The sequence below is a fragment of the Tachypleus tridentatus genome, chromosome 3, assembly GCF_004210375.1.
Source record: "Tachypleus tridentatus isolate NWPU-2018 chromosome 3, ASM421037v1, whole genome shotgun sequence".
Lineage (NCBI taxonomy): Eukaryota > Metazoa > Arthropoda > Merostomata > Xiphosura > Limulidae > Tachypleus > Tachypleus tridentatus.
Genome location: NC_134827.1, coordinates 110,916,246 through 110,973,635, shown reverse-complemented (window position 1 = coordinate 110,973,635; position 57,390 = coordinate 110,916,246). Strand labels below are relative to the sequence as shown.

General features: G+C 33.1%; 1 protein-coding gene across 5 annotated transcripts; it reads right to left on the bottom strand.

The window, feature by feature from the left end:
- Positions 1-7,844: 7,844 nt before the first annotated feature.
- On the bottom strand, positions 7,845-44,856 carry LOC143247753 (uncharacterized). 5 transcript variants are annotated; one of them, XM_076496183.1, is made up of 22 exons: positions 44,732-44,856; positions 43,658-43,761; positions 39,840-40,055; positions 37,941-38,003; positions 37,575-37,736; positions 35,462-35,575; positions 33,630-33,800; positions 33,453-33,500; positions 28,965-29,132; positions 26,506-26,682; positions 26,215-26,376; positions 23,758-23,934; positions 23,467-23,628; positions 21,012-21,188; positions 18,740-18,934; positions 15,903-16,028; positions 14,694-14,855; positions 14,028-14,195; positions 13,634-13,795; positions 10,607-10,732; positions 8,909-8,941; positions 7,845-8,564 (listed from the first exon to the last, which is right to left on the bottom strand). In XM_076496183.1, the coding sequence occupies exons 1-22, from the start codon at positions 44,776-44,778 to the stop codon at positions 8,488-8,490; spliced, it is 2,997 nt and encodes a 998-aa protein (XP_076352298.1). In that variant the 5' UTR covers positions 44,779-44,856; the 3' UTR covers positions 7,845-8,487. The 5 variants fall into 5 exon arrangements, with proteins under 5 accessions (XP_076352298.1, XP_076352299.1, XP_076352301.1 ...); XM_076496184.1 differs by having other exon boundaries at positions 18,740-18,910; XM_076496186.1 differs by lacking the exon at positions 15,903-16,028.
- Positions 44,857-57,390: the final 12,534 nt, after the last annotated feature.

Here is a 57,390-nt window from a genome sequence, read left to right as displayed (position 1 = left end):
GAATTGAGACAATGATAAAGGTTAGGTTGTTATAATCCAATTAGAAACGTCAAAAACGTATACTTTGTGCGTCACAGATAGGTACGCCCCCTGGAAGAATTATTAGTGTACTATTAATAGTTTCGGGATAATGTAAAATCGATTTATTTTTGTGTTTCAGGATTGAATGAAAGCACTGGTGTTCTGATACGAAAACATTCTTGTGTATATTTTTATTACATTTATTGACGTTGCGGGTATAATAGGAAAGTAAGGTCTTTAATTTTTATATTTTAAAGCGAAAAGTCCTACGGTTTTGTGAAGAAAATATTGATATTTTTATTATGAAGATAAACCTGACCGTGACCGTGGGTTAACTTGCTTCACTGTTTGTATGTTTGCTTTTTGAATTTCGCGCAAAGCTACACGAGAGCTATCTGCGTTAACCACCCCTAATATAGCAGTGTATGACTAGAGGGAAGGTAACTTGTCATCATCACCCACCGCCAAGTCTTGGGCTATTCTTTTACCAATGAATGAACAGCGGGATTAATCGACACATAATAACTCCTCCACGGAGAAAAGGGCGAGCATGTTTGGTGTGACGGAGATTCGAACCCGCGACCCTCAAATTACGAGTCGAGCTTGAACTGGGAATTCTAGGATTTAGGATTCGTGTTAAGTTGCTACAAAAACGTGCTCCGCAGTTTCGGTGGCGTTATAAGAATGATAGTCAAATCCCTGGTAAGAGTTTACCAAGACTACTGTCAAGTAACTGCTTTCCCTCTAGCCCATCAGGTCAAAATAACGACAGTTACAAACAAGTCACTCAGGCGTCGTTAGTCGTCTAGTGGTTTAGCAGTAAGTATGAGGACTCATACGTTAAAAAAGCGAGTTTCAATACCTGGGCACAACGCAGATAGCCCTTCGCATAACTTTGAGCTTAAATACAAACAAACTTGGGTAGCTTTATGGAAAATTTCTCAAACAAAAAAAGACAATTATAGGTGTGATAAATTTACAAAGACGTTTTAACTTTTCTTAAGGTTTACTTTGGTTCAAATTTTCGTCTTACTCAGGAATTGTTCGAAACAAAAGCAGTCAACATTAAACATCCTGGATTTTGTTATTAATTTAATATATCAACAAATTATAAAGATAGAAATATTCTTTAGAATAGGAAACACATGGAAAAATAATACTCTGTGTGTTTTCCGGAGAAAAATTACTATAATTTATTTATACGAGTAGGCTTAAGAAACGTTTAACTAAGCCTAATTTGGATTCGCTAATAATTTTATTAAACTGTAGCACAGCACAAGTTATGCACCAGCTGCTGGGATTACTAAATAATTGGATAAAGTAACTTTAACCATCAATAATTAATTTTCTATCACACTGGTTACCGTAATAACAACTAGTAAAAGCTGAAAGCAGGTATTTAAATAAAATATATTGACTTGTGCATGCCTTGTTCCTAGCCAAATCTGGGTTGTCTTATAATCAAGCTAACTGTTTCATAACTGTCGTCTACGCTAAACTATCATTTAGTAGACCTACAGTAATTAGTTACGCCAAGCTAAATGTATTTAAATTACGAAACAAACCAAAGTAATCTTTTGTGCTAAGCAACGTATTTACAACTTATGACTGCAGCTGTTCTAAATGAAACTTGTATGTAACTCTAGGTGTTTATAATGAATAAATTCTTTGATGTTTAATATTTTTAGTTTTGTAACTCTATAAATTATAGAAAAGCATGTAACGTTGTAAACAAATGTTAAAGTAATTGTAATAAGCGTTTTGTATCGCTATATATTTTTGTATTCAGAATGTTCTATACTTCAAATGATGACCATATTTGTAAAACTGTACATCAAAATACGTAACACCCAAATAAGTTGCATTGGTATTATTATTGTTAGTTAAGGGGCTATTTGTGAATTACAAAGTTTTTTCAAAGAACAGTGTTTTTATTGTTATTATTTTACTGTTTTATAGCTATAATGTTTGATTTCAAAGTTTCCCTAGTCTGAAACAAAATATTGTTGGGTAACATCTTGACAAGTATCTGATTAATAACGAAAATTGCTATTAATTTATCAATAAATATTATTTTTTATCCATTAGACTAAGTCATTACAGTTTATTAGTTTAAAATGCTGCTAGTTTATCGGTATAACTTACTTTAGGTTAACTAGATAAACATTACTTCTGATTTATCAGGAAAAATTACTTTGGGTTTTCTAATACTAATTATTTCCTGTTTATCAGATAAGCATTACTCCTTATTTATGACGTAAATATAATTTTAAATCATAAAGAAAATATAACTTGGTGAGAGTTGCTAAGTAACTGGTTATTACAGTGTTTTCACTGTATTCTCTTGTTTATATTGGTATCTTCAGAACATGTATCTAAACATAAAGATATGAATAAATATATATATATACGTGTGTGTGGGTGTTTGTACAAACATATAAAATTGTATGTATATGATGTTTCAATGGGAATAAATTGAATATGTATATATGTTTGTCAGTAACTAAAATGTTTGTTTTTCACTGTTGTTTTTTTTTTTATAAGATCCTCAGAATTATTCAAGACTGAAACACTTGGTTATATGATGAGAATGGTACAGATTGGTAGACTGAAACAAATGGGATAAAGTGGAGAGAGTTACGTCATCACATTTACGTTAATGGTGATAAAACTATTTTATTAGGGTTAATTACTCTTAAATGGTACAACATACATTTTACTTTTATTCCTTGTGGTATACTAGGATAACTAAGAATTAATTAAAACGTCATTAATGCATGTTATATTACATGTTGCTGATATTTCTCGATTTAATTTGGGTGATGACATTTATATCACGATTAAGCCTAACGAGGCTTAATTGACAAATTATAACATTATTCTCTATAATCTAGTTAGTAACGAAGAACAGCATTAACATTTAATATAACAGTGTATTACAGTTCTTTTTAATCTAATTTAACTAGAAAGATTATATTTATATCATAATTAAGCCTCACAAGGCTTCAATGATGTATTTCAACATTAATTAAGCCTTACAAGTCTTCAATGATGTATTTCAGCGCATTATTCGTGTCTTGTAGTATAGTAGCTAAATATACTTAAAGGTTTATGAGCACACTCTCTAACATCTACAAGTTGCGGTTGTCAATCAACTTTAACCTCCACAATATACTGAAGTAACTAAAAAACACATTTAAACTCTACGGAAATGTTTTTATCCTACACTGAGTTAACTCTAATGTGATGGCATTTAGGTCACAATTAAGCCTAACGAGGCTTAACCAGCAAATTCCAAATATGCTTATCTCAGTTACTTTAGCCTTCTTTGGTTTTAAAAAAATAAAATAATTTTTGTGAGCACTAAATACATTTTTAGTGCTTGTCTTTAACAACTCCTTTATTGGGCATATAAACAACCCTGTTACAGTTTTAGAATTCAAGAAATATTATTTGTAAATGGTTGGCTTTATTCGAACTTTGAAACACTGGCCTTTACTATTTTAAATTTAATAAGTAGAGTAATACAACGAGTACGTGTATAAAACATATATAATAAAGGCAAATTCTACAGAAAAATTGAATCCGAAATAAATACAGCAAAGCCCTGAATCAATTGAGCATGTAAAGTAACTATATTTCGATCACTACGAGTTTTAACTGTATATGAAACGTTTTCGTTCTAATCATAGCAATGTTATATGAAACGTTTTCGTTCTAATCATAGCAATGTTATATGCAAATTAAAGATAACTCTAAGCACTAAAGGCAACATAAAATGAACTTATTTGAGATTTAGAATAAAACTTCAAAACTAGAAACATAACTCCACTGAAAACACGCAACATAATAGTTTATGTCGTTACAAGTTATAAAAAAATTAGAAATCTAGCTGAACACGTATACAAACATTTAAGTATTAAGCTCAGTCTAGTTTAGTGCCTTCCGTGCCAGACTGCAAGTCTGGGAGTCCTTGATTTGTGTCCTGTTGACGTAAAATTCTCGCGCTGCGTAGATGCGTTATAAAAGTGACAGTCAAATGACATTATTCGATCAGCGTAGCTCAAAAGTTAATGTTGGGTATCTCTGACCGCTCCCTCTAGTCTAACCATTAAAATTCGGGATACCTAGCACAGATAGTTTAAAGCAAATTCCGTACAATGAAATAATATACAAAAAAAATGGTGGATTTTTTTTCTCTCATAACTTTTGAAGATTCGACACCCAAATGAAAACATTATCAATATGTTCTCGATAGTTAACTTACATTACAGTATGAATAACAGTTTCCTCTCGATGAACGGTTGGAGGAAATGAAGGTCGAACGAGGATCCATTACCGAGTGCAGGTTTAATTTAAACGAAAAAAATCCCAGCGAGATAAGACTCCATTCAAAGTGGTAATCGATCCGTAGTAAAATCGTGTTCCATATAAAGTGATTCCACTTCTAATATTTCTTATAGCCATCGCTTTCTCCTATCATTTTCAAGATTCATAATTTTAAGACACACAATTCTACTTTTATTTTCTCAGTCTATTTCTCTTATTGTATTGTGAAGTAATGTTTGTTCTTCTCTATATTGTTTTATAATGAAGTACAGTGTTTTTTCTTCTCTGTATTGTTTTATAGTGAAGTACAGTGTTTGTTCTTCTCTGTATTGTTTTATAGTGAGGTACAGTGTTTGTTCTTAATGTTTTATAGTGAAGTACAGTGTTTGTTCTTCTCTGTATTGTTTTATAGTGAAGTACAGTGTTTGTTCTTCTCTATATTGTTTTATAGTGAAGTACAGTGTTTGTTCTTCTCTGTATTGTTTTATAGTGAAGTACAGTTTGTTCTTCTCTATATTGTTTTATAGTGAAGTACAGTGTTTGTTCTTCTCTGTATTGTTTTATAGTGAAGTACAGTGTTTGTTCTTCTCTGTATTGTTTTATAGTGAAGTACAGTGTTTGTTCTTCTCTATATTGTTTTATAGTGAAGTACAGTGTTTGTTCTTCTCTGTATTGTTTTATAGTGAAGTACAGTGTTTGTTCTTCTCTATATTGTTTTATAGTGAAGTACAGTGTTTGTTCTTCTCTATATTGTTTATAGTGAAGTACAGTGTTTGTTCTTCTCTGTAATGTTTTATAGTGAAGTACAGTGTTTGTTCTTCTCTGTATTGTTTTATAGTGAAGTACAGTGTTTGTTCTTCTCTGTATTGTTTTATAGTGAAGTACAGTGTTTGTTCTTCTCTGTATTGTTTTATAGTGAAGTACAGTGTTTGTTCTTCTCTGTATTGTTTTATAGTGAAATACAGTGTTTGTTCTTCTCTGTATTGTTTTATAGTGAAGTACAGTGTTTGTTCTTCTCTATATTGTTTTATAGTAAAATTACAGTGTTTGTTCTTCTCTGTATTGTTTTATAGTGAAGTTACAGTGTTTGTTCTTCTCTATATTGTTTTATAGTGAAGTACAGTGTTTGTTCTTCTCTGTATTGTTTTATAGTGAAGTACAGTGTTTGTTCTTCTCTGTATTGTTTTATAGTGAAGTACAGTGTTTGTTCTTCTCTATATTGTTTTATAGTGAAGTACAGTGTTTGTTCTTCTCTGTAATGTTTTATAGTGAAGTACAGTGTTTGTTCTTCTCTGTATTGTTTTATAGTGAAGTACAGTGTTTGTTCTTCTCTGTATTGTTTTATAGTGAAGTACAGTGTTTGTTCTTCTCTGTATTGTTTTATAGTGAAGTACAGTGTTTGTTCTTCTCTGTATTGTTTTATAGTGAAGTACAGTGTTTTGTTCTTCTCTGCATTGTTTTATAGTGAAGTACAGTGTTTGTTCATCTCTGTATTGTTTTATAGTGAAGTACAGTGTTTGTTCATCTCTGTATTGTTTTATAGTGAAGTACAGTGTTTGTTCTTCTCTATATTGTTTTATAGTGAAGTACATTTGTTCTTCTCTGTATTGTTTTATAGTGAAGTACAGTGTTTGTTCTTCTCTATATTGTTTTATAGTGAAGTATAGTGTTTGTTCTTCTCTATATTGTTTTATAGTGAAGTATAGTGTTTGTTCTTCTCTATATTGTTTTATAGTGTTTGTTTTTCTCTTGTTGTATAGTTATATAGAAGTGTTGTGGACTAAATGTCATCAGATCATGTTGTTTCCTCTCCAAGTTAATCTACAGAACAAACTTTATGAATACCTAATGAAGTTTCTTTGTATTGAGTTCAACACATTTGTCATAACGGTGTGGCCACTCAGAGAAGTTCTGGACCCTGATACCAAACCCCTGCTCCATCTTGGATCTGTTTACTAACTTTCTCTTTATTCAGTTTCCATTTCTTTGTGTTCCTCCACACACACACATCAGACGGGTCCTGTCTGGATCGTAGACAGTATCAGCTATTAATCCTCATACGCACGAGAGGTTCCTTATGCTCGTTTAAACTAGCCTTTCCTGTTGCTTGCTTTTACCAGAGAGGACGCCTCACAGGATAGAACTCTTCCTGTCTCATAAGAATAACCATCGTTGCCATGACAACCCCAGGTTTCTAAGTTACTGTGGACTCTAATGAACCATCTCGTATAATTCTTTAATTTATAGAAGTTCGCTATGTCGAAACTCATCGATGAAGCAGATAGGTCAAATATTTCCTTCGCCTTAATGTTCGATACTCTTAAGTGTATAAGGAAATGGTGATTCACTTTATATTCTAGCTCCAGTTTTTAATGAAGTACAGCAAACAACGAAACGGTCATTTTTTTAAATTGGTAACTTTAAAAAAAAAAAACGTATTCAATTTGATACAGCACGGACCGAAAATTTACGGTTTGTGAACTTGGCTGGTGGCGAGTCTAGCTTAAAAATTAAAAGTCATTTACTGCGAGTCATTTGAATAACAGGTGATCTTAACAACGATTTGTTAGTTTGTAGTTACGAATAAAGCTACACAATGGGTTACTTGTGTTATGACTTTTACGGATACGGAAACCCGGTTTCTAGAATTATAAGTCCATAGACTGTGCCACTTAACAATGGACTCTTTTTATGTTGTCAAAAAAGACAATACATTGAAATTATATATTTTGTTCATTTGTTTTGAATTTGCGCAAAGCTACACGAGGGCTATTTGCACTAGCCTTTTCTAATTTAGAAGCGTAAGACTAGAAGGAAGGCAGCTCATGGGCTACTATTTCACCAACGAATAATGGGATTGATCGTAACGTTATAACGCACCCATGGCTGAGAGGGCGAGCATCTTTGGTGTGGCGGTAATTCGAACTCGCGACCCTCACAGAAACTCAATTTTTGGAAAAATAGTTCGTGTCTTATTCAAAGTCAGTTCCATCCGATTCCAAGAAACATATAAAAGCAGGTTATGAGCTTTGATTTGAACGACACACTCCAGGAATAGGTGACACAGCTAGACAAACTGAAAAACTAGGGAGTGACTTGTTAAAAAAATGTAAAAACATAACGCGAGCAATTCTCGAACATCGAACCTCCGACAACGAGTCTAAAGCACTAGTTACTGGGACACATCTCTCCACCATTCTTGACACAGTACAGAGGTGTGTGTGTGTAGTAATATTAGTTTCATATTAAAAACAAAACAATAAACAAGTGAATTGTAAAAATAATTAACCTAAGGACAATCAGTTCTCATTTCTGTTCATAGTTTTCCAATAGATTTCTGATTTTTTCTGCTTATTCTAATCAAAGGAAAATATACATATAATGCAAACCATATGTTTGCTAAGATCATAATTAAAAACAATCAAGTTGCTAGTTAAAGTCCAATGTGTCTGTTTTTATCAGGTGGTGCAGTAAATAAACTTTGACATAAGACGAACCAATAAACAAATATAATTCAGCAAAATATAATACAAATCACAATGTTTATAATAAAACGTTTTTATAATTTTCTGTACTATGAAACAATTTTAAATAATTTACGAACATATATTTATATTTAAGAAGCAATTCTGAAACCTTATAACGTTTTAAATACATAACACATTCATATTTCTTCATTCTGACATAACCTGTTGTACTGTTCTAGAATTAAAATAAACGAAATAAAGCTACATTTATATTTCCACGTATTATATAGCTGTTCACTATAAAGTACACTTGATGTTAAATGTAAAATATGCATACGATATAAACGATACATGAAACTTTTCCTTCACATTTAAAATAAAATTATAAAACATACCAAAGTTAAACTACTCACCAAATGCAAATTTCAACCGATGTCACGTAGCATTAAAAAAAAAAAAACGTTGTAAGGTACGACAACAACCGAAATGTGGATTTGTTACTACTTTAACCCTAATGAGGACAATGACCGAAATCTATATCCTAATACTCAAAATCAGTCTAAATTACTTAACTAATCAGTTAAGTAATGCTATTGATGTAATTTTAAATAATATAATATTTTATCCGTAGTTTTTACAGACATAGAACAATGAAGCAGGAACAATATTCTCAACACGAATTACCCCCACAGAAAATTGAGACAAGAACAAACGAGAAGACGGCAATCGGAAACTCATTAGCGACACCTAAAAATAAAAGACAATACAGTAAAACAAAAAAACAAAACTAATGAAATATAATATTGTAAACGGAACGTTTTTTAATATATGAACTATCACTAAAATTACAAAGGATCAATAATATTTAATAATAAAACTACAAGAATTATTTTAATTAAATTAAAATTTAATTATTCTTACAAATAAATTAAAGTCTAAAATGTTTGCTTTTAAACTATCTTGTTGCATTTAGTGATGCACGTTATTTTACAGATTATAATAATCAAAGTTAGACATTTATCTTCGTTTTAATAAGTCTTTCTCCTATTTATTTGAAAACTTTATACAAAGAAAAAATTGCATATACTGACCTGAACCAGAGTTATCTGAGTGTTGTCTTTGAACTGCAATAAAACAATAAGTACTTAATTTGATATAGTTATATACAGTGTACTGTTAAACATTAATAACCTAAAATACTTTAGGGGCTTAGATGGCATATTAAATTATTATCTGTTATTATTCAGTAGACTAATTGGCTATTTATTTATTTGTTAATTTCTTTCCCTCACCAAAACGTGAACATCATTTGCTACTCTCACGACACATTAACACTAAATTGAGTAGGCCGAGTATAGTAGTGTAATTTAAAAGATTTGTTTGGTTTTAAATGTACGGTCCATATCGTCAATATTTTTTATTCGTTATTAATTTGTTTTCATGGGCCATGAATTCGTCAAAACTAGCCTGTTGCAGTGGGAGTAGCGAACCAAAGAATATCATTCTTCACCGAAATTAACAACTAAGTGTTTAATTTTTTGTTTAAACACTTCATGTAACAAAAGTAACTCTAAGCTAATTTTATTTGTTAGAAAGGAATAATTTTATTTTATCACTAGATGGGGTACCCTTCGCATGAACGTAAGCTACGTAAATTTTGATTATGGGTATTAACACATACCAGCCATCCCGAGATACATTTTTTATTTCAAATTGATTTCTCGTCATCATTAAATTAGTGATTAATGAAAGGTTATCTTAGGACATGATAAGTTGCTTCCCTTCTATTTAATTATTTAAAAAAACACAGCACACAAACACTCATAAAAACTGCAAAACACAAAATGCGAGTTACATAAACGTAACGCAAGTCTTAACTGAAACACTATTTGGTAAATTATATTTTGATTTTGACTACAACTCAATGTCATAAAACTTATGAATTCAACTGTTTTGCTGTTATACCATCAGAGTTATCAAAAATAAAGAATAAGCAACAAACCTTTCTAACAAATTAAAAACAATATTGCGCATTCCACATGAGAACCATAGTTGGCCTAAGAACAATCAGAAGATAATTTTGTTGATAAACGACAATGTATATCCTTGAGTATTGCCAAAAATTGAGCGTAAAAGGAAATAAGCCCTTAATAATTAGTGATAATTTTACTTACTTCAGTAAATAATGAATAAGTTAAAACATTAGTGTCATCAGAATTAGTAAAGATAGTCTGGTATATATGAGATTTGTATTGTTATAAAAGAAACTATATTATTTATTGAAATTAGTCTGGTTTGTTTTTTAAATTTTGCGTAAAGCTACACCACAGCTATCTGCACTAGCCGTCCCTAATTTAGCAGTATAAGACTAGATGGAAGGCAGCTCGTCATCACCACCCACCGCCAACTCTTGGACTACTCTTTTACCAAGGAATAGTAGGACTGAGGGACTGACCGTCATATTATAACGCCCCCACGGCTGAAAGAGCGAGCATGTTTGGTGCGACGGGGATTCGAACTCGCGACCCTCAGATTATGAGCCGAACGCCTTAACCCACCTGGCCATGCCGGGCAAAAACTAGTCTGGCATATGAAATTTGTGATTGTAAAATTAAGAAGATATATTGTGAGGAACAGATTAGAATATTGTCTGGTTTTTTTTCTTATTATTAAGGCCAAACTTCCTATCAGAAGTACGAATTTATAGAATAAATTTTGAACCAAAGTGAAAGTAAGACACCGAGTTCGCGAAGAAACCAAATAATTAGTGGACATTGAAAACAACTTACATGTAGCTCCACCTAGGTTATTACAGTTGCATTTAAGGCATCCGTTCAAATCTTCTTCTATAACGCAATTCTTTTTACACCTAACGTTTATGGGACACTCCGAAAGCATAATACTTCTCCAGTCCGCTATAAGAAATAATTAGAAATAGTACAAAACTAAAAATATTACAATATGTCAACTTATGGTGAAGTGGTATTCGAAAGAACAAAGTTCCAATAGTTTTACAACTACTTGATTTAATAATACCATTCATTTTACTAAAATTAGTGTCATCTTACGTAATCGTCTTCCATCTTGTATCGTTTTAATTACTGTTTTTAAAGGAATCACTTAGCTATTTTACTTGAATGATAAAATATATTTCTCGCTGTTCAGACAGAGGGCATTAATTAAAACTTATATAAATTAAAAATTATACTGTATTGTATCAGATAAAAACAACAATAAATGAAAGTATAAAGTTGTTTGAAAGAAAATATATGAGAATTAAATAATACTGCGCAGTCTCGGTAAAAACAACAATAATTATAGAACATTCTACTGATTTAGAAACAAACGATAAGTATATATCACTCTGTAATCTCAGTAAAAACAAACAATAATTATAGAACACTCTGCTGATTTAGAAACAAACGGTAATTACATATCACCTTGTAATCTCAGTAAAAAATAAACAATAATTATAGAACATTCTGCTGATTTAGAAACAAACGATAATTATGTAACACCATGTAATCTCAGTAAAAAACAAACAATAATTATAGAACACTGCTGATTTAGAAACAAACGAAAATTACATATCACCATGTAATCTCAGTAAAAAATAAACAATAATTATAGAACATTCTGCTGATTTAGAAACAAACGATAATTACGTAACACCATGTAATCTCAGTAAAAAAACAAACAATAATTATAGAACACTCTGCTGATTTAGAAACAAACGAAATTACATATCACCATGTAATCTCAGTAAAAAATAAACAATAATTATAGAATATTCTGCTGATTTAGAAACAAACGATAATTACATAGCACCATGTAATCTCAGTAAAAAACAAACAATAATTATAGAACACTCTGCTGATTTAGAAACAAACGAAACTTACATAGCACCATGTAATGTCAGTAAAAAACAAACAATAATTATAGAACACTCTGCTGATTTAGAAACAAACGAAAATTACATATCACCATGTAATCTCAGTAAAAAATAAACAATAATTATAGAACATTCTGCTGATTTAGAAACAAACGATAATTACGTAACACCATGTAATCTCAGTAAAAACAAACAATAATTATAGAACACTCTGCTGATTTAGAAACAAACGAAATTACATATCACCATGTAATCTCAGTAAAAAATAAACAATAATTATAGAACATTCTGCTGATTTAGAAACAAACGATAATTACGTAACACCATGTAATCTCAGTAAAAACAAACAATAATTATAGAACACTCTGCTGATTTAGAAACAAACGAAATTACATATCACCATGTAATCTCAGTAAAAAATAAACAATAATTATAGAATATTCTGCTGATTTAGAAACAAACGATAATTACATAGCACCATGTAATCTCAGTAAAAAACAAACAATAATTATAGAACACTCTGCTGATTTAGAAACAAACGAAACTTACATAGCACCATGTAATGTCAGTAAAAAACAAACAATAATTATAGAACACTCTGCTGATTTAGAAACAAACGAAAATTACATATCACCATGTAATCTCAGTAAAAAATAAACAATAATTATAGAACATTCTGCTGATTTAGAAACAAACGATAATTACGTAACACCATGTAATCTCAGTAAAAACAAACAATAATTATAGAACACTCTGCTGATTTAGAAACAAACAGTAATTACATATCACCATGTAATCTCAGTAAAAAACAAACAATAATTATAGAACACTCTGCTGATTTAGAAACAAACGGTAATTACATATCACCATGTAATCTCAGTAAAAAACAAACAATAATTATAGAACACTCTGCTGATTTAGAAACAAACGGTACTTACATATCACCCTGTAATCTCAGTAAAAACAAAGAATAATTATAGAATACTCTGCTGATTTAGAAACAAACGGTACTTACATATCACCATGTAATCTCAGTAAAAAACAAACAATAATTACAGAACACCCTGCTGATTTAGAAACAAACGGTACTTACATATCACCATGTAATCTCAGTAAAAAACAAACAATAATTATAGAATACTCTGCTGATTTAGAAACAAACGATAAGTACATTGTACCTTGTTGTCTCAGTAAAATATAAACAAACAATAATTACAGAACATTCTGCTATTTGAAAAACAAACACAAATTAAACAACGCACCTTTCTCTGTTTGGAGAAAACAAACAACTAAAACAACTCTATTCTCTTTCATCGTTGCTTCCACAAAACAATAACTAAAGCCACAATATGTTTTGAAAAAAAACCAACAATTATGGTAACGCTACCATTCAGACAAAAACAGTTTTAAGAACACTCTACTGTTTAGACAATAATACAATAACTGTATTTTAACTTTCAACAAACCTTGTTTTAAACGTATGGTTCACAATAGTTTTCTACGTTCTTCTAAACGTTTACAGGTTAACTCACCTCTACATTTCTGTTCACATTTCTACGTTCTTCTAAACGTTTACAGGTTAACTCACTTCCACATTTCTGTTCACATTTCTACGTTCTTCTAAAGGTTTACAGGTTAACTCACCTCCACACTTCTGTTCACATTTCTACGTTCGTATAAACGTTTACAGGTTAACTCACCTCCACACTTCTGTTCACATTTCTACGTTCTTCTAAACGTTTATAGGTTAACTCACCTCCAAATTTCTGTTCACATTTCTACGTTCTTCTAAACGTTTACAGGTTAACTCACCTCCACATTTGTGTTCACATTTCTACGTTCTTCTAAACGTTTACAGGTTAACTCACCTCCACATTTGTGTTCACATTTCTACGTTCTTCTAAACGTTTACAGGTTAACTCACCTCCACACTTCTGTTCACATTCTTCTTTTCCGAGAAAATTATTGGTGTTTCCTCCACAACCACTGAAATAAAACTTTTCACACTGTCGATTTATGGAATTGTGAAAGTAACGTACGAAAGACCCCTTGCATGGCCCGGATTTTTTCGGTAGGTTACACCTGTCTTAAAGTTGAAAATATAAAGTTTAAAACAGAAAAATTATATTGAGATACAAGCAGGTTTTTGGTAATTAACCTGACAGCGCCCTCTATAGGCTATATCGTTAACTACGCCTATTTTAAAAGTTTATTAAAAACGTATGTACAGATACATTTAACACACACATATATAACCATTAATTAAAACTAGTTTTCAACGAGTTATCATATACAAATACTTCCAGTTTTCTCTTTACCTTCACATGTTGCTATACATTGTTCCTGGTCATCGAAAGAATTGATACCATTCGTACAACGACCATCAGGAAGTTTAAAACATAACTTCTTCGTTAGATCAAAATAGTAGTTTCCTTTATGGGCCTCTTCACTGCAAGACACTTCTTTGGATTTGACGTCACATCTATCTATATGTCATATAAGAAAGTTAAAATTAAATCAAAATATGTTTGATATTCGATCTGCTTAAAGTTTACCAGCATAGAACAATACAGTTATTTAAAGTTTTATGTTTCATATCTATCACGTCAAAACAGCGACCTCTCACGTTTCTTACGCAATGGAATTCTATCGCGAGAGTTGTTTGTAATCAAATGGAACATTTACTCCAAATATTATAATTTAATTTTGAAGAACAGGTTTCGCAAAACAGGAATTTATCCAATACAAACTGATCAGATATAAAATAATAGTAGACGCAATTCGAGAGAGCTGGTTCTGAAGAGATTACAATAATCAGATCAAATACAAAATGTCTAACATTATAGATTAAAAAAAAATGTCTTTTCGTACATTTTAAAATAACTTTTCTTTTACCCACGTCTGTAAAAATTCAATTTTTTTTTCACCTTTTAACCCCATGGAACCTTATCACGAGTTTCGAGGGTTAATAAATCTGTACTTACCAAGGCACTTATCTTCACATTCCTCAAAGGTTGTAAACCTGTTTGCGTTTCCTCCACATCCGCCATAATAAAATAGTTCGCATTTCCCTTTCTTAGGATTGTAATAGTAACGAGGTTTTCTAGCTCTACAGAAACCAGCTTTTTTCGGTTGATGACAGATTTCTGTAGAATAATTGAAAATATAAATTATAAAGTCTTTAACAAAATAGTCGATTCTTCAAATCGAATTAAATCAAAAGGGTACTTATTTTTGTTGGAAATTCGATCACAGCCCCACGTGCACACCAATCTTAACTTCACTGTCTCTTTATTATTATTACACATCATTTAATATTCCTGAGCAGAGTAGAATGCAGATACAGAGTAAATATGATCACAGAAATACGTATGCAAAAATAGAAAGCGAGAAAACAGTTTAAGGTACCACTAAACATTTTTTATTTTTTGATCATCCGCTAGGGGTTTGGATAGACAAATACTCTAATAAAAAGGTAAATCGGGAAAACACGTTGAAATTTAAGTTTAGATAAGCCTTTTAGATGTTGTTTAATCTTTAATTGCTGCTTATTTAACCGCTAGGGGTACAATGCAGATATTATTGTATTAAAAAGTAGAAAGCAATAAGATACTTTAAGATTTAGAATTAATTAACGGGACCTGTTCTTCATAAAATTATTTTGTTTATATTCTTATCGTTGTATGTTAAGTACAACAGTAGTTTAACGTTACGTACATTAAGTACAACAATAGTTTAATGTTACGTACATTAAGAACAACAATAGTTTAACGTTACGTACATTAAGTACAACAATAGTTTAACGTTACGTATATTAAGTACAACAATAGTTTAACGTTACGTATGTTAAGTACAACAATAGTTTGACGTTACGTATGTTAAGTATAACAATAGTTTAATGTTACGTATGTTAAGTACAACAATAGTTTAACGTTACGTACATTAAGTACAACAATAGTTTAACGTTACGTACATTAAGTACAACAATAGTTTAATGTTACGTATGTTAAGTACAACAATAGTTTGACGTTACGTACATTAAGTACAACAATAGTTTAACGTTGCGTACATTAAGTACAACAATAGTTTAACGTTGCGTACATTAAGTACAACAATAGTTTAACGTTACGTACATTAAGTACAACAATAGTTTAATGTTACGTATATTAAGTACAAAAACATTAGCACGTTACGTAGGTTGTTGCAAATGCACAACAGTTGTTTCTTCACAGATGTCACTCTACAAGAGGACAGACATTCACTAGCTTTATTAACAGGATATATATCTTCATAATGAGCTATCTCAGCTGTTGTAGTTTCTGGAATAAAACCAGATATACAATTAATTGTCACATTTTTATCGTGGGGAAAAAACAGACCATATTTAATTGAATACTTCAAAACTTCTGGTTTCTCGTCTTTAAGTACTTTTATCACAAAAGGTTTCTGACGATGATAAACAAGTAAAACAAGTTAGAATTAGTATTATTACACTTTAATGTTATGATTTATGTGAGTTCTCTTTTTAAATTAACTAACATATTTGCCTATTTCAAGAAAAATTAAACATCTTCTGACTCTCTTCGTCATGTTTGAACCACTTTATTTGTGTTTTAGCGCTCTTAAAGTCATGTTTAAATTTTTTATTGTGTTTTAATCCGTTTTCTATTGTGTTTTAATTTTTTAAGTGTGTTTTAAACCATATCTATTATGTTTTAAGTCATTTCTATAGTGTTTTAACTATCAGTGTTGTGTTTGAACTTTCTTTGCGTGTTTTAACTCCTCTCTGTTGTGTTTCAAATTTCTCTGTGTGTTTTAACTATCGGTATTGTGTTTGAACTTTCTTTGTGTGTTTTAACACCTCTCTGTTGTGTCTCGAATTTCTATGTGTGTTTTAACTATCAGTGTTGTGTTTGAACTTTCTTTGTGTGTTTTAACACCTCTCTGTGTGTTTTAACTATCGGTATTGTGTTTGAACTTTCTTTGTGTGTTTTAACACCTCTCTGTTATGTTTGAACTTTCTTTGTGTGTTTTAACACCTTTCTGTTGTGTTTCAAATTTCTCTGTGTGTTTTAACTATCGGTATTGTGTTTGAACTTTCTTTGTGTGTTTTAACACCTCTCTGTTGTGCTTCAAATTTCTCTGTGTGTTTTAACTATCGGTAATGTGTTTGAACTTTCTTTGTGTGTTTTAACACCTTTCTGTTGTGTCTCAAATTTCTATGTGTGTTTTAACTATCGGTAATGTGTTTGAACTTTCTTTGTGTGTTTTAACACCTCTCTGTTGTGTTTCAAATTTCTATGTGTATTTTAACTATCAGTGTTGTGTTTGAACTTTCTTTGTGTGTTTTAACACCTCTCTGTTGTGTCTCAAATTTCTATGTGTGTTTTAACTATCAGTGTTGTGTTTAAACTTTCTTTGTGTGTTTTAACACCTCTCTGTTGTGTCTCAAATTTCTATGTGTGTTTTAACTATCGGTAATGTGTTTGAACTTTCTTTGTGTGTTTTAACACCTCTCTGTTGTGTCTCAAATTTCTCTGTGTGTTTTAACTATCGGTATTGTGTTTGAACTTTCTTTGTGTGTTTTAACACCTCTCTGTGTGTTTTAACTATCAGTGTTGTGTTTGAACTTTCTTTGTGTGTTTTAACTCCTCTCTGCTGTGTTTCAAATTTCTCTGTGTGTTTTAACTATCAGTATTGTGTTTGAACTTTCTTTGTGTGTTTTAACACCTCTCTGTGTGTTTTAACTATCGGTATTGTGTTTGAATTTTCTTTGTGTGTTTTAACACCTCTCTGTTGTGTTTCACATTTCTCTGTGTGTTTTAACACCTCTCTGTTGTGTTTCAAATTTCTCTGTGTGTTTTAACTATCAGTGTTGTGTTTGAACTTTATTTGTGTGTTTTAACACCTCTCCGTTGTGTCTCAAATTTCTCTGTGTGTTTTAACTATCAGTGTTGTGTTTGAACTTTCTTTGTGTGTTTTAACTCCTCTCTGCTGTGTTTCAAATTTCTCTGTGTGTTTTAACTATCAGTATTGTGTTTGAACTTTTTTTGAGTGTTTTAACTCCTCTCTGCTGTGTTTCAAATTTCTCTGTGTGTTTTAACTATCAGTATTGTGTTTGAACTTTCTTTGTGTGTTTTAACACCTCTCTGTGTGTTTTAACTATCGGTATTGTGTTTGAACTTTCTTTGTGTGTTTTAACACCTCTCTGTTGTGTTTCACATTTCTCTGTGTGTTTTAACTATCAGTGTTGTGTTTGAACTTCATTTGTGTGTTTTAACACCTCTCCGTTGTGTCTCAAATTTCTCTGTGTGTTTTAACTATCAGTGTTGTGTTTGAACTTTCTTTGTGTGTTTTAACACCTCTCTGTTGTGTTTCAAATTTCTCTGTGTGTTTTAACTATCACTGTTGTGTTTGATCTTTCTTTGTGTGTGTTTAACACCTCTCTGTGTGTTTTAACTATCAGTATTGTGTTTGAACTTTCTTTGTGTGTTTTAACACCTCTCTGTTGTGTCTCAAATTTCTATGTGTGTTTTAACTATCAGTGTTGTTTTTGAACTTTCTTTGTGTGTTTTAATTCTCAGTGTTGTGTTTGAACTTTCTTTTTGTGTTTTAACTCCTCTCTGTTGTGTTTCACATTTCTATGTGTGTTTTAACTATCAGTGTTGTGTTTGAACTTTCTTTGTGTGTTTTAACACCTCTCTGTGTGTTTTAACTCTCAGTGTTGTGTTTGAACTTTCTTTGTGTGTTTTAACTCCTCTCTGTTGTGTTTCAAATTTCTCTGTGTGTTTTAACTATCAGTTATATTCCAAGTGTTGGTGCATTAAGTTATATTCCAAATCCTGGTGTATTAAGTTATATTTCAAGTTTTCTTGTATTAAGTTATATTCCAGGTGTTGGTGTATAAAGTTATATTCTAAGTGTTGGTGTATTATTTTTACAAAGAGGATTTACTTTCCCAAGTCATGGATGAAGAGATCAAATAAAGAGAACAGAAAATAAAATGCTAAAAATACTCTGGATGACTTACTTTCTGCAGTCATATTCACCTGGGTGTCATTTGAGTGATTACAGTCACACTTATAACACCCAACATTAAATTCTATTACAACACACGTCTCTGGACAGTCATTGGGAGATCCTAGACAGTCTTGGTCAAACGGAAGCTCGTTTTGAGGTGCAGGTGATGAGTGGACAATTTCTGGATGACCAGAAGATAAAAGTTCTGAAAACAGAATAACTTTTTGTGTACACATGTTTATGAACCGAATACTTCCAAACCTGTTAACCGGTTAAAATGTTCTCAGGAAAATATTATTTTGGTCTTTAACCCTTAAACAGCGAGAATGTTGTTTACAGCATCAGTTGATGAATGTTGTTTACAGCATCAGTTGATGAATGTTGTTTATAGCATCAGTTGATGAATGTTGTTTATCGCATCATTTGATGAATGTTGTTTACAGCATCAGTTGATGAATGTTGTTTATAGCATCAGTTGATGAATGTTGTTTACAGCATCAGTTGATGAATGTTGTTTATAGCATCAGTTGATGAATATTGTTTACAGCATTAGTTGATGAATGTTGTTTACAGCATCAGTTGATGAATGTTCTTTACAGCATCAGTTGATGAATGTTCTTTATAGCATCAGTTGATGAATGTTGTTTATAGTATTAGTTGATGAATGTTGTTTATAGCATCAGTTGATGAATGTTGTTTATCGCATCAGTTGATGATGGGCACCGTTTATGGGTTAAACACTGTAAATTGAATTTCGTAACCTATCAGATGACAAAAGAAAATAGTGCGTAAGGCGTGCGACTCGTAATCCGAGGGTCGCGGGTTCGCGCCCGCGTCGCACCAAACATGCTCGCCCTCCCAGCCGTGGGGGCGTTATAATGTGAGGGTCAATCCCACTATTCGTTGGTAAAAGAGTAGCCCAAGAGTTGGCGGTGGGTGGTGATGACTAGCTGCCTTCCCTCTAGTCTTACACTGCTAAATTAGGGACGGCTAGAGCAGATAGCCCTCGAGCAGCTTTGTGCGAAATTCCAAAAACAAACAGACAAAAGAAAAACTTTAAATATCAACTTTATGAAGTAATGTTACACACTGACGTAATGAAGTAATGTTACACACTGACGTAATGAAGTAATGTTATACACTGACGTAATAAAGTAATGTTACACACTGACGTAATGAAGTAATGTTATACACTGACGTAATGAAGTAACGTTATACACTGACGTAATGAAGTAATGTTATACACTGACGTAATGAAGTAATGTTACACACTGACGTAATGAAGTAATGTTATTCACTGACGTAATGAAGTAACGTTACACACTGACGTAATGAAGTAACGTTATACACTGACGTAATGAAGTAATGTTATACACTAACGTAATAAAGTAATATTACACACTGACGTAATGCAGTAATGTTACACACTGACGTAATAAAGTAATGTTATACACTGACGTAATGAAGTAATGTTATACACTGACGTAATGAAGTAGTGTTACATACTGTTTATAAAATTACGTAATTTTAAATTCACACGATGTTCTTAGCTCGATTGAAGTCTTTTTACGCTTCTATAGTATAGTTACTAATCTTAAATAAAATTTGTTACAGACATAGAAACACACTTGGTGTAGTGCTCAGTGTTCTCACATTGCTGTTTAATATCACACATGTAACAGATACCTTGACGACATCAGCTAATGACATCTTTCTCAGGAAGTTTTTTACATATACATTGGAAATCAAGAAAGAATCGTCAATAGCTGCAGCATTTGAAGGTCGGAGCGAAGTAAATTTATGAGGTATCTTTTTGTACACCAACAATATGAAACGTACACCGATTCAACTTACAACTCATCAGGATTTCTACTGACCTACTCTCAAAATGGAATTCTTTTTAGGCAGGGTTACATTAACATATGAACTTGGTCAAACACAACAATCAAAAGGATTTGACCTCCCGAGTCCAATACTATAATTAGATTTCAAATAGGTCAAGCGATGATGGAACTATGAGCTAAAAGAGTTTATTTGAGAAAAATCAAACAGAAACAACTAATAGCCGTTATAACACGGCAGAAAAACACGAGCCGAGGTTAACCTACAATAAAACAAATATTCTAATGATAATTGTACACGTTAGGCTTATTTGGCTGAATAAGAAAGATTCGTTATATTTATATATATTTAATAAGTTATAATGATTGGTCACTTTAAGATTGAGAATGATGGTTTAACAGTATCTTTATAAATAGTTAAATATACTCTATAATACTTACTTTTTTCAACCATGTCTACTTCGGAAACATTTGAGTGATAACAGTCACACTTATAACACCCAACATTAAATTCTATTACATCACACGTCTCTGGACAGTCGTTGGGAGATCCTAAACAGTCTGGATCAAACGGGAGTTTGTCTTGAGGCGAAGGTGATGAGTGGACAACCTGTGGTCCTGAATAAACAGAAGATATTTATATTAACGGTAACTCTGCGCGGCGAACTTATTTCTCGGAGTATATAAAGTATCTAACAGTTATTTCATAGAATTGGTCTTCATAATTACCCCAAACATTAACCAGTGCCCACAGAGTTTTTTCTTTTTAATCCCACTAGAAAAAATATATCAAACATTTAAAGTTTTGCTGTCCAAAGATAGTAAATTAATTTTTATTAATTTTATTAACTAAAGATATTAATCAAAATGTCAGATTCTTATTATTTTGGAAATGGCAAAAACAATTTTAAAAAATAGAATCTCAAATTAGGTATTATTTGTTGTTTTCTTTTTGTGTTTGAATTTCGCGCAATGCTACACGATGGCTATCTCCGCTAGTCGATCCTAATTTTGCAGAGCAAGACCAGAGAGAAGGCAGCTAGTCATCACCACCCACCTAGCGGCAATGTAACGAATTAGATGCAAAATTCAGATGTTTTCTTAAATATGTTGTTTAACAGATCATTGTTTCTGTATCTCCGACGCCAAACGAACTCTCATAGTACGAGTCAGCCATGTTTGGCTTTATTTATAGGTTTGTTTTCATATAGCAAAGCCACATCGGGCTATCTGCTGAGTCGACCGAGGGGTATCTAATCCCTGATTTTAGCGTTGTAAATCTATAGACTTACCGCTGTACGAGAGGCGGACGTCAGCCATGTTACTATTGGTTACTTCTCTTAAACCACATTCCAAGTACTTTCAATTTGTTGTGGAGTTCAGAAATATAGATTAAAATTTGGAGTATTGATTTTTCAGGAAAATATATTAAATTTATTTTGTATTTAAATAAGCACCTAATTATTTACTAATTAGTCTAACTTGAACAAACCTTACATAAACTGACTTAACCTAGCAAAAAAAACACCACCACCAAGAAAACATTTTACATATCTCCAAATTTTAAGTTGTGTTTCTCAAATCGGTATTATAAACTTCGTACAACTTATATAGAGATATTTAAACTCTGTGCATGAATCAGAATGGATCCATACCATAATTAACATTATAACTATTTAAATAATATTCAATGTAATAAGTTAGTATCTGCAGCTTACACTTATCACTCAGCGTTTTAATAAAAAACAAAGTCGGTTATGTAGAAGGGTTTTATAAAAGGTTATTGAAATAAACCTCATCGTTCATTCGTTAAGGTCTGAGATATAAAACAAAGAATAAGTGAAACAGTTGAGGTAATGATTGCAGTTACACTTATAACACCCAACATTCAATTATATCAGAGTACAGGTGTCTGGACAGTCGGTGTGAGAGTCCAAACAGTCTGGCTTAAACGGAAGTTTATCTTGAGGTACATGCGATGAGTTAACAACCTCAGGCTCCGAACTGGTAGAAAAAAAATTAACTTATAAAAACAAAATAAATATGTCAGGTTTATACTGTTGATATAAGTAGGATGATGGTAAACTTTGGAAAAGTTATAATGTGTGAGTACTTTGATATGTAATGTAGGCTTAATGCCCTACACTGGTAGCTAATTAATTTTACGCCTACCCTATTTACGACGTGCTCTCACTGTATTCGTTATTTAACATAAACACAATAAAACATAAAGTAATTATTTCGGTGAACACAAATTGATTAAATGAAATTATTTAATTAGGTGTGCAGTTAAAATTTTGTTTGTACTGAACATGATGTTTAATTAAATAAATAGTTCACTGAAAAGTACAACTCCAGAAAGTAATTATTTTTATTTTATGTAAAAATGTTTTTTTGTTATTTTTGAAATTCGTGCAAAGCTACACGAGGGCTATCTGCGCTAGCCTTCCCTAATTTTGCAGTGTAAGACTAGAGGAAAGGCAGCTAGTAATCACCACCCACCGCCAATTTTTGGGCTACTCTTTTACCAACGAATAATGGGATTGACCGTCACATTATAACGTCCCCACGGCAGAAAGGACGAGCATGTTTGGTGCAACGGGAATTCGAACTCGCAACCCTCAAATTACGAGTCGGGTGCCTTAACCACCTAGCCACGCCGGGCCAAAACAATATGTGAGAAAGAAACTGAACATCTAATAAAAACACATGCAAAGAACAATTAGTAAGAAAATCCCGACAACAAAACAAAAAGAGTTTTTAATAACAAACAACTAATGTTTTACTGAGGTCCTGCATAGTCCAGATAAAGATCTGCATATTGTGGAAATAAGATATTCTGTTCAAATCACTTTCCTGTTGTTACATACAGTTTGAAATACTTTATAAGACTTACCCGCTTCAGCCATGTTTATCTGGGAGTTATTACAGTCACACTTATAACACCCAACATTAAATTCTATTACAACACACGTCTCTGGACAGTCGTTGGGAGATCCTAGACAGTCTGGGTCAAACGGAAGTTTGTCTTGAGGTACAGATGGTGAGTGGACATTACCTGATGATGGATGATGAAGATTACATAATATCTGTGTTAACTAACTCATGATATTCAAAAGTTTATAGAATTAACAGATAAACTTAACAGTATCTTTATAGATTGTTAAATATACTCTATAATGCTTACTTTCTTCAACCATGTCTACTTCGGAAACATTTGAGTGATAACAGTTACACTTATAACACCCAACATTAAATTCTATTACATCACACGTCTCTGGACAGTCGTTGGGAGATCCTAAACAGTCTGGATCAAACGGGAGTTTGTCTTGAGGCGAAGGTGATGAGTGGACAACCTGTGGTCCTGAATAAACAGAAGATATTTATATTAACGGTAACTCTGCGCGGCGAACTTGTTTCTTGGAGTATATAAAGTATCTAACAGTTATTTCGTAGAATTGGTCCACATAATTACTCCAAACATTAACCAGTGCCCACAGAGTTTGTTCTTTTTAATTCCACTAGAAAAAATATATCAAACATTTAAAGTTTTGCTGTCCAAAGATAGTAAATTAATTTTTATTAATTTTATTAACTAAAGATATTAATCAAAATGTCAGATTCTTATTATTTTGGAAATGGCAAAAACAATTTTAAAAAATAGAATCTCAAATTAGGTATTATTTGTTGTTTTCTTTTTGTGTGTGAATTTCGCGCAATGCTACACGATGGCTATCTCCACTAGTCGATCCTAATTTTGCAGAGCAAGACCAGAGAGAAGGCAGCTAGTCATCACCACCCACCTAGCGGCAATGTAACGAATTCGATGCAAAATTCAGATGTTTTCTTAAATATGTTGTTTAACAGATCATTGTTTCTGTATCTCCGACGCCAAACGAACTCTCATAGTACGAGTCAGCCATGTTTGGCTTTATTTATAGGTTTGTTTTCATATAGCAAAGCCACATCGGGCTATCTGCTGAGTCGACCGAGGGGTATCTAATCCCTGATTTTAGCGTTGTAAATCTATAGACTTACCGCTGTACGAGAGGCGGACGTCAGCCATGTTACTATTGGTTACTTCTCTTAAACCACATTCCAAGTACTTTCAAGTTGTTGTGGATTTCAGAAATATAGATTAAAATTTGGAGTATTGATTTTTCAGGAAAATATATTAAATTTATTTTGTATTTAAATAAGCACCTAATTATTTACTAATTAGTCTAACTTGAACAAACCTTACATAAACTGACTTAACCTAGCAAAAAAAAAAACACCACCACCAAGAAAACATTTTACATATCTCCAAATTTTAAGTTGTGTTTCTCAAATCGGTATTATAAACTTCGTACAACTTATATAGAGATATTTAAACTCTGTGCATGAATCAGAATGGATCCATACCATAATTAACATTATAACTATTTAAATAATATTCAATGTAATAAGTTAGTATCTGCAGCTTACACTTATCACTCAGCGTTTTAATAAAAAACAAAGTCGGTTATGTAGAAGGGTTTTATAAAACGTTATTGAAATAAACCTCATCGTTCATTCGTTAAGGTTTGAGATATAAAACAAAGAATAAGTGAAACAGTTGAGGTAATGATTCCAGTTACACTTATAACACCCAACATTCAATTATATCAGAGTACAGGTGTCTGGACAGTCGGTGTGAGAGTCCAAACAGTCTGGCTTAAACGGAAGTTTATCTTGAGGTACATGCGATGAGTTAACAACCTCAGGCTCCGAACTGGTAGAAAAAAAATTAACTTATAAAAACAAAATAAATATGTCAGGTTTATACTGTTGATATAAGTAGGATGATGGTAAACTATGGAAAAGTTATAATGTGTGAGTACTTTGATATGTAATGTAGGCTTAATGCCCTACAGTGGTAGCTAATTAATTTTACGCCTACCCTATTTACGACGTGCTCTCACTGTATTCGTTATTTAACATAAACACAATAAAACATAAAGTAATTATTTCGGTGAACACAAATTGATTAAATGAAATTATTTAATTAGGTGTGCAGTTAAAATTTTGTTTGTACTGAACATAATGTTTAATTAAATAAATAGTTCACTGAAAAGTACAACTCCAGAAAGTAATTATTTTTATTTTATGTAAAAATATTTTTTTGTTATTTTTGAAATTCGTGCAAAGCTACACGAGGGCTATCTGCGCTTAGCCTTCTTTAATTTTGCAGTGTAAGACTAGAGAAAAGGCAGCTAGTAATCACCACCCACCGCCAATGTTTGGGCTACTCTTTTACCAACGAATAATGGGATTGATCGTCACATTATAACGTCCCCACGGCAGAAAGGGCGAGCATGTTTGGTGCAACGGGAATTCGAACTCGCAACCCTCAAATTACGAGTCGGGTGCCTTAACCACCTAGCCACGCCGAGCCAAAACAATATGTGAGAAACAAACTGAAATATAACAAAAACACATGCAAAGAACAATTAGTAAGAAAATCCCGACAAGAAAACCAAAATTTTTTTAATAACAAACAACTAATGTTTTACTGAAGACCTGCATAGTCCAGATAAAGATCTGCATATTGTGAAAATAAGATATTCTGTTCAAATCACTTTTCTGTTGTTACATACAGTTTGCAATACTTTATAAGACTTACCCGCTTCAGCCATGCTTATCTGGGAGTGATTACAGTCACACTTATAACACCCAACATTAAATTCTATTACAACACACGTCTCTGGACAGTCGTTGGGAGATCCTAGACAGTCTGGGTCAAACGGGAGTTTGTCTTGAGGTACAGATGGTGAGTGGACATTACCTGATGATGGATGATGAAGATTACATAACATCTGTGTTAACTAACTCATGATATTCAAAAGTTTATAGAATCAACAGATAAACTTAACAGTATCTTTATAAACAGTTAAATATACTCTATAAAACTTACTTTCTTCAACCATGTCTACTTCGGAAACATTTGAGTGATTACAGTTACACTTATAACACCCAACATTAAATTCTATTACATCACACGTCTCTGGACAGTCGTTGGGAGATCCTAGACAGTCTTGGTCAAACGGGAGTTTGTCTTGAGGCGAAGGTGATGAGTGGACAATCTGTGGTCCTGAATAAACAGAAGATATTTATATTAACGGTAACTCTGCGCAGCGAACTTGTTTCTTGGAGTATATAAAGTATCTAACAGTTATTTCGTAGAATTGGTCCACATAATTACTCCAAACATTAACCAGTGCCCACAGAGTTTGTTCTTTTTAATTCCACTAGAAAAAATATATCAAACACTTAAAGTTTTGCTGTCCAAAGATAGTAAATTAATTTTTATTAATTTTATTAACTAAAGATATTAATCAAAATGTCAGATTCTTATTATTTTGGAAATGGCAAAAACAATTTTAAAAAATAGAATCTCAAATTAGGTATTATTTGTTGTTTTCTTTTTGTGTTTGAATTTCGCGCAATGCTACACGATGGCTATCTCCACTAGTCGATCCTAATTTTGCAGAGCAAGACCAGAGAGAAGGCAGCTAGTCATCACCACCCACCTAGCGGCAATGTAACGAATTCGATGCAAAATTCAGATGTTTTCTTAAATATGTTGTTTAACAGATCATTGTTTCTGTATCTCCGACGCCAAACGAACTCTCATAGTACGAGTCAGCCATGTTTGGCTTTATTTATAGGTTTGTTTTCATATAGCAAAGCCACATCGGGCTATCTGCTGAGTCGACCGAGGGGTATCTAATCCCTGATTTTAGCGTTGTAAATCTATAGACTTACCGCTGTACGAGAGGCGGACGTCAGCCATGTTACTATTGGTTACTTCTCTTAAACCACATTCCAAGTACTTTCAATTTGTTGTGGAGTTCAGAAATATAGATTAAAATTTGGAGTATTGATTTTTCAGGAAAATATATTAAATTTATTTTGTATTTAAATAAGCACCTAATTATTTACTAATTAGTCTAACTTGAACAAACCTTACATAAACTGACTTAACCTAGCAAAAAAAAAAACACCACCACCAAGAAAACATTTTACATATCTCCAAATTTTAAGTTGTGTTTCTCAAATCGGTATTATAAACTTCGTACAACTTATATAGAGATATTTAAACTCTGTGCATGAATCAGAATGGATCCATACCATAATTAACATTATAACTATTTAAATAATATTCAATGTAATAAGTTAGTATCTGCAGCTTACACTTATCACTCAGCGTTTTAATAAAAAACAAAGTCGGTTATGTAGAAGGGTTTTATAAAACGTTATTGAAATAAACCTCATCGTTCATTCGTTAAGGTTTGAGATTTCAAACAAAGAATAAGTGAAACAGTTGAGGTAATGATTCCAGTTACACTTATAACACCCAACATTCAATTATATCAGAGTACAGGTGTCTGGACAGTCGGTGTGAGAGTCCAAACAGTCTGGCTTAAACTGAAGTTTATCTTGAGGTACATGCGATGAGTTAACAACCTCAGGCTCCGAACTGGTAGAAAAAAATTAACTTATAAAAACAAAATAAATATGTCAGGTTTATACTGTTGATATAAGTAGGATGATGGTAAACTATGGAAAAGTTATAATGTGTGAGTACTTTGATATGTAATGTAGGCTTAATGCCCTACACTGGTAGCTAATTAATTTTACGCCTACCCTATTTACGACGTGCTCTCACTGTATTCGTTATTTAACATAAACACAATAAAACATAAAGTAATTATTTCGGTGAACACAAATTGATTAAATGAAATTATTTAATTAGGTGTGCAGTTAAAATTTTGTTTGTACTGAACATAATTTTTAATTAAATAAATATTTGACTGAAAAGTACAACTCCACAAATTAATTATTTTTATTTGATGTAAAACAAAATATTTATTTCTTTTCTTGAAATTCGTGCAAAGCTACACGAGGGCTCTGCGCTTAGCCTTCCCTAATTTTGCAGTGTAAGACTAGAGGAAAGGCAGCTAGTAATCACCACCCACCGCCAATTTTTGGGCTACTCTTTTACCAACGAATAATGGGATTGACCGTCACATTATAACGTCCCCACGGCTGAAAGGACGAGCATGTTTGGTGCAACGGAAATTCGAACTCGCAACCCTCAAATTACGAGTCGGGTGCCTTAACCACCTAGCCACGCCGGGCCAAAACAATATGTGAGAAACAAACTGAACATCTAATAAAAACACATGCAAAGAACAATTAGTAAGTAAATCCCGACAACAAAACCAAAAGATTTTTTAATAACAAACAACTAATGATTTACTGAGGACCTGCATAGTCCAGATAAAGATCTGCATATTGTGGAAATAAGTTATTCTGTTCCAAACACTTTTCTGTGGTTACATACAGTTTGCAATACTTTATAAGACTTACCCGCTTCAGCCATGTTTATCTGGGAGTTATTACAGTCACACTTATAACACCCAACATTAAATTCTATTACAACACACGTCTCTGGACAGTCGTTGGGAGATCCTAGACAGTCTGGGTCAAACGGGAGTTTGTCTTGAGGTACAGATGGTGAGTAGACAATCTCTGATCCTGGATGATGAAGATAATATAAAAATGGTTAATTTTTCAGTAATTTTTTTCCACGAATACACGCATTTGCTTCATCAAATGTTGACTTGTTTTTTACCACTCAAAACGTTGTTTTGTGACACTCGTTAAAACTGATATCACGAGCTACTTTTAAAATGGCTAAATGTCCTTTAAAAATTAAATTTAAATACTAAATATTAACTTTTTAAAACGGAGCCAAAAACGTTAAGAATTATTTTAAAGATGATTGAAAATGTTTATAAAATGTTTGATCATCACAAATTAATCAGAAAAATTCCGCATCCAACGTCCAAGACGATGAACTTTGTTCAGTCACGAACCAACACACACTATGTACGTCATTCAACGACACCCAGGTGAAACTACGTTCTAAAAGCGAAATAAACAAACTGCCCCTTCTGTGTCTCAGAAACAAGTCTGAGAACATTATGATGCTAAAAATAAGAGTTCGATACCTGCGGTTGGTAGAACACAGGGAGTCCTTTGTGTAGCTCTGTGTTTAGCAGTGAAGAACCAGCTGCACCGAATATCCTGGACTTTAACACAGAAAGATAAACGAAACATTTCATATCGTTCCCGGATAAGTGATGTACTTCGTATTGGAACAACTGACAGTCCTAATCTGATAATATTGACAGTTGAACACGTGTGTGTTTGATGTAACAGTTACCTTAAGAAGGGTTAAAAACAACGTTTTAGAAAAACATTATAGGGGCCACTTAATAGGACGTGTGTGTGTGTTTTCTTATAGCAAAGCCACATCGGGCTATCTGCTAAGCCCACCGAAGGGAATCGAACCCCTGATTTTAGCGTTGTAAATCCGGAGACATACCGCTGTAGTAGCGGGGTGCTCACTTCATAGGGACATCCAATTTCATTATGTGTAATCTGAGCTTCAATATAACTATGTTTACGAACTTAAAGATGAGTTTTGTTGAAATGAATAATTCTGTAATAAATTCAGGTGAAGTTTCAAAAGGTGATTATTTGTAATATTTAGGTTTAATACCTTTATCTAAAGCCTAGGTTATAGTTATCTATATTTTTCACTACCTCCGTCCACTTCCGGTGGTGGAGGTTACGTTTCCGCTCTTGTCTATGTTCTTCAGCAAGAATTCTCGTGAACGGCCATAGATAAATCTGGACATGTACTTGGAATATGACCCATCTGTTAATATGGGAACCTAGTTTTCACAGTACTTTTTACATGTTGTTTTGTTGTTTTTGAATTAAGCACAAAACTACACAATGGGCTATCTGTGCTCGGCCCACCACGGGTATCGAAACCCAGATTTTCGCGTGTAAGTCCGCAGACATACCGCTGAGCCACTGCGGGGCAGTACTTTTTAGTAAAAAAATAAACGGAATTTCATGAAATCCGGTGGAAATTTGTAGAATACTATTTATCGTTGTCCTGCCAAACACATTCCGTGTCTGTCGATAAGTACAGAGAAATTTTCGTATTTTATTGAAAGCCAGATACAATCACCGCCAACCTGGAGAAGGTACGGGCTCTACCGAGTGTGTCCCTCTAGAGTTTCGTGTGTTCATATTTACTGAGCATCGGTGTCCTAAAAACGTTTAACACCGTACGTTACAAACAACCATAAAATAATTATTTCACAAAATTTATTCATTTACTATGTATGAGCTACGTAGAAACTTAGTATGTAATTTTAATTAATAAATAATTATTTGATAGATTGATATTTCTTAGTTCATGATAAAAGTCACTGAAGATGTCGACTCTAAGTAACCGCTGTTATAAAAAAAATATCACTTATTTTATATTAAGAAAAGTTCACAAAGGACTGTCTGTGGTCTCTCCACCAGGGGGTTACAATCAGACATGCCGCTGAGCCACTGGGGATGGGTCTTAATAAAAACAACAACAAAGAAAAAAATGAAAGCTTTTAAGAAAGGATTTGTTTATAAAGATAGACAGAAATTGAAACAGAGGAAGAAATGAAATAATTCATGTTTGTTTTTAAATATTGTCATATTCTAATAAAATAATTAACGAAGGCTATGCACTTTCTAAGAGAACAAAGGTCATGTATAAAAACGAACTAGAAACACACTATAAGAGTTACCTACTTCAGTCATGCCAATCTGGGGGTTACTTGAGTTATTACAGTCACACTTATAACACTCAACATTAAATTCTATCACAGAACATGTCTCTGGACAGTCGTTGGGAGATCCCAGACAGTCTGGGTCAAACGGAAGTTTGTCTTCAGGTACAGATGATGAGTGGACATTACCTGATGATGGATGATGAAGATAAGATAGAAACTTGTGTAAATATAATAAATTTATTTACTTACTTTATAGGAGTACAAACGTTTTAGTTTCTTTTTTTAAAGTGTGTCGATTTATTTCCGGAATTGTTTGGTTCTTTGTTTGTCGAATTTCATACAAAGCTACTCGAGGGCCATCTACATCAGTCGTCTTTAATTTTGAAGTAATAGAATAGATGTAAAGTAGCTAGTCTATACCACCAACCGCCAATTCTCTGGATGTCCTTTTCAGATGAAACGTGACATTATAAAGAGCCCACAGTTGGCCGTGACATTATAAAGAGCCCACAGTTGGCCGTGACATTATAAAGAGCCCACAGTTGGAAGAAGAGACACGTTAGTTGACGGGATTTGAACCCTCGATCTGCAAGTTGCGGGTCGAGATACTAACCATCATGCAATGTCTGACATTTCTAGATTCGTATAAATAATTTAAAAGATGTACAGATTTATTTTAATAATTAATAAAGTCTTCGTTTGAAGACTTTAATTGTTATATTCCGTCAATTTAAAAGTGGTTAAAATTTCGTCAAAAGTACAACCAACGACTCAGCAGCAAGTCTTAAGATGAATAACACTAAAACCCGGAGTAGGCACACTCTAGACAGCCCATGATGAATCTTTGTGCTTAACAACAACAAGAAACATTTAAACAAAATGTTTCTAAAACAGAGAGGTTCGATATTAAATTTATGAAGTCTGTTTGAAGTTAAGCACAAAGCTATACAATGGTCTATCTGTGCTCTGCCCACCAGGGTATCGAAATCCAGTTTCTAGCATTGTAAGCCCGCAGACATGTCGCTGTTCCACTGGGGAACAATTTGTTAAGTAAACATAAGCCTCGCATTCTCATCACGTGCTACCGACTTTCCTTTCAATAACCACGAGCTTAAAATTTTACAGTTTAATACAGAAAGATGATTGGTTGATATACATTAAACGGACATTTCCTTGACACGTGAAACCTATATTTGGTGTTTTTATGTTTTTGCTGGACAGTTAGTTTTCACTTTCAGTAACGAAACTAAACAACCATCTAAATCTGATATCTTCGAATTTTTTCTAACACATTCGTACAGACAAATAAGTAATTGACATCATTCTTAGATAACTGACTTCCTGAATAACTGATGTTTCACTGATTACGGTAGTCATAGTCCAGATCCGCTGAGGGTTTTATGTGTAGCTCCGTGGTGGTTCGCCTGTAAACTAGAAATCTTATTACACTAAATGTTGGGGTTCACTCCCCTCAGTGTGAACGTTACATTGTACAGTTTTGTTTTGAACAGTAAGCAAACAAACTTACTGTGACAGTTTAAACGCTTGTTTTCCATCGCAGAGATAACAGTCACTTGAAGAATATGTTTTTTATCACGTTTTTCTTTACAATTACTACCACTAGTCTTAAGAGAGAAAACTAAAAACAAACAGGAACTATTTGTATGAATTATTAATTAATTACGAATTAAGTGAGTTTGATGTCAAAGAAAAAAAAAAGACATATTTTTATAACGATTTAATTAATTTTGCCCGATTAATTAAGGTCGTGATAAATTTTACTGACGTCATAAAGTGTGCTTCGTTCGATATGTAATTTAGGCTTAGTTTCTTCATGTATATACTACGATACGTTAGTATAAATTATAGGCTTTAGTTTGTAAAATTTACACTTTGTCGTTAACGTTGACAATGAAATAAACAAGTTAATTTATTTCATTAATTTAGTTAATAGTTTATCTCCAAATATGAGTTTAACACGTTTCTAAGTGCAAATGTTAATTATGAAGTGTTTCTAAGTCACGTTCTTTGTGAACACAAAAGGTCAGATAAAAGGTTAATCACAAACGAAGGTTGTTATTGAAAACAGGATGGCAAGAAGAAGAAAAAAATGTTTGTTTGAAATGCAAAGCTAAATAACAACTTATCTGTTCACAGTGGGGATCGAACCCCGGATTTTACTACTGACGTACCAGAAGTGGAAGCAAAAGAAGAGAAGTACCTTGGAATACGATCTTCTCTTGAGGTACAGATGATGAGTGGACATTACCTGATGATGGATGATGGAGATTACATAATATCTGTGTTAACTAACTCATGATATTCAAAAGTTTATAGAATCAACAGATAAACTTAACAGTATCTTTATAGATTGTTAAATATACTCTATAATGCTTACTTTCTTCAACCATGTCTACTTCGGAAACATTTGAGTGATAACAGTCACACTTATAACACCCAACATTAAATTCTATTACATCACACGTCTCTGGACAGTCGTTGGGAGATCCTAGACAGTCTGGGTCAAACGGGAGTTTGTCGTGAGGTACAGGTGATGAGTGGACAACCTCTGACCAGAAAATAAAAATATTGTTAAGTTACAGCCATAGTTACTCCGGATCAGCAGAAAAGAGATTAAAACAACAACAAGAGATAAAAAGCCAGAGCTTTTAGAAAGTTCTATGTTTGGGATTCTAATAGTGTTAGTATCATCGATATAATTACTGATGCTTTGTTGTTTTTTATTAATTTCACACAAAGCTACACGAGGGCTATCTTCACTAGCTGTTCCTAATTTAGTGGTGTAAGACTAGAGGAAAGGCAGTTAGTCTTCACTACCCACCGCCAACTCTTGAGCTACTCTATTACAAACGAATAATGGGATTTTCCTCTATTATAACGTCCCCACGGCTGAAAGGGCGAACATGTTTAGTGTGACGGGGATTCGAACCCACGACCCTCAGATTACCATGCCTGGCCATGCTGGGCTTATTTCTGATGTTAACACAATAAAATTATTCTTCTGGTATTACTCCGATTGTTTGTTGTTAATTACAAAACTACTCAATGGGCTTCTCTTACTCTGTTCGCGACGGTATCGAAACCTGATTCTCTGCGTCATGACATCTCAGGTTTTCTGTTGAAATACCGAGTTGTTGTTGGAATCTTGTTATATGTTGGACAGTTTATATATTGAAATACTCAGTGATGACGAGAAACCCACTTGTTGAGAAATTTATATGCAAAAACGGCTCGTTTGGGCTGAGAAAACACTTTACATAGAAGAGCGAACAACGTTTCGACCTTCTTCGGTCATCGTAAAAACTATGTAAAAACTACACTGACAAACACCACACCAACATTATTTATAAAATACAATGTGAAAACTGCCACGACTTCTATATTGGAGAAACAAGTAGAAAAATGGAAACCAGATTCAAAGAACATAAAAGTCACCTTCACACGTTTTCGAACACTGCAAGTCAAATAAACACAACATAACCATAGAAAACACTCAAATACTAAATAAAGAAACAAACATAAACAAACGTAAAATTAAAGAAGCCTTACTTATACAACAACTTAAACCCAAAATAAACCAATATAAAGGAACGCCTTTATACCTATATTAATATAATAAATAAAATTATATATTCAAACATCTAATACCGCCCTCTACATTTCGACACACAGTTACACAACCCCTTTCAAACATGTGGTCAGCTTCCGGTCAGTTACCTCTTTCTTTGTGAACCTGACGATGACCGAAGAAGGTCGAAACGTTGTTCGCTCTTCTATGTAAAGTGTTTTCTCAGCCCAAACGAGCCGTTTTTGCATATATATTGAAATACTGTTTCTAAGGTTTGATGTTCTCAGTATGGTATAAGAAACAGTACGTTTATTTATTTTATCTTAATTATTTTCTGATGACACAAGAGCGCCCTTTGTTTTTAAATTCATATGTACTGTATATTAATTGTTTTAAGTATTTGTGAATGCTAGGTTACAGCTGCCTAAACCTACAACTCAACAGTATATCCCAAACTGTGGCTCTTGATACAAAAAGTAAAATTCCAAACATTTGGGTCAAGACATAAACCTTCTTTATGAAATGTTTTCAACTATTTATGAACCTTATGGACATTGCTACGTATTCAAGAAACGTGACAAACGACGCACTTTATGACATACAAAAATATTACATAAAATGATCCATTGTTTGGATCCCACCTTTAGTTTCTGTTCCACAGTTGCATTCGATGCATCCATTCTCTTCTTCGCAACAGAGTGGGCATGTTAAGGCACAAGTTGCCGTGTCAGGGCACATGAAAGTTCCTGTTTTATCTGAAAGAAACGGGAAAGCACAAATGAAGCTACCACGTATTCCTAATCTGAGCTACAACCAGTTTGTATTTCATAAAATCAAATTGTTATTTTTAAATGACATCGTTTGTTGAAAGAAAAACAAACATTTTATTTGAATATGTGTTTAGTATGTATCGAGTAGATAATAACAAAGTGAGTTTGTTTTTTACCTTCCAAAGAACTTCCTCATTCAACATTGTGTGGTTACACATAACCTTCCAAAGAACTTCCTCATTCAACATTGTGTGGTTACACATAACCTTCCAAAGAACTTCCTCATTCAACATTGTATGGTTACACATAACCTTCCAAAGAACTTCCTCATTCAACATTGTATGGTTACACATAACCTTCCAAAGAACTTCCTCATTCAACATTGTATGGTTACACATAAGTTTGTTTTATTTCTTTAAATTTCGTGAAAAGCTACTCGAGGGCTATCTGCGCTAGTGTAAGACTAGACGAAAGACAGCTAGTCATCACCACCCACCGTCAACTCTTGGGCTACTCTTTTACCAACGAATAGTGGTAAAACCTTATAACGCCTTAACGGCTGAGAATATGTTTGTTGTGAGGGGGATTTGAACCCGTGACTCTCAGATTGTGAGTCAAGCGCCCTAACCGCCTGGCCGTGCCAGGTCAAACTCATTTATATTTTACCAGAGGTGACGAATGTGTGGTCAAACTGGCTATTCATGCATTATGTTTTCTAATTTGTCTTTTCCAGAAACAAAGATAATTTATATCCATAAATTTTTTGAAGAAAAAGTTCAACTGACAGACTTAGCACTGTAAAACAGTAAGAGAATTACTTGAATTTGGAATTTCCGATAAATCCTCGCCTACAATAAACATGATAGGTTGTTAAATCAAAAATATTAAGACGAGGCTTAAAAGAATAATTTTGAGTAAATTTTGAGAAACTCAATTTGAAGGTTTTCGGATTTTGTTTTGGTAAAGACAAACGTATAGGCCCAGCATAGACAGGTGGTTAAGGAACTCGATTCGTAAACTGAGGGTCGCGGGTTCGAATACCCGTCACACCAGAACATGATCGCCCTTTCAGCCGTGGGCGTTATAATTTGACGGTCAATCCCACTATTCGCTGGTAAAAGAGTAGACTAAAAGTTGACAGTGGTGGTGTTGACCAGCTGCCTTCCCTCTAGACTTACACTGCTAAATTAGGGACGGCTAGCGCAGATAGTCCTCGTGCAGCTTTGCGCGAAATTCAAAACAAACCGAACCAAGCAAACGTATAACCTTGGAAATATGACTCAAATGTAAGTAAATAAATAGAGTAAAAAATGCTACTATTGATTTTTGAAATAAAAATAATCCTGTCTTTGTTTTATTCATATTAGTACGCTCGTCTTAAAATTGTTGTAATTACTAAAACATTGTTCTATACATACATCAACTTGTATCATTGTAATATTTGTATACTTATCAAAGTACGTTTAATGACATTATTATAACTGTTACAACATTGTTTAATACGTACCAACACACTGTTACAACATTGTTTAATACATACCAACACACTGCTGTTGACGTTATTATAACTGTTACAACATTGTTTAATACGTATCAACACACTGCTGTTGACATTATTATAACTGTTACAACATTGTTTAATACATACCAACACACTGCTGTTGACGTTATTATAACTGTTACAACATTGTTTAATACGTATCAACACACTGCTGTTGACATTATTATAACTGTTACAACATTGTTTAATACGTACCAACACACTGCTGTTGACATTATTATAACTGTTACAACATTGTTTAATACGTATCAACACACTGTTACAACATTGTTTAATACATACCAACACACTGCTGTTGACGTTATTATAACTGTTACAACATTGTTTAATACGTATCAACACACTGTTACAACATTGTTTAATACATACCAACACACTGCTGTTGACGTTATTATAACTGTTACAACATTGTTTAATACGTACCAACACACTGCTGTTGACATTCTTGTAAGGAAATGAAGTTATTTCTGTTTCCACCGCAGCCCGAATATAAGAAAGTCTCACATTGTCCAGAGAGTGGGCTGTAGTAGTAGTTGACTTGGGACTGGTCACAGTGGCCACGCTCTGGATGTTCGTGACATAATTCTGTGAGAACAGACATCGTCAGGACATGATTAAAAACTTTTAATGGTTATGAATAATTGAAACTTATTCAATAACAAAATAGTGACGTCACAAAGTTGTTATTTTACGAACCCATGCATAAAGTATGCGTTCCAGCTTTCTACAAATCAATAATAGCGAAAGAAAACATTTTAAAATAACGTTGAAAATTAATTAATTTATTACCCGGTTCCCAGCTTTGTTCAGAGTCAAGTTCATCATCTGGTTCGTAATGGTTCAGATCACAATCTGACAAAAAAGGAAATATTTATATAACAATGTAATATATATCTAGAGATGAAAGTGGTTCCTATATACATAACAATGAAATATATATATAGAGAACAAGGTGATATCTATATATATATATAACATTGTAATATATATCTAGAGAGCAAAGTGGTATCTAGATATATAACAATGAAATAAATAGCTGGAGAACAAAGTGGTATCTATATATATATAACTATGAAATATATATCTAGAGATCAAAGTGGTATCTATATATATATAACAATGACATATATATCTATAGATCAAAGTGGTATCTATATATATAACAATGTAATATATATCTAGAGATCAAAGTGGTATCTATATATATATAACAATGAAATAAATAGCTAAAGAACAAAGTGGTATCTATATATATAACAATGACATATATATCTAGAGATCAAAGTGGTATCTACATATATATAACAATGTAATATATATCTAGAGATCAAAGTGGTATCTATATATATAACAATGTAATATATATCTAGAGATCAAAGTGGTATCTATATATATAACAATGAAATATATATCTAGAGATCAAAGTGGTATCTATATATATAACAATGTAATATATATCTGGAGATCAAAGTGGTATCTATATATATAACAATGAAATATATATCTAGAGATCAAAGTGGTATCTATATATATAACAATGTAATATATATCTAGAGATCAAAGTAGTATCTATGTATATAACAATGAAATATATATCTAGAGATCAAAGTGGTATCAAAATATATAACAATGAAATATATATCTAGAGATCAAAGTGGTATCTATATATATAATAATGAAATAAATAGCTGGAACACAAAGTGGTATCTATATATAACAATGTAATATGTATCTAGAGAACAAGGTGGTATCTATATATATAACAATGAAATATATATCTAGAGATCAAAGTGGTATCCATATAAAAAACAATGAAATATATATCTAGAGATCAAAGTGGTATCTATATATATAACAATGTAATATATATCTAGAGAGCAAAGTGGTATATATATATATATAACAATGTAATATATATCTAGAGAGCAAAGTGGTATCTACATATATAACAATGAAATATATATCTAGAGATCATAGTGGTATCTATATATATAACTATGAAATATTTATCTAGAAAACAAAGTGGTATCTATATATATAACAATGAAATATATATCTAGAGAAAAAGTGGTATCTATATATATAACAATGTAATATATATCTAGAGATCAAAGTGGTATCTATATATCTACCTATGAAATATATATCTAGAGATCAAAGTGGTATCTATATATATAACAATGAAATATATATCTAGAGAAAAAGTTGTATCTATATATATAATAATGAAATAAATAGCTGGAACACAAAGTGGTATCTATATGTAACAATAATGTAATAGATATCTAGAGAACAAGGTAGTATCTATATGTAACAATAATGTAATAGATATTTAGAAAACAAAGTGAGGTCTGCATGAGAACAATGTTATATATTTCTGAAGAACAAAGTGATATGTGTACAAGCGTATTCACTCTTTGTCATTACAATTATCTGTAAATTTTACAGTTTTTTTTATTGTTACATGCGTCAACGTAATTGTTTTTTTGAATTATAATTATGAAATATAATTATTTACGCCCTATTTTTATTAACAACACATCTAAGATATGTTGTTAACATGACTTTATAATTGTGTTTCTGTACAAAATGCTATGTTAATATACAATAATGACGTTCACTCTTAATTATTTATTGTGGTAATTTTGTGTCATTCTTATTGTTGACAATATTTATCTAAGATCTTACTATAAGGTCGCTGAGGTATCATCAAATCCCGGTCTATATATAGATGTTGGGTGACTAGCGTCAGGTCGCTTGGAAGTTGAGACGATTGCTTGCGTGACAAAATAGCTGCATACAATGCTCGAGGATCACATCTTTTGCCATCCGATAGGTGGCGGTAACAAGCATAGGCAACAGCAGTTTCGTACTTTTTATCAAGGTAAATCACTTGGAATTTTTCTGTTAGAGAAATCAAGAAAAAATCTTGTAATTGTACAAGTTCCCTAATCTCCTTAAGTTGAAGTAAACGGTAAGGTACATATGGTTCATATCAGTTAAAAAGCAAGAGTTCTTAACCATTCATGAATCGAATTTTTTCGAGTTTATTAATATTGGTTGCAAGATCTCTTATAACCTCAGAGTCACATACACACAAACTACTTGACTAGAAATAAGATAAAAAGTTAAGCTGATTAGTTACTGCTAGTTTCCTACGTATTTTATGCATAAAGTTTCACTCAACTGTTTCGCCCAGTTGAGAATCAGAATCACTCGGCATGATGTGATATACACCCTCAAAAAGTAGTGAATTGGAAGAATAAGTCGGAAATTTGAAATTTAAAATAATTAATATAGCAATAAATCTGAAATAACTAGTCTTCCAAACGATACTTCATCTGATTAGGCCTAGTATTCTAATTATTTCTTAATAAGTAGTCTTTTAAAATATACTCTCTTTGATTTGGCCTAGTATTTTGATAGTTTCTTAATGAGTAGTCTTCCAAAATATGCTTTGTCTAATTAGGCCTAGTATTTTAATAATTTCTTAATGAGTAGTCTTCGAATATATACTTTATTTGATTAGGCCTAGTATTTTAATAGTTACTTAATGAGTATTCTTCTAAAATATACTTTATTTGATTAGGCCTAGTATTTTAATAGTTTCTTAATGTGTAGTCTTCCAAAATATATTTTATTTGATTAGGCCTAGTATTTTAATAGTTTCTTAATGAGTAGTTTTCCAAAATATACTTTATTTCATTAGGCTTATATATATTTACTTTATTTGATTAGGCGTAGCATTTTAATTGTTTTTAATTAGTAGACTTCCAAAATATGCTTTGTCTGATTAAGCCTGATATTTTAATAGTTTCTTAATGTGTAGTTTTCTAAAATATACTTGAGTTCGTTAGGCCTATATAAATTTACTCTATTTGATTAGGCGTAGTATTTTAATTGTTTCTTAATGAGTTGTCTTCCAAAATATGCTTTGTCTGATAAGGCCTAGTATTTCAATCGTTTCTTAATGAGTAGTCTTTTAAAATATACTTTATTTGATTACGCCTAGTATTTTAATAGTTTCTTTATTAGTTGGCCTCCAAAATATGCTTTATTTGATTAGACCTAGTATTTTAATAGTTTCTTAATGAGTAGTCTTCCAAAATATACTTTATTTCATTAGGCCTAGTATTTTAATAGTTTCTTAATGAGTAGTCTTCCAAAATATACTTTATTTGATTAGGCCTAGTATTTTAATAGTTTCTTAATGAGTAGTCTTCCAAAATACGCTTTGTCTGATTAGGCCTAGTATTTTAATAATTTGTTTATATACAGTCTTCCAAGAGATGCTTTATCTAATTAGGCCTAGTACTTACACATTTGTCAAGCATTTTACACATTCAAAATGCATTCAGTCATTCGTTTCTTTAAGACAATCCCTCCAGCAATAAGCTTAAAATAAGAAGATAAAAACAGAACTAATTGTGGTGAAACTACTTTTGTAGGACCCTGTAGATACTTTATCATTAAATACTCTTGTGAAAAATAAAAGGGTATTAGCTGCCTTATTTTGAATATCGAATTTTTATGCGTTTTTGTAGGGAATGTACGGTAGACGTATAAATAAATGTTTGGCAATTCGAAGGTAAATTTGACTTGTTATTAATGTTTAGGAACAGATGTGGCTTAGTAGTTAGTGCCAGACTTTGAGAAAGAAAAGTCTTGATTCGAAATCTGATGCCAAAAATTCACTCTGCACTTTAAGGACGTGGCTGCGCTGAAAGAGTGACAGTCAAATCCAACATTTTGGTCAGACAACAGTCGATCAAGAATCGTCAACAAGTACGGTTGCCTAAATGCCTTATTAGTTCAACAATAGCTAAGAGTATGCACAGATAAGATAAACTATTACTTAGCATCCCTTACCAACAGACACAGAAAGTATCAAAGAAAGTAAAAAAATGAAAGACGTTCTCAAGTTACGGAAAAATATTGTTAAAAGGTTGTAAAGGACATTTTAAGAATGTTATGTTTAGGCGTATTTATTAGGCCCAGCATGGACAGGTGGTTAGGAAGCTTTCTTCATAATCATACCAAACATGCTCGCCCTTTCAGCCGTGGAGACGTTATAATGAAACAATCAATCCTACTATTCGTTGGTAAAAGAGTAGCCCAAGAGCTGGCGATGAGTGGTGATGACTAGCTGTCTTTCCTCTAGTCTTACACTGTTACATTAGGAACGGCTAGCGCAGGTAACTCTCGTGTAGCTTTGCACGAAATTCAAAACAAGTGTATTAATTTCAACCTTTTTGCGAACCAGTAAAATAAAAATTAACGCTAAACGCATATTAAAAACTTAATTATTTTATATACATGTACGTGTACGTGTGTTTTTGTATAGTTTAATAAAAACATTTATTATTATTTAGTTTTAAAAGCTTTTAACGATAACTTTCGAAAAAATATTGTTATTTTTTATTATCTGGAATGTAGTTTTGTGAATAAACAATAGTGAATGTTATGTTATTTTGAATTTCGCGCAAAACTACTCAAGGGCGATCTGCTCTAGCCGTCCTTAATTTAGCAGCGTAAGACTAGAGGGAAGGCAGCTAGTCATCACCACCCACCGCCAACTCTTGGGCTACTCTTTTACGAACGAATAGTGGGATTGACCGTCACATTATAACGCCTCCATGGCTGAAAGGGCGAACCCGCGACCCTCAGATTACGAGTCGCACGCCTTAACACGCTTGGCTATGCCGGGCCTACTTTTCTCTGAAACACATGTGTTGAACCAGTTTTTTGTGTGTTTCGTTTTTGTCTATAGGATCCTGCAAACATATTTAAGTTTTATAAAAACGCTAGAAATGAATCTAAACATAAAAAAAATGTATCACAGTGCTGATGTAAATCTAAACATTAAAAAATTATATCAAAGTGCTGATGTAAACGAAAACAAACAAATACACTCGATTTAATAATTGGGATGTTGTTCGGTCTAGTAGTTAGGGCTCTAGACTCGCAAAGTGCAAGTTCGAATCTCTGTCTCTGAACATGCTTGCATTTTTAGTCAAGGGAGCGTTATAAAGTTAAGATCAATCCCATTGTTCGCTGGTAAAAGAATAGGCTAAGAGTTGACTGTGGATTGTGTTGACTAGCTATTTTTCCTTTAGTAGTTTTGCGCAAATCAAATAAATATACGCAATGGTTGGTATTTAACATCAGTTAATATTTGTAGTAGTTAGATCTTTAATTTTATATTACTAACTGAGTTCGTAGAAAAGAATTAAACCACTCGTGTGACGGATGTGGCCTAGTGGTTAATGTTTTGGGCTGCGTTACAGAAAGTCTCCACAATTATTTGCACTCATTCGTGCTGTTCATTTAAGAGAAGTCGAGTAGACGGCAAGTGTTTCTTACTGGTTGCCATTTGTTTCGGTCAGCTAGTCTTACTGGACTGTTTACCCCATAAGTCACATAGGAAGCTGTTAAAATTGACATTTCACATCTCCTCTCCCCCCATCACGTAACGAGCTAAACATAAATTAATCTTTTAGTCCTACCTTCGACTCTTGAGTTGAATCGAACATATTTCAAAACCATCTCTCCAGGCTTATCTCCGGTTAGCTGCAACTCTCCACGAACAGGGTTGATACAGTGCTTATCACTATAGTGAGGAAAAAGCGACACCTATGTTAGGAACTGTATAAAGTTGTGATGTTTGTTAGGCGTAAAAAAAGTTATTTTTTAAAGTCAAGGTTGAAAACTACTTTTTGTTTCACTTAATTTCAAGTCAGAGACATTTTGAATTATTACATTCTACACAAATCGTGTTCCATGTAACACTTTTGGATGTCACAAGTCCAGACTAGGGTACGAGTTGTGATAAAAAACAATAAATCTCGAATCAATGACTTCTGTTACAGAGAAGGCAAATCTTCGATGCTGTTGTTACATCTATCTCATTCCATATCCGGAACGGACAAATTAAGTAGCTGTTACATAAAAACGATTTGGTAAACAATAACAATTTATTTCATTGAGTAAGGAACAACTGTTTGGGTTTATATTGGGTTGAGGAATAATTCGTGAGCGTTTTTTCAAGTTAACAAAATATATTCATAAATGAAACGCTTTCGCAAAATATTTCATGTCATTTGGTAGATAATTTTTTGCTCTAATAGATGGTGTGTTTGATTTTCATATGTCTTTAATTTTTTGCTTTCATTTTCAGCTCATTAAATGGAATGTCAAATGGACAAAATCGAGCATTTTCGACACCATCTGCTTTTCGCATTTAATTTCTTGCAATTTCGTTTAAAACAATGCATACTATATACCTAGGTATTACATGAAATAAAGTATCATAATAAATGTTTTGGGTGTAATGTGTTCATGCATTGAAGTATTGTATAGTCTTGTATGTAATGCTTGAATGAAATTATTTAAAAACGCTCACGGATTATTCCTCAACCTAATATTTAACAGATAAAGAACAGCTGACGCTCTTTTACAAGACGCATGATTAACCAAACACAACTCACAATATAGGAGCCAGAACGACCGACAAACTGATAAAACTAGCTAACACTCACCACTAAGTTAGACATCAGTTGCTTATTGATATCCAAACTTACTCTGTATTTGCTGAGTAGGTAAACAATAGCTTTTTATCTTCCGTCATTTGTAGCCGCCACAAACCAGACTTCAAGTTGGCGAATCCAGAATGGGTCTTGAAGAGTTCATACCAGTCCCCTAGGAACTATTTGGTGAAACAGAACAAAGAACCATTTCAGGATTATCCTGGAAGTTATAATAATAATAATAACAACGTTTCCAATTGGTAACCAGAATTTTGTTGGTCTTGTAAGTTTAAGATTATTTTAAAGGTTTGATTTAAAGGTTTTGATTCGTATTTTATATACAGTCTTTACTAGAAATTTAAACAACAACTTACTCTTTGCTAGAAACCAAAACATAAACCTAACGTTTAAAAAAAATCAAAACGAAAATATACAGGCTATTAAGCAAGACATTAAAATCAGTATTCGGATACATATCCATATATTACTTTGTTTCGAATGTTCTCTCAAAGCTATTCAAAGACTGTTTGCACTAACCATCCCTAGAGGGAAGGCAGCTAGTAGACAACACCCACCGCCAACTCTTGAGCTACCCTAACTTAAACTCACCAAGGTACATAAAATGGGAAGTGTCATTTTATGGAAACGAGAGGCGAACCATGGACTCTCAGATTCATAGCCTGGTATGTTAATTTCTAGGCCCCGCTAAGACCTCCTTTCTATAATAACATATCTTAGTTTTTACTACAGAGCGCAAGGTCATATTCTTTATAAGACACACATTTTGTTCGTTAAGAAAGATTTTAACTCCAAAACCCAACGTTTTTAAAATACATTTTAATATTTTATCTCGAATTTAAGTTCAACTGTTCTGAAAATATTTACGGAAGGGGTTCTTTCGTCGTTAAATAAAACGAACTGTATTTAATATTTTGGAATATTGAGTTTTTGTAAAACCCTGTGCTATTGATAGATGAAGAACAGACAGAAAATGTTTTCACCTTGAGATTTATAAGACCCTACAACAAAACTTAAGGTTTCTTAATCTATTTTTCTGAAAGGTTTCAAATAAATGTTTTACTTTTCTATCTCAAATTCCTTGAAACCAATTGTTTGAGGACCAGTGCAGTTAGCTTCTGTAAGAGACAAAGGACCTGAAATAAAGAAGTATGTTCTATTATCACATGAAATTGATTTACTAAAGGCACGTGAATATGTAACGTTCACAAGACAATGAATTAGTAAGTTACGATGACCACTGAATAGTAGGTTCTACAAAAATAAAACAGGCTGTTTTCGACTAAACCAACAACAACAAGTACTGGAAACGTAGTATCAGTGACGTAAAATGTGACTTGAACAATAAACAAGAATTCTGTCTAAATATTATTTCATTCTATAAATTCTAAATAAAACAAACAATAAGACTCATTAGACCATTGTTTTAACTTCAGTAATTTCTCAGTATTATTCATACATATTGCTTTTAGATAGAGATTACTCTATGACGGCTGATGATGTAGATATAGAGTTTACTGTATGACGGCTAATGATGTAGAGATACAGTTTATTGTATGACAGCTGATGATTTAGTGAGAGACATTACTGTATAATGGCTGACAATTTAGAGATAGAGTTAACTCTATGACGGATGATGATGTAGAGATAGAGAATGTGGTAATGGTATGACATCCTACATATCTAGAGTCTAGTTAGATACCTCAGTCACATATGTCATGATCTAACTAGAGAGAACGTGGTAATGGTATGACATCCTACATATCTAGAGCCTAGTTAGATACCTCAGTCAAATATGTCATGATCTAACTAGAGAGAACGTGGTAATGGTATGACATCCTACATATCTAGAGCCTAGTTAAATACCTCAGTCACATATGTCATGATCTAACTAGAGAGAACGTGGTAATGGTATGACATCCTACATATCTAGAGCCTAGTTAGATACCTCAGTCACATATGTCATGATCTAACTAGAGAGAACGTGGTAATGGTATGACATCCTACATATCTAGAGCCTAGTTAGATACCTCAGCCACATATGTCATGATCTAACTAGAGAGAACGTGGTAATGGTATGACATCCTACATATATAGAGCCTAGTTAGATACCTCAGTCACATATGTCATGATCTAACTAGAGAGAACGTGGTAATGGTATAACATCCTACATATCTAGAGCCTAGTTAGATACCTCAGTCATATATGTCATGATCTAACTAGAGAGAACGTGGTAATGGTATGACATCCTACATATCTAGAGCCTAGTTAGATACCTCAGTCACATATGTCATGATCTAACTAGAGAGAACGTGGTAATGGTATAACATCCTACATATCTAGAGCCTAGTTAGATACCTCAGTCACATATGTCATGATCTAACTAGAGAGAACGTGGTAATGGTATGACATCCTACATATCTAGAGCCTAGTTAGATACCTCAGTCACATATGTCATGATCTAACTAGAGAGAACGTGGTAATGGTATGACATCCTACATATCTAGAGCCTAGTTAGATACCTCAGTCACATATGTCATGATCTAACTAGAGAGAACGTGGTAATGGTATGACATCCTACATATATAGAGCCTAGTTAGATACCTCAGTCACATATGTCATGATCTAACTAGAGAGAACGTGGTAATGGTATAACATCCTACATATCTAGAGCCTAGTTAGATACCTCAGTCACATATGTCATGATCTAACTAAAGAGAACGTGGTAATGGTATAACATCCTACATATCTAGAGCCTAGTTAGATACCTCAGTCACATATGTCATGATCTAACTAAAGAGAACGTGGTAATGGTATAACATCCTACATATCTAGAGTCTAGTTAGATACCTCAGTCACATATGTCATGATCTAACTAGAGAGAACGTGGTAATGGTATAACATCCTACATATCTAGAGCCTAGTTAGATACCTCAGCCACATATGTCATGATCTAACTAGAGAGAACGTGGTAATGGTATGACATCCTACATATCTAGAGCCTAGTTAGATACCTCAGTCACATATGTCATGATCTAACTAGAGAGAACGTGGTAATGGTATGACATCCTACATATCTAGAGCCTAGTTAGATACCTCAGTCACATATGTCATGATCTAACTAGAGAGAACGTGGTAATGGTATGACATCTTACATATCTAGAGCCTAGTTAGATACCTCAGTCACATATGTCATGATCTAACTAGAGAGAACGTGGTAATGGTATGACATCTTACATATCTAGAGCCTAGTTAGATACCTCAGTCACATATGTCATGATCTAACTAGAGAGAACGTGGTAATGGTATAACATCCTACATATCTAGAGCCTAGTTAGATACCTCAGTCACATATGTCATGATCTAAGTAGAGAGAACGTGGTAATGGTATGACATCCTACATATATAGAGCCTAGTTAGATACCTCAGTCACATATGTCATGATCTAACTAGAGAGAACGTGGTAATGGTATGACATCCTACATATATAGAGCCTAGTTAGATACCTCAGTCACATATGTCATGATCTAACTAGAGAGAACGTTGTAATGGTATAACATCCTACATATCTAGAGCCTAGTTAGATACCTCAGTCACATATGTCATGATCTAACTAAAGAGAACGTGGTAATGGTATAACATCCTACATATCTAGAGCCTAGTTAGATACCTCAGTCACATATGTCATGATCTAACTAAAGAGAACGTGGTAATGGTATAACATCCTACATATCTAGAGCCTAGTTAGATACCTCAGTCACATATGTCATGATCTAACTAGAGAGAACGTGGTAATGGTATGACACCCTACATATCTAGAGCCTAGTTTGATACCTCAGTCACATATGTCATGATCTAACTAGAGAGAACGTGGTAATGGTATAACATCCTACATATCTAGAGCCTAGTTAGATACGTCAGTCACATAGCAAGAAGAGTGATATACGTCTTGAGGATATAAAAATACCAGTAAATACTTTTAGTCAGCTGTATATATTGACACCCTTGGAAGCCGAGATAAGGAGACATTTTAACGATAAAGTGTCGCGCCAGTAAATAACTGTCGGTATCTTAAGTCATGAAAGTATAATAAATAGTAACTCTGAGATTAACAAAAATAAACATCTTATAGAGAGAGACAGACTACAACACCCGGTAAAAATGGTACATTTTGTGATAATTACGGCTGATGTTTAAAAACTCACCGATAACTCGTCCAATTTTCGAACTTTCCGGACAAATTTGTTCGTGAAACAACAAAAACAAAAAAGTCTACACAGAAAAACGTCATACTGTGGCCCGACAGGCAGCACCATGTCACGTGCATCTTGTGAGGATGTGCAGTTTTTGAATGAAAATCAACAACTCTTAAGCTACTCTAGAGGAATAGTGGGATTAATCGTGCATAATAACGCCCCTACGGTTGAAAGAATGCGCATGTTCGACGATGGGATTCGAACCCACGACCCTTAAAATCTGCGAGTCCAGAGACTTAATAACCAAACTCTCTCAGATTAGAAATTAAAACTGTTATCCAACGAGCTCAGTTTGTGACACATAATAATGACACACAGCTTAAATCAACATGTCGTAACGTCACAGTACAAACAGTTAAAGCTACACTGACCTGCTAAAAACTGCAAAAAAACACGTTAAAAAGGGGTCGTATTTTTCGTGACATTATGCTAGAGAAGTATGGATAGAGTAGTATGGATAGAGAGCAAATAGACTATTGTGTAGCTTCAGAATAAGAACAGATACAGAACATACTGTAAACACGAGGTCCTTACTTGTTCACACCATCTCGAGTATATTCTTCGTAGCTTCATAATAAGAACAGATACAGAACATACTGTAAACACGAGGTCCTTACTTGTTCACACCATCTCGAGTATTTTCGTCGTAGCTTCAGAATAAGAACAGATACAGAACATACTGTAAACACGAGGTCCTTACTTGTTCACACCATCTCGAGTATTTTCGTCGTAGCTTCATAATAAGAACAGATACAGAACATACTGTAAACACGAGGTCCTTACTTGTTCACACCATCTCGAGTATTTTCGTCGTAGCTTCAGAATAAGAACAGATACAGAACATACTGTAAACACAAGGTCCTTACTTGTTCACACCATCTCGAGTATTTTCGTCGTAGCTTCATAATAAGAACAGATACAGAACATACTGTAAACACGAGGTCCTTACTTGTTCACACCATCTCGAGTATTTTCGTCGTAATTTTATTTCTTGTGTCGTGGTTTCATATGTTTCGTGTTTTCGTCTCGAATTCGTTTGTTATTTCGTGGTTTCACATGTGTTATATTTTCGTCTTGAATTAGGATTTTCATTTCCGGTTTCTTGTAATTTTCTTAACTAAACCTAAATGAACACGAAAGTTGCTTCGAACCAATTTTATTTGTAGAACTAGAATAAAACCTTTCGTTAATCATAAAGTGGGTGAAAGTTTGTATCTGTGTTTCAAATGTATAATAAAGTAAACTTAGATTAAATAAATCAAACCTATAGCTACATCTTATTAAACCAAACATTTAAAGGAATTGACGTATTAGTTCCTGCGAGGAATCCAATCCGGGACGTTCATAAGCTCGTGTGTAGCAACTAACTTATCACTGTTGCTATTGCCAAACCTATCCAGTTAAGTAAATATCGTAGGCGACATATCAACCGCAGGTGACGAATTCATTCCAGAAAGTAAATAACTTTGTTGTGGGTGGATTCCTTACCTTCAATATTTTATTGGAAACATACTCAATACAGAATATCGTGAATACATGTCGTATAAATACGCTTTACGTTCACACCCACTTAATAAAAACTAGTTAAGTTGGTGTTTAGAAGACGTTTTAGATTCCAGGTATATTTACGAATAGCAACACTTGATTCATATCAAAGTTTCGGTTAACTTCCATTTTCCTAAATAAACTAAATAATAAATTACTGCACCATTATGAGGTGATGGAACTGCGCACAATTTGTCCTAACCACTATCGTTACTGATACTGGCTCAGCGGTTTCCGAACTAGAAACCGGGTTTCGACATTCGTGGTGGGAAGAGCACACATAGCCCTTTGTGTAGCTTTGTGCTGAATTACAAACAACTGTGTAATTGATACTCATATATATCGATATAATAGTATATCCATATACTACTCCTATATCCAGATATTACAGTGACCCCTATATCCAGATATTACAGTTCCTACAGTGACTCCTATACTCAGATATAACAAATCTTACAATGACTCCTATACTCAGATATAACAGCTCCTACAATGACTCCTATACTCAGATATAACAACTCTTACAATACTCCTATACTCAGATATAACAGCTCCTACAATGACTCCTATATTCAGATATAACAGCTCCTACAATGGTTCCTATACTCAGATATAACAACTCTTACAATGACTCCTATATTCAGATATAACAGCTCCTACAAAGACTCCTATATTCAGATATAACAACTCCTACAATGGCTCCTATACTCAGATATAACACCTCCTACAATGACTCCTATATTCAGATATAACAACTCTTACAATGGTTCCTATACTCAGATATAACAACTCTTACAATGACTCCTATATTCAGATATAACAGCTCCTACAATGACTCCTATACTCAGATATAACAACTCCTACAATGACTCTTATACTCAGATATAACAACCCTTACAATATCTCCTATATTCAGATATAACAGCTCCTACAATGACTCCTATACTCAGAAATAAAACTCCTACAATGATTCCTATACTCAGATATAATAACTCTTACAATGACTCCTATACTCAGATAAAATACCTCTTACAATGACTCCTATATTCAGATATAACAGCCCTTCAATGACTCCTATACTCAGATATAATACCTCTTACAATGACTCCTATATTCAGATATAACAGCCCTTCAATAACTCCTATACTCAGATATAACAGCTCCTACAATGACTCCTATACTCAGATATAACAACTCCTACAATGACTCCTATATTCAGATATAACAGCTCCTACAAAGACTCCTATATTCAGATATAACAACTCCTACAATGGCTCCTATACTCAGATATAACAGCTCCTACAATGACTCCTATATTCAGATATAACAACTCCTACAATGGTTCCTATACTCAGATATAACAACCCTTACAATATCTCCTATATTCAGATATAACAGCTCCTACAATGACTCCTATACTCAGATATAACAACTCCTACAATGACTCCTACACTCAGATATAACAACCCTTACAATATCTCCTATATTCAGATATTACAGCTCCTACAATGACTCCTATACTCAGATATAAAAACTCCTACAATGATTCCTATACTAGATATAATAACTCTTACAATGACTCCTATACTCAGATATAATACCTCTTACAATGACTCCTATATTCAGATATAACAGCCCTTTAATGACTCCTATACTCAGATATAATACCTCTTACAATGACTCCTATATTCAGATATAACAGCCCTTCAATAACTCCTATACTCAGATATAACAGCTCCTACAATGACTCCTATATTCAGATATAACAGCTCCTACAATGACTCCTATACTCAGATATAACAACCCTTACAATATCTCCTATATTCAGATATTACAGCTCCTACAATGACTCCTATATTCAGATATAACAGCCCTTCAATGACTCCTATACTCAGATATAACAGCTCCTACAATGACTCCTATATTCAGGTATAACAGCTCCTACAATGACTCCTATACTCAGATATAAAAACTCCTACAATGATTCCTATACTCAGATATAATAACTCTTGCAATGACTGCTGTACTCAGATATAACAACTCTTGCAACGACTGCTATACTCAGATATAACAACTCTTGCAACGACTGCTATACTCAGATATAACAACTCTTACAATGACTCCTATACTCAGATATTACAGCTCCTACAATGACTCCTATATTCAGATATAACAGCCCTTCAATGACTCCTATACTCAGATATAACAGCTCCTACAATGACTCCTATACTCAGATATAAAACTCCTACAATGATTCCTATACTCAGATATAATAACTCTTACAATGACTCCTATACTCAGATATAATACCTCTTACAATGACTCCTATATTCAGATATAACAGCCCTTTAATGACTCTATACTCAGATATAATACCTCTTACAATGACTCCTATATTCAGATATAACAGCCCTTCAATAACTCCTATACTCAGATATAACAGCTCCTACAATGACTCCTATATTCAGATATAACAACTCTTGCAACGACTGCTATACTCAGATATAACAACTCTTACAATGACTCCTATACTCAGATATTACAGCTCCTACAATGACTCCTATATTCAGATATAACAGCCCTTCAATGACTCCTATGCTCAGATATAACAGCTCCTACAATGACTCCTATACTCAGATATAATAACTCTTGCAATGACTGCTGTACTCAGATATAACAACTCTTGTAATGACTGCTATACTCAGATATATTAACTCTTGCAATGACTGCTGTACTCAGATATAACAACTCTTACAATGACTCCTATACTTAGATATAACAACTCTTACAATATTCCTATATTCAGATATAACAGCTCCTTCAATGACTCCTATACTCAGATATAACAGCTCCTAAATGACTCCTATATTCAGATATAACCACTCCTACAATGACTCCTATATTCAGATATATAAACTCTTACAATGACTCCTATATTCAGATATAACAGCTCCTACAATGACTCCTATATTCAGATATAACAGCCCTTCAATGACTCCTATACTCAGATATAACAGCTCCTACAATGACTCCTATATTCAGATATAACAGCTCCTACAATGACTCCTATATTCAGATATAACAGCCCTTCAATGACTCCTATACTCAGATATAACAGCTCCTACAATGATTCCTATATTCAGATATAACAGCTCCTACAATGACTCCTATACTCAGATATAAAAACTCCTACAATGATTCCTATACTCAGATATAATAACTCTTACAATGACTCCTATACTCAGATATAATACCTCTTACAATGACTCCTATATTCAGATATAACAGCTCCTACAATGACTCCTATATTCAGATATAACAACTCCTACAATGGCTCCTATACTCAGATATAACAACTCTTACAATGACTCCTATACTCAAATATAAAAACTCCTACAATGATTACTATACTCAGATATAACAACTCTTGCAATGACTCCTATACTCAGATATAATACCTCTTACAATGACTCCTATATTCAGATATAACAGCCCTTTAATGACTCCTATACTCAGATATAATACCTCTTACAATGACTCCTATATTCAGATATAACAGCCCTTCAATAACTCCTATATTCAGATATAACAACTCCTACAATGGCTCCTATACTCAGATATAACAAGCTCTTACAATGACTCCTATATTCAGATATAACAACTCCTACAATGGTTCCTATACTCAGATATAACAACCCTTACAATATCTCCTATATTCAGATATAACAGCTCCTACAATGACTCCTATACTCAGATATAACAACTCCTACAATGACTCCTACACTCAGATATAACAACCCTTACAATATCTCCTATATTCAGATATTACAGCTCCTACAATGACTCCTATACTCAGATATAAAAACTCCTACAATGATTCCTATACTAGATATAATAACTCTTACAATGACTCCTATACTCAGATATAATACCTCTTACAATGACTCCTATATTCAGATATAACAGCCCTTTAATGACTCCTATACTCAGATATAATACCTCTTACAATGACTCCTATATTCAGATATAACAGCCCTTCAATAACTCCTATACTCAGATATAACAGCTCCTACAATGACTCCTATATTCAGATATAACAGCTCCTACAATGACTCCTATACTCAGATATAACAACCCTTACAATATCTCCTATATTCAGATATTACAGCTCCTACAATGACTCCTATATTCAGATATAACAGCCCTTCAATGACTCCTATACTCAGATATAACAGCTCCTACAATGACTCCTATATTCAGGTATAACAGCTCCTACAATGACTCCTATACTCAGATATAAAAACTCCTACAATGATTCCTATACTCAGATATAATAACTCTTGCAATGACTGCTGTACTCAGATATAACAACTCTTGCAACGACTGCTATACTCAGATATAACAACTCTTACAATGACTCCTATACTCAGATATTACAGCTCCTACAATGACTCCTATATTCAGATATAACAGCCCTTCAATGACTCCTATACTCAGATATAACAGCTCCTACAATGACTCCTATACTCAGATATAAAACTCCTACAATGATTCCTATACTCAGATATAATAACTCTTACAATGACTCCTATACTCAGATATAATACCTCTTACAATGACTCCTATATTCAGATATAACAGCCCTTTAATGACTCCTATACTCAGATATAATACCTCTTACAATGACTCCTATATTCAGATATAACAGCCCTTCAATAACTCCTATACTCAGATATAACAGCTCCTACAATGACTCCTATATTCAGATATAACAACTCTTGCAACGACTGCTATACTCAGATATAACAACTCTTACAATGACTCCTATACTCAGATATTACAGCTCCTACAATGACTCCTATATTCAGATATAACAGCCCTTCAATGACTCCTATACTCAGATATAACAGCTCCTACAATGACTCCTATACTCAGATATAATAACTCTTGCAATGACTGCTGTACTCAGATATAACAACTCTTGTAATGACTGCTATACTCGGATATATTAACTCTTGCAATGACTGCTGTACTCAGATATAACAACTCTTACAATGACTCCTATACTTAGATATAACAACTCTTACAATATTCCTATATTCAGATATAACAGCTCCTTCAATGACTCCTATACTCAGATATAACAGCTCCTAAATGACTCCTATATTCAGATATAGCCACTCCTACAATGACTCCTATATTCAGATATATAAACTCTTACAATGACTCCTATATTCAGATATAACAGCTCCTACAATGACTCCTATATTCAGATATAACAGCCCTTCAATGACTCCTATACTCAGATATAACAGCTCCTACAATGACTCCTATATTCAGATATAACAGCTCCTACAATGACTCCTATATTCAGATATAACAGCCCTTCAATGACTCCTATACTCAGATATAACAGCTCCTACAATGATTCCTATATTCAGATATAACAGCTCCTACAATGACTCCTATACTCAGATATAAAAACTCCTACAATGATTCCTATACTCAGATATAATAACTCTTACAATGACTCCTATACTCAGATATAATACCTCTTACAATGACTCCTATATTCAGATATAACAGCTCCTACAATGACTCCTATATTCAGATATAACAACTCCTACAATGGCTCCTATACTCAGATATAACAACTCTTACAATGACTCCTATACTCAAATATAAAAACTCCTACAATGATTACTATACTCAGATATAACAACTCTTGCAATGACTCCTATACTCAGATATAATACCTCTTACAATGACTCCTATATTCAGATATAACAGCCCTTTAATGACTCCTATACTCAGATATAATACCTCTTACAATGACTCCTATATTCAGATATAACAGCCCTTCAATAACTCCAATATTCAGATATAACAAGCTCCTACAATGGCTCCTATACTCAGATATAACAGCTCCTTGCAATGACTCCTATACTCAGATATAATACCTCTTACAATGACTCCTATATTCAGATATAACAGCCCTTTAATGACTCCTATACTCAGATATAATACCTCTTACAATGACTCCTATATTCAGATATAACAGCCCTTCAATAACTCCTATATTCAGATATAACAACTCCTACAATGGCTCCTATACTCAGATATAACAACTCTTACAATGACTCCTATATTCAGATATAACAACTCCTACAATGGTTCCTATACTCAGATATAACAACCCTTACAATATCTCCTATATTCAGATATAACAGCTCCTACAATGACTCCTATACTCAGATATAACAACTCCTACAATGACTCCTACACTCAGATATAACAACCCTTACAATATCTCCTATATTCAGATATTACAGCTCCTACAATGACTCCTATACTCAGATATAAAAACTCCTACAATGATTCCTATACTAGATATAATAACTCTTACAATGACTCCTATACTCAGATATAATACCTCTTACAATGACTCCTATATTCAGATATAACAGCCCTTTAATGACTCCTATACTCAGATATAATACCTCTTACAATGACTCCTATATTCAGATATAACAGCCCTTCAATAACTCCTATACTCAGATATAACAGCTCCTACAATGACTCCTATATTCAGATATAACAGCTCCTACAATGACTCCTATACTCAGATATAACAACCCTTACAATATCTCCTATATTCAGATATTACAGCTCCTACAATGACTCCTATATTCAGATATAACAGCCCTTCAATGACTCCTATACTCAGATATAACAGCTCCTACAATGACTCCTATATTCAGGTATAACAGCTCCTACAATGACTCCTATACTCAGATATAAAACTCCTACAATGATTCCTATACTCAGATATAATAACTCTTTGCAATGACTGCTGTACTCAGATATAACAACTCTTGCAACGACTGCTATACT

Coding starts and splice junctions, on each gene's coding strand:
- LOC143247753 (XM_076496183.1), bottom strand. CDS start 44,778: ATGACGGAAGATAAAAAGCTATTGTTTACCTACTCAGCAAATACAGA. Junction 43,762..44,731: donor ACCTACTCAGCAAATACAGA/GTAAGTTTGGAT, acceptor TCCTCACTATAG/TGATAAGCACTGTATCAACC. Junction 33,501..33,629: donor AGTAGACATGGTTGAAGAAA/GTAAGCATTATA, acceptor ATCCATCATCAG/GTAATGTCCACTCATCATCT.